This window comes from Sarcophilus harrisii, chromosome 2 (assembly GCF_902635505.1).
Source record: "Sarcophilus harrisii chromosome 2, mSarHar1.11, whole genome shotgun sequence".
NCBI lineage: Eukaryota > Metazoa > Chordata > Mammalia > Dasyuromorphia > Dasyuridae > Sarcophilus > Sarcophilus harrisii.
Genome location: NC_045427.1, coordinates 558750047 through 558805300, shown reverse-complemented (window position 1 = coordinate 558805300; position 55254 = coordinate 558750047). Strand labels below are relative to the sequence as shown.

Below are 55254 nucleotides of genomic sequence, written 5' to 3'. Positions count from 1 at the left end.
CAGCCCTATTGGGTGTGGCGGAAATGACTGAATCCTTCCCCACCCCACCCCCCATTACATGAGACTCAAAAAAAATTTTTTTAATTTAAAGTAACTTTACATTTCCCTTCATCTTACCAACCAAACAAAACAAAGCCGTGAAAAATGGAAGCGACTTGCCTCAGGTCTCACAGTCGTTTAAAATGGCAGAGCCAGTACTGAACCTAAGGGTCCTGTGGAGTTTGCCACTTCAAGGCACCCTCAAACATGAAGGGAGTCAGCCCCCTCTCCTCCTGGGATCTAGGTTGAAAGATCTCAGAAATCACCCAATTCAACCTTTGTCATTTGATTCCCTTCCATAATATGTCACCTCCCTACTTTCTAATTGAAGACCCAGGTCTGGGATATTGACTCCCAGATGGGGGTGGGGCTGGTCGGATTGTTGGGGGAGCTCTTTCTTAAAAGCCCCGTATGCAACAAATCCAACCCCATCTTTCCCCAAAAGTTGTGCCCAACGCGGAAGAAACGGCCCCCCTCGCCAGGAACCATCAAGGCTTGCCCCAGGCTCGGGAATTTCCAAACACAAGAATACCCTGCTCTCCCCCAAGCGGAAAAAGCACCCAGCGTGCTTCTCCCACTTGGAGTTCCTCAGAAACGAACTCAGCAGCCCCACAAACCGTGCCCTCTGGGAGCAGGGCCCAGCAAGCTGGGGCCTGGCTCATTTCACAACAGGGAGACCCTCTTCTGTCCTGGCGGGGCTAATTAGTCCTCCGCACAAAGGACTAGCCGTAAACATCATTAGGGAGACAGAAAATAAATAGCCAATTTAGCCCGGCAGTCTGGTTTGGCCAACAGTTTGCATTAATTGGATTTGGCAGGGATCCCACTTTCCCCCTCCCCCAGCTCCCAGAGGTCTCTTGGAAGGAAGTCTTATCCAGAGAATCTGGGAGAGGACAGGACAGGACAAGCATAAAAACAGTTTAAGAGGTTTTGCCAGAATTTTTCTGGGGGAAGCTTCCTGGTGCACCATACAATACTATTTAGAAAAGCTGGGCTCAAACCCCAGGCTTTGTCACTTTTGGTAGATTTTTGGTTTTGTTTTTATTTTTTAAATAAGTCATTTCGCTGCTTTAATCAAGTTTTCTTATCCATAAAAGTCTGGATAGCAACTACCTTACAGTGTCATTTTAAGGATCAAATGAAACGATGCATATATCAGATGTTGGGTGAATTTTATGAAGTATCAGATCTTCCAATTATTGGACGAGCTTAATTAAGCAAATGATGTTTCTGAGACTCAGTTTCTTTTTCTGTATAAAGGGAACGCCTGCCTCAGTTACTGAACGAGGCTGTAATGAAAAATAAATGAGAACATAACTTTGAAGATCCTGTGAAAACTGAAAATTGACACCCCCATGTCAAAAGGGACAAAAGGAAGCTTATGCGAAATTCTTCTAATTTGAGAGGTTGGATTTTTGAGAATGAGAATGAAAATGACTGTTCGTAATGCCACGTAAACCAGGAGATAGATATCATTATCTGTAACTGTAACTATAGATTAACTGTAATTGGGGGTGGGGGGGGAGGGAGGGAGAAAGGGGAAAAAGTGAAAGCATCCAAGAATCCAATCAAGGTTTTTCCCCTTTCCTCTTTTTAATGATGCCAGATGCCAAGGCTCTGGGCTTTAGGCATATTTCTACACCACCCTGAGAGAATCAAAATATGCTAAGAAGAGATATAACTGGATCGCCTTTTAAAAGAAATGCTTAAACCTTTAATTCAAGAATTTTTTTAATTAACTTTTTAAAAGATTTATTCAGTTCACAGTAAAATCCTCTCAAGAGGGAGAAAATTTGAAAAAATTCTTGTCTGTATCAGCCCCAGGACTAAGAAATGACCCCCCTCTCCCCCAAACCACACAAGGCAGTTTGGTCTTTGTGGGGACTTTAGGACAGTAGAGGCTGAATGAGGGCTAGCACTTCAGTGAAGGGTTTTTGTTGTTGTTGTTTGTATCAAAATCATTCTTCCCCCTCCTACTCAGCACCATTTTCTTAGCAGAAGCCAGGGAGGGATAGGACTTAGAATGTCACATCAATGCATTTCTGCCCAGAAGTTTCAGTTGAGACCTACCCAAATAGACTGGTTTTGGGGAAGAACTTTCATTCACAGCCAATAAGTTTTATTTTAAAAAATAATAATAATCAGATGAGTTTCCACCTCAAATAGCAATAAAAATGCCCAAGAGATTGTTCATAGTTAAGGTCTAAACAATCAGCCTGTCTATTGACCACTGGCCTCAGGCACCCCTGGACATGGGAAACCTAACCTCAACATCTGCATCCCTGGGGGATTTCAGCAAGCAAGGATTTGGCAATCAGAGATCTGCAAGGGATTTTGTCAAACCAATCCCTACAGATTTAAGACAAAGTGGCCACCATAATAGGAATAAAAAGAGTAATACTAATCTGACATTTATAAAATGCTTTAAGACTTTCTAAGCACTTTGATAAATCTTCTCTCATTTGATCCTCACAATCCTGTGAGGTAGATACTTTATTATTAACTTCATTAAACTGACACCATTAGTTAAATGACTCTTTTAGGGTCATCCAGCTATTAAGGGTCAGAGGTGGGGAAAAGGTCCCAAGTTTTCTGAGGTTAGAACTAGAAAGGATTAGTCTGGAGATTTCTTCACTGCCCAGGTTAGTCAAGTAAATGTCTTTGATCAGACTGTGATCAGGAATTCTAAAGTACCAGCCCCCATTATCTTGAAAATAGCCTCAGGGAACTCCCTTAATCTCCTTTACCAGATCTCAGAAGATTCTTTCTCCACTATGGACTAGAGCTCCTGGGTATAAAGGCTGATGGTGTGCCTGAGTGACAGGAATGAAAACTGGGGAGGGATCTGGAGGAACAGAGCCCTCAAAGTTGGTCACTCAGTTTGAGCATCTGTCCCCTCACTATTTCACCCTCTTTCTCTGGCAGCAGCCTGCTGGGAAGAGCAGCAGGGCTTGAGCATAGATAGCATCTAATCCACCCCACCCCCCAATTCAGCCTAGCTTTTAAACTATGTTGGGAAGTGAGAAGGGAGTAAGGAAATTCTGAGGTCCAGGGGAAGCCAAGAGATGAAGAGGTGGAACTTCAGAGTCCTTTGTTGAAGTAGACGAAAGAGATGAGGTCTCCATGCTTAGCTTTGAGGGAATCTCGGAGTTCGGGTTCCAGGCGTGAGACTGCCATCTCACTGAGAAAGGAAGCGAGAAGGACGCTTTTAATAATTCAGGTATGAAACAAAGCACTCCAGGGCTGGGGAAGGGGACTGGATAGAGACTGTGCTAACTGGACAAAGAACAACTTTTGAAGAATCATCCTGTCCAGTAATTATTCAGTTGCAAATATGATATCATCCACCTTATTTAGTTCCAAAGCCCAGTTCAAACTAAAGTGACTGGTGGCTGTATACTGACAAGAGCTGCCTTTTATCATCTGGTCCCATGGCTATGAACAGTACCTAAGCAGCCCCTGGACCAAGAAATAATTATCCTCCCTAAAGTCAAGAATTGTCTCTTTTATCAATCACACAATATAAAAGAGAGAATTTTAAGCTTATAACCCTGTCTGAAGGGCCCTCTGGTCATAAGTAATGCATGTGGCCTTGTGGTGCAGTGGCAAAAGTATGGGATCTGAAAAACTTTGTCAAAGAACTTGAGAAAGCCCAGCTCTGCTATTTAGGACCTGCATAACCTGTCTGTCATCTTCCTTTTCTAAGGCCCAGTCTTCTAGTGACCCTCGGGGCTCTTTCCAACTCTAAATCTATGTGCCTATGATTTCCTCTCCCACCCCAAGCCATTAAGCAAGAATGGAGAAAAGTCTAGTCACTAAAACAAAGGGGAAAAGGAAGAATTACCATCTCTGTGGAAAGATGGCACAGGCCACAGGTACCATGAAGACGAGGCTGGAAGAGGAAAAAATTTACAGTTACCCCCAACTCTGGCTCACAAGAGCCTAATTATATCAAAATCTCTTTCCCTCTCTTTCCACTCCAGTGCCCAAGTATCTACACTGACTCCCAAATGAAATTACACTTTCAAGTTCCTAAAGGGCATGAGTATATTATAAAAAATGAGAGGACAAGCAAGGAAATATAACATTGGGCCCATGCCTATTAGAGATACTAGGAAACAGCCCTTAAAAGGGCTCACCTAGGTCTCCATTGTCTAATTGTAATGGTGAATACATGTGAACCCACAATGATGCTTTGATTTCTAGAATTTGGAGTTCTTCACACTCCTTGAGCCCCTAGATTTGGGTGAGAGGAAATAGGAAAGAAAGGACTTGTGGATTTAATTTGCCATACAAGGCTCAACTACCTCAATATTGTTCTGGCTGAACCAAGACCAGATCACTGACAACCACCTCTACCCAGCTCTACTCAGGGCAAAATTTTATGGAAGCCCATGGAACTAAAGGGCATTGTGATAGTTAATAGTTGGCACTTACTTCTACAGACAGTCCAGAGAGACCTTTCCAGGTGGTAACTATTGCTCCCTTTACCCTTGAAGTCACCTCTGTCACCATTTGCTTTCCAAAAAAGATTAAATGAGGGCATGTTGCACAACTCGGCAACACAGACACTTGTTTGTAATGTGAATTGAGTGTCCCTCCCAGGATGCCTGAAAATATAAGCCAGAGAAAGTAATACTCACAAGCCCCCTGCCAGCATCACCTGCAATGGGGCATGCAGGAACTGAATTTTCTGAAAGAAAAACAAGACAAATAGATGAATGGATATTCTTTGACTATCAGCAAAGAGACCCAGTTATCATTTTTCTTGCAGAGATGGAGGGGCAGAACTCTATAGGGAAGCAGAAGTAAAGGAAGACTCTTGACCCCTGCATTCTTATAGGACTGGAAACATACCAAGGGAAGAGTTATACAGATCTGTCTACCTTGAGCAGTGCCCTAGGACATACTGTTGAAGAGAAGAGCGATTAAGTGATGGTAGGAGGGAAGAATTAGAAGAGTGATGAATTCCTAGACTTGTTTGGGATAATGGGTAGGGGAAGGTAGAGAAAAAAGTAACAATGAGGTGGAGAGGTGGAGAATGGAGTTAGGAAGACCCGTATTTGAATTCTACCTCAGTCACTTATTAACTAACTGTTGTGATACAGGAGCCACCTGCCGGTGGCTGCTGAAGGTCTAACTCAGACCTGTAGAATGGATCTCTTCATGTGAGAAGATGATGATACAAGGAGAATGAGAGGCAGTTTCGTTCTCTGACCTCTCTCCTCTTCCCTCTTGCCTCCAGTTTATTTCATTCCCAATCCAGAGGAACGTCTGTGTCAATAAAGGCTGCTTTGCAACTCCTTCAAGTGTTATGATTCACAGCTGTGGAAGCTCTCTGAGAATTGACCTGACTCTTCACTGAGACATGGTTCTTAACAACTAACTCTTTCAACCTTTTTCCTTATCTGTAAAATAAAGTAGTTGGACTTCATGGCCGCTAAAGTTCCTTCTAGCTTTAAATCCATGATCTTGCAAATCACTCACCTTCATAAAAGCCAACTTCTCCAGCCTTTCCATGAGAATTGGCAGCAAGACTAGAGAGGGAAGAGAAGTAAGTGACAAAAAGTCAAGAAGGGCACTTAAATCTTCCACAAATTTTCTTCTGAAATCAAACTATTGAACTAACTATTCCTTTGCCTCCTTTCTTGGTGGTGTCAAGGATGTAGAAGAGATGTAGTTTGACTTTGTCACATTCCTCACCCCTACCCCCAAGCCCAGGCCATATGGGGAAAAAACAGTAACAGGGCAAAGTTCTATATGAGAAGGATTGGAAGAATATTTTAAGAACCTTCAACAATCTAACCAGTGTCAATTTCCACTGCAAAAAAGGTGCCTATTTCCTAAGAACCCAGGAAAACCAAGATAACAATGTAAACCTCAGGTCCCATCAAAGCCCCTGTCTCAGTTCTCCACCCTCCAGGGAGTTTCTCCTAGGGGAGGAGTGGCTCTTAAATTCTTACTCATCCCAGGAGCTGCCATCGTAATTCGGGAAATGACCACCTGGGAGATGCCAATGGCTGCAGCTTTCTAAAAAAAGAATAGAGGGGAGAAGTTGTCAGAGATCCTAGATCATTGCCCATTCCACATACACACGTAGATCAAGTACCAGTCCAATAGCCCTGATATATGGGATAGTTTTTCTAAAAGATCACCTCTATGTATTTGTGGTGGTTGTTCAAGTCAATCTTTTTTCAGTCACATGAAACTCTTGGTGACCCTGTTTGGGGTTTTATTGGCAAAGATATTTTAGTAGTTTGCCATTTTCTTCCCCAGCTCACTTTACAGATGAAGAATTGAGGCAAACAACATTAAGCAACCTGCCCAAGGTCACACAGCTAGTAAGTGTCTAAGACCAGACTTGAAACTCAGGAAGATGAGTCTTCCTGACTCCACATCTGACATTCTATCTACTGCCCACAACTAAATCTAATACTACCCAAAGGCCAGCTATCCCCCCATAAAAGACTCTATGGATGGCCAAGCAGGAGAGGAGAGAGTTTAAATGGGTTAAGTCATAAGCAAAGAAAAAAACAGAAGAAAAGAGAAGCAGAAAATGGGGTATAAATAATTTCCCAAATTCAAGAATCAGGATATGCCCAGGGTGTGGATGGAATTCCAACCTCTTCCCTCCCTCCCAATTCATCTCAAACCATACAGATGCTTCCAGCTCACCCGTGATCGACCCAACTCCTGAGAATTCCTGTCAGTCACAGTGATGCCATGGATGAGCTCCCTAGACATAGATTGACAGTCAAAACTGCATAAACTCGTGGCCTTTCTTTAATTCAGCTGCCAGAAAACTTGGAACCAAACTACAACCCAAATGATATGAATATGCTCAATTCAGGTGCCCAGTAAAAATTCCTCTAATTTCTCAGATGCTGTTTGTTCTGTTTTATCCATTAATATCCTTTCTTAAATTTTGTTTTGATCTGTACACTGCCATGCAGGAAACATGCACAGAAAATAAGGGGAACTATCACATTCAAACTCCCTTTTTTTTCACAAGGTTAATTCCCTTCCTTTTGTCCACCAATCCAATCCAACGAAAATTGGTCTTGGGAATACAAAAACAAAACAGAAATTAGTCCTTCCTCTCAAGGAGCTTTTATACCACTGGGGGAATATAACATATAAATAGAAACTATATCCAGGATCGTTTGAGGAGGATTAAGAAAAGAAGCAGGTGGGAAATCCTACTCACTGTTGTCTCATCATAGGGATGTTCACACAATTAGCAGCAGCAACCGCAGCAAAGGGTACCCATCGAGCTACCAAAGGTGGGGCTTTCTGTGGGGACAGTGGGAGATGTTAGCCTATGTTAGAAGGAAGGAAGGAGGTTTGAGGCTCTATAAGCCCCACAGGTCACAAAGAAACAGCGAAGAGAAATCAAGCCCCAGATATTCCTTTTCTCCACGATGAGGCAAGGACCCCAGACCCTCTCCCAACAACACCCACCCTCCAGCCCCAGCTCTGTCTCATTTGTAGTATACCCACTCAAGATATTTTCCCCAGGATTTTGCCGCCCCCTGGTGGCAGCCCTTGGCATACCTTGGTGTACATGTTAAGCCCCAGGGCAGTAGCCAAGGCTGCAGTGGTCGCTGTGAAGTAGGATACAACCATCTGCCTAAAGGAGGAAAGGAACGCTGTGGGCAGGACTGGGAGCAAGAGGGGACAGAAAGGACGCTACAGCCGGCCCCTGAGTCTTGAGTCTCCAAAGACACAGAAACCAGACTGTAAAGAGAGAGTCTCGAGATAGGAATAAGATGGCAGCCCGTCTGCGCAGTGGTGGAGGAAGAGTGAGGAGCGCGGGCCAGTGTGTCCCACGGGTCCCTGCTGGGACAGACTCTGGGGATCTTCTGTCCCGGAATCCAGACACCGCGGCAGCCCAGAGCACCGGGGCAATCACTACCTGACTGAAATGGGGCTGGCTGCGTTCCGGTTGGTGTAGTTGACCAAGGCATTGAAGGACTGGTTCACCCACTGCCAGAAAACCACTGCGGGCATTGTTCTGTCAAGGAAAAGGAGGGGGGTGGAGAGAAGGAGTCAAGCATGTGGTGATGAGAATAGAGTAACCCAGGCTTGGTGGGGGCCAACAGCTCTAAACTACTGGGGATTAAAATAGGGGCTAGACTTTCCCCTATCTGAACACCCCTTGCCAGGCCCGCCCCATCTCCTCATGTCCCCCAGCCCCACCTGTAGAACTGGAGCATACAGCCTGTGATGGCCATGCCTCCTGGCACCTGGAATGACATCCGCCCAATCACATTCATCTTTTCCCCAGTATCGGGGTGGAAGGCTGAGTCATATAGCTTCTTGGCATACAGCAGCTGCTCCTGGCTTGTGCCTGGGGGCACAGCACCATGCCTGCAACACTCAGCCCCCAGTCAGGGGAAGAGATCAGTCAGTCTCCTGGAAAAGGTCCCCAAATAATCCATTTTCTAAGTTTTACCCTCCCAAAGTACACACACACTCACACACACACACACATACACACGCATACCCAGCTTATCCTGGGTCCAACCTTTGCCATATGTCTGAAGCTGTTGGGGACCGCTGGATACTCACCGGCTACTTTCAACCATTATCTTGGCCCAGTCCAGCGTCTGCTCCGAAACGAGAGCTGTACGAGGGTCCGTGATGTTGAAGAAATGCTTCAATCGACCCATGAAGGTGCCCTGGTCCCATCGAGGGGTGTCAATATTGAAACTGGACAAATCTGCCTCCATCTTCCTCTCTCACAAAGAACCAGAGAACTAGAAAAAGGGGAATGAAGAGGGGCACTGAGGATGTTTCTCAGAGAGGATGACCCAAATATCAATCACTTCACACTGGTCTGACCTGCCACCTGCACTATTACTCCCATCATACTGGCAATCCACGAGCACTTTCCTGGTCTCTCGTTGCCACTATCAACCTTGTTCCTGACCATTCTGAAGAGGAAATAGAAGACTCAGTCTTGGCCCTAAAGGAATTTAGTCTAGCTCATAGGAAACAATTAGACAGCAATATGTTTCCCTCTTTTGGCTATTCTCTTAGTTTCCTTTGCTAGGCAGATCAGCAACTATGTGCCCTGAGCCCTCTTCTCTCCACACATACTCTCTTGGTGACCTCATTAGTTCCCCTGGATGTCTTCATCATTTTGGTTCAGATGACTCCCAGATCTATAGATCCCAGCCCCATTTTCTCTCCTGAGTTCCAGCCCTGCATCGCCAACTTGGGCATTTCCTGCATATTCTCATATCTCAACCTTCCTCAAACAGAATTCAGCCTCTTTACCCCCTAAGGGGTTGCCCTTTTCCTATCTTCCCTATTTCTATCTTTCCACTCACTCAGGTTTGCAAATAGTCTCCACAAGCATGTTAACAAGCATGTGGTTTAAACAAGAATGAAGCACCAACCCACAATACTCTTCTCCCTAACTCAGGTATTTCTCAACTACACTCCTGCCCCAGGCCAACAGGAAAAGACTCTAAGGATCTTCTATTCCTGAGGAGGGCAGAAAGAGACTCACATCCTCTCCCTCCTTCACTCCCCAAGTTTTGTTGACTTTACTTCTACAAGATCTCTTACATCTGTTTTTTTAATTTAAAAAGCCACCACTCTAGTTCAAGCCCTCCTCACCTAGCATCATCTTAGACTATTCCACATAGCTTCTTTTTTTTTCCTTTTTAAAAAAATTTTTATTAAACCTTTTTATTTACAAAACATATGCATGGGTAATTTTTCAACAATGACCCTTGCAAAACCTTCTGTTCCAAATTTTCTCCTTCTTCCCCCTCCCTCCTCCCCTAGATACCTGCCATCTACTAATTCCCTCCACACTGGCCATAAGAAAAAAAATTCCCTAGATTATAATGTAGGTTTCCCCCAAAAGAATACAAGCTTTTGAGGACAAGAACTATGTCACTTTTGCCCTTTCCCCCAGAACAACATCAGTCATACAACACATGTATGAAAATGTTTATTGACTGACTGAATGTATTCTGAATGGTCTAGAAGGCTATGGAGATCTAAAGTATATGAACTATAGACTTAGAAAAAGGAACCAGCAGCATGAGCTACATCAGCCAGGCCAGGCTTCACCAAGCAAGTGAGCTTTAAACTTGACCTGGAAGAAACAGGATGGTTTGAAAAAGATCAGACATTTGAAAAAATGACCTAAGAATGGCATTCAATTCAAGCCAACAAGCAGGCAAAGCATGGGCCTGGGCACTGAGGAGACAAAGATAAAATGAAAAAGTCCTTGCCCTTCCCTCAAGGAAATTACCTTCTGAGTACCTTCCCTGAGTGCCTCCCCCTTCAGTAATAAGCCAGCCCCCAAGATTCTAACCTGCTTTCACCACACACATGAACAGTGACTGGTCATGTGCCCTACTAGCTCTCCTTTCCATCTCTCGCTTAGGGACAATGAATCAAATGAACATTACTAGTGCTTCTGGGAAATGTTACAATCTCTCTACAATAGCTCTACTCCCTCAGAAATTACTGTTGTTTATATTTTATATTTAATTTTTCATGCATGTGTTGTTTCCCCACAAAAGTGAAAGCATTCAGTATGTGTGTGTATAATCGTCCCACTACCTAGCAGTGTTTCATAGAAGTAAGACTTGATTTTTTTTTGTTGAATTGAATTACATTTACATGCAAGTAGAAGCTAGTCTTCATTGATAACTTAATGATTTTATTAATGATTGATAAATTAATGATTTTATTGATAACTTAATGTTTTAACTGCCTGGGACATTTATGTTGTTGTTTGAATCTTGAAGGGCTAGTTAATTTTTCTTATATAGGTATGGCTTATCTCCTTTTTTTTTTTTAATTTTTATTATTATTTTTTTAATAGCCTTTTATTTACAGGATATATGCATGGGTAACTTTACAGCATTAACAATTGCCAAACCTCTTGTTCCAATTTTTCACCTTTTACCACCCCCCCCACCCCCTCCACCCCCTCCCCTAGATGGCAGGATGAACAGTAGATGTTAAATATATTAAAATATAAATTAGATACACAATAAGTATACATGACCAAAACGTTATTTTGCTGTACAAAAAAAATCAGACTCTGAAATATTGTACAATTAGCTTGTGAAGGAAATCAAAAATGCAGGTGTGCATAAATATAGGGATTGGGAATTCAATGTAATGGTTTTTAGTCATCTCCCAGAGTTCTTTTTCTGGGCATAATGGCTTATCTCCTTAACCAGATGGTCAGCATCTGGTAGAGACCCTAGTTCTCTCCTCTTCCTGGTTTACCCCATCCAAGAAACAGGCATATTAATACTTCACATTATCAATAGGGACATTCTAAGACATTTATACTGTGCTTCAAAATTTACCAAGTAATTTTCTCACAATAATCCTGTGAGGCAAGTAGTCTAAGTATTATACACATTTTACAGATGAGGAAACCAAGACTTAGAAAGGTAAACTGACTGGCCTAGGATCCCAAACTCATCAAGTTCATTTCCTTTCTCCAAGTTCAGGGCTTTTTCCATTATCTCATGCTGCACCTTATTATTATTCCCATTTTATAGATGAGGAGACAGGTTCAGAGAGGTTAAATGATTAATCTAATTAAAAGCTAGAAAAGTGGTTAGTAAAAAAAAATAAAAGTGGCTAGTTCAGTTAAAGAGTGACAGAGCTATGATTTAAAACTTTTGCAGGGATCTTCACCATACCACGTGGCTTCTGTATTTATTCCTGGTCAATAGAGGCTGCCACTGTTTTCCTGTCAATGCATATGAAAGACACTCAAAATTTAACTGGTGGTTAACAGTTAAGTTTTCAACCAGTTTACACAGATCTGGTTTTCCAGGGTCTAATAAAAGGAACACTAGGGCTGAAACTTGGGAAATCTGGACTCTAGTCAAAGTTTTGCCAATGAGTAACTATGTGACTGAGGACAAGTCAATTCATCAAATATTTACTAAATGCTTACTAATTAAAAAGTACTTTCCCTTTGAATTTGATTTGTAAAAACATAGGGTTGGACTGGATAATCGTGAAGTCTCTTCCAGATCTGACATTCTAAGCCTATGTATCATAAGTATCCACTCAGCCGATGTGTTGTCCCAAGAATAAAAGCACTGTCAAAGAAGCAGGATTGGTGCTCAGGAAAAAAATCACCAACTCAAGCACTCAAGCCCAAGGCAGATTCTTGGTCTATAGGTCAACCTTTGTAACAGGTTCTTAAACTTTGTTGTGTTATGGACTCTTTTGGCAATTTGGTAAAATCTACAGATCTTTTCTCAGAAAGTTTTTAAAGTGATTGAGAAAAAAATACATAAATGTACAAACAAACAAACCAGCAACCACAAAACAAACAAACACCAACTACCGAAATTATGTGGAAATACAGTTATCAAAATATATATATTTAAAAAAAAAAAAAGGTTTAAGGAATCAGTTAAGAAACTGTGGTCTAAAGGAAACATAGGTGTCTATAAGAATAGTATCTTCCTAGTCTCAATTTGGGAATGGATTTAGGTAGAACAGGTGGCCTACTTCTCCTAATTCTCTGGCCTTTCACTTCTAAGAATAGATTAGGTATTGGACAGTTAGAGGATGGCCAGAACTTTATGTTCTTTCTTTAGATGATACTGCTACAAAGCTGTGACTCTGAAGCAAGAACACTTTCATCTCCTAGAGCTCCTGTCTACCTCCTCTACTTAAGAGATGAAAAAATAGAAGGAAAAAAAAATAAAAGCAAAATAAAAACAAAAAGAGATGAAATAATTAAGGAAGACAAATGTAGTTGGCCAAACGTCAAAGGGCTGATTCAAGGGCCACAAGGCTTGCTCCAGGCTGGGTCATTTAAATTTTTTTTTTTTTTTTAGATTAAGATTATTTAAATTAGAACACTTTCTATCACCATTAAGTTGTCAGAACCCAGAGTCTATCCAACCCTTAGGCATTGAGAATCACTAGCAAGACTTTGATCTCCCAAAATTCTACCAACCACAGGAGTTGCAGACAAAATAAAGCCCTATTAGGCAGTCGATTCTAATTCCATCCCCTCCCCAAACATATTCTTTCACAGATATCCATCTCATTTATTGTTAAAGTACTCTTATTATTTACTAATAATACCATCTACATTTCTTACAGTGGTCAAACAGTAATATCCTCTGTTCTTATGGTGAAAGACAATAAGTAGTGGAATCCAAATCTTTCTTTGAAAGTTCAAAATAATTCTCATTGAAACATAACCATTCCTGGCTTTAGTGAAGGTGATATTATTTAAATAGCCTATAATGCATGAAGTTGCTAATTGTCCTTCCCCACTATTTGGTCTTCAACTATCATATTCTGTTCAAATTCATTCTTTTACACTCAATTAAAGTCCTTTGTAACCCGGTCCCAATCTATCTTTCCATCTCGTTGTAAATTATCCCCTATCCCAGATTCTATGGTCAAATCAAACTACCTTCTCTTTATTCCTCAAACAGGAGACTTCATTTCCCAATTCTGTTCCTTTATACTAGCCATCCCCATATTTACAATATACTCTCTAATCATCTCCAACTTAAAGAACTTCTCTTGCTTGAAAATGTAGTTCACATATTATCTTCTCCATGGAAAAATGTATTAATGCTCCCTTGTTACTTCCCTCCCTTGTAAACTAGCTTGTATTTTAATTAATTTGTACTTGTTTGTTTTTATATTCTAAGACTAAGTTGCAGAAAAGATGCTTACCTGCATTGGTAAAGGGAATTTCCTATACTGATAATTCTCCATCCTATCTTTTTAATAGTAATTCTACATACTAATACTAATACCATATACTAATGTATTAATTAAGATATGATATTAATTCTGTATACTAATATAAAGTACTGCCCATTTAGTAAGTGGAGTAAGTTTAGTAAGTGAAATAATAAGTTCGACTGCTGAAAGGGACAGAAAGAAGAACAATTTGGAACTATGCCCAAAAGGCTATAAAACTGCTCATACCCTTTGATTCAGCAATACAACTACTAAGTCCCCAAGAGATCAAAGAAAAAGGAAAAGGACCGATATTTACAAAAATATTTAGAGTAGCTCTTTTTGTGGTGACAAAGAATTGGAAATTAAGGGGATATTCATCAATTGGGTAATAGTTGAACAAGTTGTGGTAAATAATTATGATAAAATACTATTATGGCATAGTGGATAGAGTGCTACATCTGGAGTAACAAAGGCTCATCTTCCTCAATTCAAATCTGGCCTAACTTAATAACTGTGTGATTCTTGCTTCAGTTTCCTCATCTGTACAATGAGTTGGAGAAAGAAATGACAAACCACTCTAATTTATTCTCCAAAGCAGGCAGGAGGGGGGAGGAATTCTAGGAAGATGGCAAAATAAATTAGAAAATTTCAAGCTCTCCAGATTTCCCTCCCCCAAACAACTCATTCTAATCCCAGAACTACAGTCTTTCTTCCCCATCTAATTCCTTGGGGGTGTTTTAGGGTGAATGTATACTGATGAAAAACAAACAAGAGTTGGTATAGAAACAAAGCATCTCCAAGGACAATGGGAGAAGTGTGTAGTATAAATACCTCCAGGCTAGCTCCACTGAAGCAGCAAGCAGATAGCCCCGGGACTAGCTGAGCAAAGAGGTAGATTCAGCCCCAATCACAGAAACTTTCACCTTTTAACTCCTGAAAGTGTTAGGAGTCAGGGGTCTGAGTCTGGGAGGTTTGAGGGAAGCTCAGCCGATAAGGAATACCAGGCACAATTGTGCTGTTGAGATACACCCTAGATGAGAAAGACCTAGCACAAGTGAATCCAGAAGTAGTGGGGCAGGAACACTCCAGGCTTCAGGCACTTATAGGAGAGTGGAGGTCTAAATTTTGGGTTCCAGGCCAGAGGGAAGAACTGAAGTGAAGGCAGAGGTACCATCTCTTCTACCCGTCTTATGACTGTTTACACTAATAAGTTCTTATTTTTAAAAATGAGCAGGTAAAAAAGAAAGAACCCAATCACAGAAAGTTAATATGAGAATAGCAAAGACTAAGATTCATCTTTAGAGGAAGATACTTAAATTAAAAAAAAAAAAAAAAAGCCACCTCTACCTCAAAGAGTAATGTTAAATGGCTACCTACCCCAAAAAAAATGTATAGTAGTCTTCAAAAATCAAATGAGAAAGGTTAAGGAAAAAATGGAAGGAAAAAAAAAAGAACAATCCAAAAAAAATAAGATTATGAAAAGAAACTCAACCAACTAGAAAAGAAAATCCAGAGTCAAAGAAAACATGATCTCTGAAAATTAGAATTGAGCAGGGGGAAGCCCGTAAAGTTATGAGACCAAGAAATAATAAAGCAAAATGTAAAGAATGAAAAAATAGAAGAGAATGTGAGACATCTCATAAGAAAAACAACAGATCTGCAGAACAGATCAAGAAGAGAAACATAAGAATAAATGGTTTACCTGAGAGCAAGGAATGAAAAAAGAATCTTGTTATAATAATACAAGAAATAATTAAGAGAAAACTTTAAGCCCCCCCAACCCAAACCTAATTCAAATATAATGAAGCTACAATTATAATTGCACAAGACCTATATCAATGGCTACAGGTTCCATATATTGCCAATTAAAAGAATTAGACTTGTGAGCAAAAATATAGCCAACAAAATTAAATATAATATTGAATGAAAAAAAAATTAAATGCTTCATTTATTGTTAGATTTTCAGGATTTATCGCAAACAAACCTGAATTCAATAAAAAAATTTAACATACAATAGTCCACATCAAAGACTAATTTCAAGAGACTCAATAAGGACAGTTTGTTTTATATGTGGAAATGTAAACCAAATGTCTAAGATTGTCATTAGTAATTGGAGAGTCCAAAAGAAAGACCAGGGTAGAGCTGAGACTCTAAAAAAGTAAAACCACATAGAAAAAAGGCAAAAAACAATAATTGTGCTATGAGGTGCAAGAACTCACATAGAGGAATTAGATGGGGCAGAGAGAGGATTGTTCTGGAATACTACTCACATCAGAATGAATTAAAAAGGGAATAATACATATATATCCAGAAGGATATAAGATAAGATGGGATAGAGAAGGGTGTATATATTAACAATATGGGAATAGGATAAGATCTGTAGATCAATGGGAATGGGAAAAAGAGGAAGGGAAGAGTGGCAGAAGAAATAGGGAGGAAAGCGGTAAAGGGGGAGAGATTCCAGGGCAGAAGTAGAAGAGTTAGCAGGGATAGGAAAGGAGTCAAACACAATGATCAGGAGTAAAATTCATTAGGGGGGAAAAAAGGTATAGATAGTAATCACTGATCTCAAAGTTTAAAAAAATTCAACCAAGAGAGAAATCTATATTATATTCAATCATATTAATAAAATTTTAAATATATGTATATATATATATATATATATATATATATGTGTGTGTGTATAGGGTGTATATTACACGTATGTATATATTCATATATGTGTACATATGTATATATGTGTATAAGTACACATAGCAGAAAACAAAAGAAAACCTATAAGGAAGCAAAGAAAAGATGAACAGTTCTAAATATAAGGCTTTCTATTACTATATATACTTTCTTGAAATGGAGTTTTATTGTTACATATTTTGAATTCTCCCTTATGTTCTGTTGTGCATATGACAATGCCCTATGTTGTTTCCTTTCTATTTTGTATCTAAGTTTTAAATAAATACATTTTTTAAAAAATCATATAAGGTCATGAAGAAATCTCACATGATTGAAACAACTAAACAACTACTACTGCGCTACAAGAAATAACAGGCAAGATAGTTTCAAAACAGACTGGAAAAAACTTATATTAAATGATACAAAGAGAAGTGAGCAAAATCAGAGCACTGTACTCAGTAACAGCAATATTGTAATGATGATTAACGGTGAAAGACTTGGCTACTCAGATCAGTAAATAATCTAAAACATCTGCAAAGGACTCATGATAAAAATGCTGTCTCCTTACAGAATGAGAACTGGTGAACTATAAGTATAGATTGAAGTATAATTTTTTCACTTTATTTTTCATGTCTTTCTTTTTTTGGTAACGTGGCTAATATGAAAATATGTTTTGCATGATTTCACTTGTGTAAATGATACCATAATGTTCATCTTTTCAATGGGTGGAGGAGGGACCTGGGGGAAGGAAGAAAATAAGGAACTCAAAATTTTCTAAAAATAAATGTTGAAAATAAATAAATAATAAATTTGTTTTTAGAAAAAGAGAAAAGAGCAGAAAAAAAATTGTTGTGTATTTTTAAAATGGATAAACCACTTCTGAAGAAACATATTTTCTCAGATAAAATGTAAGAGAGGAAGACAATTAAAAGACCAAAATAGAGGACTGTCCCTCAGATGAATGCCCTGAGAGGACCTTTTTGAGTACAGGGAAATGATGGAGATAAAGATGGCTGCAAAGCATTTTATTTTTTCAGCTTATTGAGCAGATTTGAATGTTTTTATAGTATGAGAGATAATAATAAAATGGCAAATTCAGTAACAGTTCTAAGTATGACAAGATTAAATATGGACTGTTGGCTCCCTAACTGCTAGAAATGTAAAATTCATAAATTTTGTTTCTTAAGGGAAAGAGACCACCAATAGTCTCTTATTTGGTTCAAGAGTGGTGAATAAAACAAGTGTGCAGAAGCCAGGGGGATTTTCAGCTTGTTTTTGGAAGAAAGCCATTGTTTTGTGGATTGGCTGAAGAAAACTCTGGAGAAGTTGCTGGGAAGCTCACTGGAAGAAAGCTAAATTCCACCCTGCACTTTTCAAAATAAATAATTTCCCATTAGTATGGTAGCTGATCTTGATGTCATGTCCATCCTCAAATAAGGCATTTGACCACAATGCTAAAAACATGATAAAAAGCATGTGAACAAGCACACAGCTTTGTTTCATTCTACTGGTGACTGAGAAAACACATGATTATCCATTATCCAGAAGCTGGGCAAGCATGCCAACATGAAATTGGAATACAATACAGATGAACTTCTTTGGGCAACCAAATTTTGACATAATTTTCCATAAACCCTCACAATTGACAGTATTAAAGGCCTCAGTCAGATCAACAAATGATGCATACAGACCTCTGTTCTGCTCCTGACGGTCTATCCTGAAGTTGTCGAGCAACAAATACCATATCGACCATTCTTCAGCCCTTTCTGAAACCACACTGCTCTCAGGTAAATGATCATTTTCCAGGTGATGGATCAGGTCCTTTCTTGAGCTAACCTGCCAAGCACTCAAACTCTACTGTAGAGAATGCAGTTTCAACAGGCTGGCTACATTGTTCAAATGCCAAAGGTACATTTGCCTGAAAGATTGTTTTACAAAGAATTCACACAAAGAAGGCTCTCACATGGTGGGTAGAAGAATCCATATAAGAATACTCTCAAAGTCTCTCTGAAGAAATCTGGAATTGATTGCATTACATGGGAGACGCTGGAAAAAGACCGGCTAGCATGACATGCCCATGACAAAAAAAGATGCTGTATTCTGTGAGCAAAGGAGATTACAATAGCTCAAAAGAAAAGTGATTTACATACATTTAGAGACATCTCTACCTCAAATATTCATATGGATTATCTGTGCCTATCCTATGGTAGAGCTTTCTGAGCTTATATTGATCTGATTAGCCAGTAAAATATACTGTATTCTGACTCCAACACACTATGTCATTTTGGTCATCTTCGAAAACAAAAGACAACAATCAACCAACTATTCATTCCATAGCTATCTACAACTTGAGAAGGTAAAATCTCCCTGAGGTATACCTTGCTTGAGAGGAAGAAAGAGAAGTTCGGATGTGATTGGACAAAATCGAATTGTAAAAAGTGAAGAACTAATTGGAATTGTTTCCATTGCAAAGGAAAACCAAAATGAGTTTTGCTCTGCTTTGCTGTTAAGAAAAGACAAAGTGATGATTAGACAAAGCAAATTCATTTAATGAAGAACCGGCTAGGCTTTTTTGTCTACAGATCCCAAAAAGCTAACCTGAAGAGCTTTATGATTGTCTGGCTGAAGGGAATATCATATCAATAGAGAAAAATTCTACTTTCTCAGACCCCTAAAATGATCGAGTTAAAAGAGCTTATCAGTGCTTCATCATTTGAGGACAAAAGAGAAGCTGATATGACCAGAAGAAGAGTGGTGAATACCAAAATCAAAATAGCTAGCAGAAAAGTGGTTTCAAGTGGTACAGATGATTCCCAGTGGGACCAAGGCCATCAGAGCCTGAAGACAAGAATTGTAAATTGTTCCTAAGCACTTAAGTTTTTCTACTCGTGTGTAGAATTCCTCCTATTCCTATGGATCCTCCTATTCCATGACAGAAAAAGCTTCACTGAATGTTTTCTCATTTCATTTACAAGTAAAATCAACTTACCAGATATGATACCATAGGCAAGGATCTCAAGCATGCTACTTTAGGACAAGGTAGAAAATCCCAGTATGCTGGGGCTGGAGATGGAGGGCAAGCAGTGACTCATAGGTTTGCAATTCATTTTTTTCTGTTGGATGCAAAATATATTTAACTTTCTTCTCTCCTGAGACCTTTACCCTCACAGCCTCTCAAACTCTAGGCAAGCAAGAAAGGAAGGCATATAATCCTTGACAGTTCTATACCAGGAAAAGAACAAAGGTGACTTGCTAGGCTCAGTGACTACTATTCTTTTTGAATAAAAAATATGTAGATATCAGGATTTGCTAAAACAATCTCAAAAATGGAAGCTATGACACCATTAAGCTTTATATTTACACACACCAAAAATGGAAGCTATAACACCATTAAGCTTTATATTTACACACACCAATTCAGGTAAATAAAATCTTAAAATCTCAAGTACTTTGAAGCAGGAACTTCCATTATCTCTTTAGCACAAGAAGCAATAGTCTGGAAACCATTAGGCAATACTTGGGGACTATATGGCATTCTAACTGAGTAACCATTTATCACTTCAGCATAAACTACAGGAGAATATGTCTTGTCACCCAGCTAAAGGATCTCACAAGGCAGGAACCAGATGGCATCACCCCTGCTGCTGTCAACAACCTGGCTAATCTAGAAGTCTCCTATTCCTGTCGCTGGAATTCTATTTTAACTGAGGAAGATGCTACCCTCCCCTAAAGATCAAACTTTTTCCAAGCATGAGTTCACAACAGACAAATAAATGACAAGTGCTTTCTGTAATTACAGAAAGGGGGGAAGAAGGGAGTATCCTCCTTTAGCCTGTGCAGAAACCTGCCCAAAATAAGTGAGGCTAAGGTCTGAATGCCATGAAAACTGCCCTGATCTTGCCTAGCCTGCATCTTCAAATGGGCCCCTGGAGCTGAGCTGGGTGAATGACTGTTGGAGAGAGACAAGCTGAAACATGACTAGAAGCTGGGCCTTCCCACCAATTAGATTTGAGCTTCCCCTAGAATTCTGAATCCTGAAATAAAGTGCTGACAATAAAGCTTTCTATTTATAATATAACAAAAACCATCATATATTGTAAATTACAGAAGTCTAGTTTTATAAATATATCCCAAACAAATGATTAATTAAGTATACTGGGGGCAAAGTCCACTGACCCCAGACAAACAGAAAAGCCTACTGCTATTGCAACCTAATTCCCTTCTACCCCAAAAATGGGAGCTAGGAGGGTGACCATCTCCATCTTTTTTTTTTGCAGAAATGAGGTGCAGGTGTGGAACACTGCACATACGGCTTTTGTGATATGTTGGGTTTTTTTTTTTTTTAACTTATTAGAAGGATGGTTTTCTGAAAGGAGGTGAGGAAGAATGGATGAATACACTGGAAAGTAAGTGATGTAAAAATAAAATATACCAATTGTTTTTTTAAAGAAAATGACCTATGACTACAAACTCTAAAGACATTACTTCCTAAAAATTCTCAAGCCCAAGCCATACCTACTCCTCCAAAGAGACAGCTGTGTGGTTAAACAAAGGATATTGTTTGCTGTCAAATGGGTTCAAATCTCTACCGGGTCAGTTACTATCTTTGTTATATCCAATCCATAGTTCAGTTAAAGGCTCTGCTGCCTAATTGCCTAATCTGAAAATTGTGGCTAATGATATTTGTACTGACCACTTCACCAAGTAATATGAGCATCAAATAATGAATCAGGCAGCTAGGTGACTCAGTGGATGGAGCCTGGCATCAGGAAGATCTGAGGTGAAATACGGCTTTAAACATTTGCCAACTTTATGATCCTGGACAAGTCACTTAATTTCTGTTTGCCTCAATCCAATAAGAAGAAAATGAAAAACGACTCCAGGATCTTTGCCAAGAAAACCCTCCACGGAGCCAAGAGTCTGACAGGACTGAGCAGAACCGCTGTGAACATTAAAATACTATGCAAATGTCATCTTTTACAATAAAACTTCACTGTTTAGAAGTAGCATTTCTCCTGGGCTTGGATCCAGACACAACGAAAATACTAAAGTGGCCATATCTTTACTAAAGATCCAGTGTCCCTTTCCAAACGAACAAGATAGAATACCACGTAGTTCTGGCTCTCAAAGACCCCACCTCAATCCTGCGATGAGTATTCTAAGGAGGCCTCCAGGTTAAGTGCTTGGGAGCCTGTAGGAGCTACAGAGCATCGTGGTTCACAGAATCCAAGCTTAGGGCAAAGTTGCCAGGTGTTGATCCCGGGCCTCCGGGAACCTGCCTTTCCCCACGGAAGGCTCCCAGAACGCGCCTTCTGCATTCCTGCCTCAAAGGACCAGCCCAGTACAGGGCTCTGCGATATGGGGGTGGGAGACTAGAAGTGCAAGGAACCTTCTCTGCCCGTGTCAAGGTGTTTGTATTGGGGGAATGGCTGCCTTTGTCTTTTCCAAGGGACTATCTGGAAGGGCAGTACCACCCTTCCCAATGTGGGCCCCCCTCTTTTTTTTTTTTGCCACGTTGACCCTACGGCAACCTCAGCACATGGGAACCGAGCAGTAAACAGACCTGAAGTCAGCGGTCTGAACCTGTCCAGAAAGCAGCTCCTCTCCCTTACTAAAAGCCAGGCTCTGAAGTCCGCAGAAAGAAATCAGGATGGTCAATGCCGTCCCTCCACCCTCAGCCCCAGACCGTTCCCCGAAAGTCAAACCTGCTGCCAGGCCAGATGTCGACACAGTCACTGGACAGCTAAAGCGCGCTCACAGAGGCAGCCACCCCTCCCAGGAGTGTTCGTCCTCCCTTTGGCTCCACCCCCCACGCCTCTGGATCCTGACCAATCATAGGAGGGGCTATCCCTGGTTGGCCACGTGGGCAATTCTCCATCTCCTACTTAGCCCAGTCCTCTCCGGCTTACCGCAGAAAAAGGAGTACGCCTGCGCAGAGAAGGGCTTGGCTCCGCTATCGGACTGGAGCGCGTCTTTATGCGCTTGCGCTCTTTGGGGAAAGGACCCGCGGGACTCCCTTCCCTTTCTCCTTCATCCTTGTCTCCGCCCCAGCCTCCGCTGTGCGTGTGGCGACAACGGGACGTCGGAGGCGGTGCCCGCGCCGGGGACGGGCGGCGCCGCCGCAGTTGCCCCTGGTAACGGGGGAGTCTGGAGTAGGAGGAGGAGGAGGAAGGAGTCTGCGGGAGGATGGTGAGTGTGGGTGTCTGGGCGGCTCTCGAGCCGCCACCCCCCACCCCAGGTTAACTCTTGGACCCTGGGGCTTGGCCAGCACTGGACTGAGAGACCGGGATGCCTTCAGATCCTTTCCGTGGTGCTGGGGGTTTCTAGGGCTGGCAGGGAGAGCCTGAGACGGGCGGGGTGGGAGGCCTGGGGCCTGAAGAGAGCGAAGCTTGAGGATGGGGATGGGGGGGGAAGGGATTCCCGGAGAGCTTTCCCAGCCGCACGGGACTGGGGGCTGGGGGAGCTGGATCCGAGCCCCGGACGAGTGAGCGCTGTAAAGAACGGTTCTCAGCCACTCCGTCCTCCCCCTCCCCAGGACCCGGGGGCGCCCTGCATGCAGTCATCCGGGAGTGGCGGGAAGGGCCTGACGCCCAGTGTGGGGCATGCTCCCCCAGCCGGGCTCCGTATCCACAGGTGCGGGCCCTGAGGAGTGGAGATAGCCCGCACTCTCGAGAGGCTTTCCCTGGAGAGAGGCGCCTGCTCTAATTGGTGCCTCCCCTTTTAGGGTTTGAGGACCTGCCCATCCCGAGCAGCAGCCTATCCAGCCCACGGCCATCGTGCTTCAGCTGGTCTTTTCTTCCATCCCCTCTTTCGAGACTGCTCTCCCCCCGCCCCCCTCCCTTTTTTAAAGAACTGATCAAACTTGAGCTAGCTTTGGGTAGAAGTCCCTGGACTTCCGAAGGAAAAGGAAAAGGGTAGAAGGACTGCTTATCAGTTTAGGGCACAGATTCTCACTTTTCATCTCAAACTAGAACTTTCCCATATTTTGGACTTCGATAGTTTGGCTTTTTCTAATCGGACCCTGTTGATTTCAGAATAGTTCATTTGGAGGGTTAAGAAGATGTTCGTATCACAAAAGGCTTCTCAAGCTTCCTGAGGGTGCTGGTCAGTTATTAACTTGAAAGGAAAAATAGTTAGGGTTTGTAGCCACGAGTGATGGGTAATGTTGAAACTGTAATTTGAGTTGCTCTCTCTCCACTGTGGATTTTTTTTTTTAACCTTTAAAAACATTGGAAAATTTCAATGATTGGAGGGCTTAGAAAAAGCTGTATCAAAGTGAGAAAATATATCCAATATTTAATAAGGGATCGGTGAATAAATATAGGAGAAAAAAAACAATTGATTGCACATGATCAGATTGCTAAGTATAAGTAGAATTCTTTTAGCTAATGCTGCCAACCAGATTTTGCACATTCTATGTAACAGTTTTGTTAACCTCAGGCTAAACAGATTTGTGTAAATATTTTTGGTGTTATCTTTTTATTAATCATTTGTTTATGAAGTGTTCATTAGAAAGCTTTCTCATTATAGAACACAAAAATATTTACACCAAAGTAACTAGAAATGAAGCTAAATAGGCATGTCAGACCAACAGAAGATGAAGATTGTCATCACAGATGACAAATGCATCATCATTGGCTAACTTTACCAGTTTATCCATCAAATGAACTGAACAATTTGGTGTTTTTTTTTTTTAATTCAAGATTATAAATAACAATAAATAAATACTACATCTTCTTCCAGGTGTAAATTGGTCTTCAAAGGTTTTGCTGGATTTTTTTCCCTCTTAAATATAAACATATAAATATATATACATGCACAGGCATTCTTTAGTATGTGCTTGGTTTAAAATTTTTGTTTATAAGAGGGTCTGTATTGTTACAATTGAATATAAATTTCTTAAGACAAAGCCTGCTTTTTATTTTTATCTTTATATCTCAGTGCCTTGAAGTACAGGATGTCTGGTAAAGGCTTGCTTAATTAGAAAATAAAATGTCAAATTTTTAGAACCTGTAATGTGACTTAGTGTGTCATATTTCTTGTGAGTTCAGGATTCTATGGTTGGGCTTTTTAGTCACTTTGTATCTGAACTGAAAGCTGACCTTTTATATATTTTCCTATAACTACTAATTTTGAATTTTTTCTAACATGAGAGATAGATATTTGCAGTGCTATTATTATAGAAGCAAATCTAATTTCACTTTAAAGGTCAATAAAAGTGAATGAACCAAGTATAGATACAAGTTAACAACTTCCTAAAATAAGAAGTCCAGGAAACTAAGACCTTCAGCTGAGACTAATAGTTGATACTTGTTTGTTTTAAAAATTGGGCTACTGTAACAAAAACTATTTATTCACCAATAGTTTCTTCAAACATTTTGAGCTGGTTATTGTATACAAGTATGAAATAATGAGATGATGATTTGTTTTAATCCTAACTTCACATTTTTAAACAGTATTCTTTTGTTCAGCCACTCAGAAAATCATTATTGTAGTAGATATTATACTATTGTATTGCTTTTTTATATGTTGGAGTTTTCAGGTGTATTTTGTATTTGATGGTTATTCTAAACCAGAAGTGTTTAAAATATAATTTGGTAATATTTAACAAAATAAAAGTACATTAAAACATAGATAACATTATAATTTGAAATTAAGCCAATATACATCCATCAGAGATCCTTATGTATAGATTAAGACTCCCATTCCTATTTGTGTTTGATATCACTGTTTTGTACTTTAAAAAATCCTCTGGACAACATACTCTTCATCCATTTTTTTTTTTTTTTTTTTTTTGATGAAAAGCCCATTTCATTGGCACTGATAGAAAGGAACATTGACATCTTTGCCTCAGAAAAAGCTCAAGTCTTCTCATGTATTGTAGAGATAACTAAACACAATTCCTTATTTAGGTATATAAAGTTGCTGAGCCTCAAGTCAGGAAGCCCAAACTTGGTACTTGTTGGATGTTCCTAGGCAAGTCATTTAACCTGTGCCTGCTTCTGTTTCCTCTTTGACAACAAAGGCAGAACAATAGCAACAAAATGGGATGATGATAATATCTACCTCCCAAGGTTATTTTGAGTATCAAATAATATTTGTAAAGTGCTTAGAATGGACACAAAGAAGGTACTTAATAAGTGTGTGTTTACTTCCAGTCAAAGTACTTTTGAAATGCTTCATGGTGAGATAGAGACTGCTGTAAATTCTAAAAGGCTGTGTATGCTAACAGAACACAAATTTTCAACAGCCTTGCCAAAATGAAAACGCTTTGACTGAATGGTTTCCCTAGGTGACTATCAGGATAATGAGACTTTGTGCTATGATAACTCTTTAAAATTGCCTACTAAGATGGAGGTAGTAACAACAGTTATAGACTCATGGCTCTTTGAAGTAAGAGATGTCCAGACTGTAGAAAATCCAATATAAGGTCCAGTCACAAGATTCTGGAGATTAAGATGGTCCTACTTAGCAGCACTATAGTTGATTTGTTTTTGAGTTGCCATATCCATTTTAAGCTCATTGGGGGGAACCTGTGCAAACTACAGACAACTGGAGTTTTTCCCCCCATTGTAAGGTTCAAATACCCCAACAAATAAATTTGTTTATATTCCTCTTTATCTAAACTTGGAATGGCCTAGGTTGTAGATATTTTATGTGCACTTCCTAGTAATTTAGCTAAATAGGTGTATATAGCACTTGAGTCTTATATACCTACTCACTGTAAAAGTTCATTTAAATATTTTATGGATGAGTTAGATGTATTTTGTCTGCCAGTTAGAGGATAATAACTGCTGTACACAGCATGTGGTAGTAACATGCTATTAGGTGAAAAAAAATTTATAGCCTTTAATCAATATTAGGGCAAAGTACTAGGGCAGGATGCTAAAAATATACCTTAAATTCATATTCAAGCTAATTAGTTTATTCACTGGTCTGATTAGCTGTTCTTTAAGATATATTTAGAAAGTAATACTATTTTACTAAATGCTAAGAATATTAATTTCTTTGAACTTCAGATCAAATAACATTTCAAATAAATAGGTGGACATTGTTATACAAACAGACATAGAGATACTTATTTTGCTTTACCTTCAGGCTTTTAAATCAGCTTACTTTATTCACTGCAGGTAGAATGCTGATTTCTATAAATATCTTCCCTCTTTAGCTAACCCTTATAATCCTGTGATCCACTCACTAGGATTGTCAGTAGGTGTGCTATTACATTTTATGGCATGTGTCATTCCTAATACCATTCATCATTCTGCCATGAAAGATTGAAGAAAAGATGCTGGATTTCTAGTCAGGACCCAAGCCTGCCACTTAGCAACCACATCTGTTTTGAGCAAGCCATTCACCTCTGGATCCCTTTATTTTCTCACTGTAAAATGGCAGGACAGTATTGAACTATAGTCACCACTGGGCTGGAGTCTATAATTCTGCTTCTTTAGTGTCACTTTCTTTGAAAGCAAATCTTTCTATTTCAATGATCTTTCCAAAGGAAAATTGCTATTAGAAATATAGAAAGTATTCTTTTTTATGTTTCCTATGGTATCAATTTTGTGTGATTATAGAGTTCTAATGCTTTCTTGCTGCCTGTTTTTAAGATTAACAGAAATTATCTTTGAAGAAGTTAAAATGAAAAAAATCTGAATATAAAAATCCAAATATTATATTTTTACTTAATGATTCTCTCTTACAGAGATGTGGCACTCTAGGAAACAGGCCAAAACAGAACTTGTTAAAGTTTTGTTGGTTTAGAAATGTTAGAACATAAAGCTGTTTTATGAAAAGTAACTCTTCTCTCAAGACTTCCATAAGTATTGACAGCTCTGTTAACTTGTTCTGTCAAATAGATATTATCTATTTGATAATATTATCTATTAATAATATAGAATATAGTAATAAATTTCAACTATTTTTAAAATTGATCTTAGGAAGTTTCTTAAATCATTTGATAATGGACATACTTTTTCTGTACTCATCTCTAGGGGTTAACCATGATATGTATTACTCCATTTAATCAAGTATTAATAGGGTTGGGGGGAGGGCTGGATCTGTGGTTTAATTAGGATAGGGAACTTTTGTCCCTCCCCTCCTCAAGACAGATCTGTACCTGTTATACTGCTTGGAGTCTTACATAGTTGCTTGAGTCACTGAGAATGTTAAGTAACTTGTTAAATGCTGTCATTGAAGCTATGTCTTGATGAGTCCAAGACCAACTCCCCATCCACTATAACAAAGGTTTCAGAATTATAAAAAAACCAAAACAACAAAAATAAAAAAAACCAAACCCAAGTACTGAATCAAATTAAAATGTAATTTTGAAATGTTTCACAAAATAAATTTAAATATAAAATATATAATACTAATTTGTGGTTTTCTAAGTCAATAAGAGACCTATTGGGATCCATTCCTATTTTTGACACACAGCTATAGTTATGATAATTCTCGGCCAAATATATATTTTCTCCATTAAAAATGGGAAAATTGAGACATGGTACAGGTTAATATCCTTCAATAAATCTGTGGCACAATCAGGACTAGAATTAGTGAACAAAGAAACCCAATATTAGACATGAGAGGTTATGTTATTTTCAGAAGTAATTTTCTCTTAATAAAGTTAGCTGATGAATTTTAATATTACCTAGCTTATTATGTAGATAACCATTAGTTATTCTCATATCATCTTTTAGTAGGATAGTTGGTATAGTCTTACCTAAGAATACCTGGTATTCTTTCTAAAAGTCTATAAAAGGGGAAATATTCAAAGTAAGAAGCCACAAGACGAAAGTATTAGGATAAATTAGAAATATTCTTTAATTCTTGATTATTTGGTGACCCCTCACTGACTTTAACAATCTTAATTTCTATGTGTGCCATTTTGCTCATTAAAAGAAAAACAAAACCCTGTTAACACTGATCCTCTCAGAAAGAGGCCCGATAGGATACTTTAGACTATTAAGGGTGAACTGAAATAGATGAAGATTAGGATAAACAAAGTACTTCTGCTACAATTTGCAAACTTTGAGATAACATCAAAGTCTAGCCATAACTATAATAGATAAATAATGCTATTTTTCAAAGTTACTTCTGCCAGTGTCATTTTCAAAAGTATATTAGTGTACTCCTGATAAGATATAAAGGAAGAGACCAAATGGGATAAATAGCACTTGAATGAAAAACATTACTTAAAAGCTTTTCATAGCTAAGAGCTACATTCGATGAGAATGAACTTACACTCTACTGGCCAGCACGATGAGATTCAGGCATTTATGGTAAAGCCTTGAAAGTAACCTCTCTTCTTTGTGATTACCCAAGGGTTTACTCTCAATCCTGAGGAAATTGAAGAGTGCACCAGACCAGGAGGTAAGAATTCTACTCCTGGGCTTGGATAATGCTGGCAAAACTACACTCCTGAAGCAGCTTGCATCTGAAGACATCAGTCACATTACACCTACACAGGTAAACACATTCTGTTATGAAGTATTTTTGTTTCATGGTACATCATGCCCTTCAAAAAAAGGAAGACTAAGGACAAAACATAACTTTTGTCTTTTAGCTCTTGGTTTAATGCCCAATAACATATTCCACACCATCTAAAAGTAAACATTTACATTATCTATATTCTGATCCAATCAACAGTCAGAATTCAACATTTTATTAAGTTAAAGTCACATAATATTTTGACTTTAAAAAAAAGTGGGATAGTAAAAAGTAACAGCCCAAGAATTTCATCCATGAAATATTTAAAGAATCAGAGGAAAGCTTCTAATGCCTTAGATGGATCTTTTATGGAGGTTTACAAAAAGACATGGACAAGAATCACAATATAAAAGGCTTCTCATTTGCACTGGCTGAATATGCTGGCTGTTTGAGAGCATGCATTTTTTAAAAGTATATACAAGGTACTAGCAATCCAAAAATGAAGACCACCACAGACTCTGCCCCACCCTTTTTCCTCCCCCACAGTTTATGTTCTAAAGCTAAGGCTAACCAAGATGAATCTAAAGAATAAAGAAATTAAAAAAAAAATACAGAACAATAGAATAGGGAAATAATTAGTGCCAGGGTAAAAGGGGATTCTATGTACTTATTTTGTTCATTTTAAAAAATATATATTTTTAACACTGAGCCTCTCAGAAAGGATTCTGTGAAAACGAAATTTCCAAAGGACACTGTAGATTAATAAAGGTGAACTGAAATAAATGAAGGATAGGATAAATAGACTATCTAGGCTACAATTTGCAAACCTGTTGAAACTTTGAGACAACAGTATTCGAATCTAGCCATAACCTAATAATAAGTACAGGACAGAAAAACTGGTGAATGTCTTTATACCACTTTCCCTATAAGAATAGAAGGAGAAAATTCCTAAGGAGAAAAATTACTTCCTCACTAAATACCTGGATTTATTGACTGGCAATTGATCTGATGTTCTTAGTAACTTTGTAGCATTAGCATATGTGAGTATTATAAACCTGAGATTATTAATTGTTTACTTTCTGGATAGTATTTGTACAATTGTTGATGTGTGTGCTTAATTACTGGTGAGCATTCTTAACTTGTACCTTATTTCAGATGAGTCGCTGAGTTGCTATCAGACAAACAATTTAAAGCTTCTGAACAAACTTTATAATTTAAAAAATAATAAATTACAGTAGTTTCTCCTGGAAAGACTGAAAAACAAAAACACTCTAGTGGATGCCTTTCAGTTAGGAAATGGCTGAATAAGTTATGATATATGAATATAATGGAATATTATTCTATATGAAATGATGAGCAGGTTGATTTCAATTTACATGAACTGATGCTAGGAAGTGAGTAGAACCAGGAGAACTTTGTATACAGCACAAGACTATGTGAGAATCGATTGTGATATGATTTTCCTCTTTTCAACAATAAGGTGATTGAAGCCAATTCCAATAGACTTGTGATAGAAAGTTTCAGTCACATACAGAGAGAGAACTATGGAATCTAAATGTGGATCAGTTTTTTCATCTTTTTTGTTGTTGTTTGCTTGTTTTTTTTTTTTTCTTTCTTTCTTGTATTTTTTCCCTTTTGACCTCTTTGGTTTTTTTAGGTTTTTGTTTTTGTTTTTTGCATGGCATAAGAAATTTAGAAATATGTTTAGAAGAATTGCACATGTTTAACCTATTTTGAATTACTTGCTGTTTGGGGGAGAATAGAGGAGAGAAAGGAAAAAAATTTGGACACATGGCTTTGCAAAGATGAATGCTGAAAACTATCTTTGCATATGTTTAGAAAAATAAAATATTATTAAAGTAAAAAAATCATACTCTAGTGTGTTTGGGCCCTTACAACAGAAGAAAAGATAGTTTTTTATGAATATTCAGGAAAAAAGATAAAGCACATACTTATTTTATACATTTTGACCTTCAGATTCTTATGTCTTTTTACAATCTAGAGATTTGAAAGGGACATTGTTAAGTGAACAGTTTTAGATACTTTTGGCAAGGAGTTAAAATGCATTCTCCATTTATTTATCCATTGTCTTCCCAATATTCAAACATACATTTATTTCTGTTTCGTTCAAAGTTTTATAGAAACACCAACACCATAAATTATACACAAGTGACTCTCCTCTGTAATGAAGAATCTGGTAGCACCTGCCCCTGATGGGAGTGTGTCCTAGTTTCAGATCTCAAGTAGTGATAGTGGCATGTAGGCAAATTTGCCAGATGTTCAGAATGAGCTCCTTTGCCCTGTTATTCTTTACTAAGCAAGATACATTTCCTGTTCACTAGCAGCAAACCTTCAGACAAGATTTTAAAGTCTTGATTTCACTGTATCACTTCTAAGAGAGATAAAATAATCCTAATTATAAAATGTGATCTGAGTCTTGAATTTTTTGCTCATTTGTCCTTATAATTCCTGATTCGGGATGCTGATCCATGGATTTATTCATCTTTCTTTAGGCTCTCTATTGCAGTAACTCCTGAAAATCAAAATATTTTCCGGTTGACCAAAGATTTCTAAAAGAACAACACAGATTATTTCTAGGAATCAGAAGGTTTCTCCCCAACCACTGCCCACAGCATGACTTCTCAATTCAAGATTGCATTGTGTGCTATTTTAGCAGAACTTTAAATCTCCATGGTTCTTTAAAATAGGATTTAAGTGCAAATTTATTCTCCCACATACATGGTGGCATAAGTTTAGTTCTTTCTATACCCTGTTTAACCCACTATAGAAAAATCTTTCTATACTGAACCATAATTTTAAAAACTGATTCTTCACACACAATGGTTGTTCTTTAAATTTAGCATTCTGTTCTCTTGAGTCTTCAGGTTTAACCATATTCCTGATACTCTTTACCATTCTAAGATCTTCAGATAGCACTCTCTATGTTGCAAATCCAAATTAGTCTCAAGTGTCCTGACTCTCCCATCCTTGTAAACACTATAGGTATTTAGTTCAATTAGATAAATATTTATTAAGCCCCTACCATGCCAGATACAAATAAGAAAAAGAGCCAATTCCTGCCCTCAAAGAACTTACAATCTAATGGGAGAAGACGAACACAAAAAGAAGCTAAAAATCAGGACAATTGAGAATGGAGCTCCAGAAGGTGCCTGACTGGGAGCATGGTTGTTATGTGAAGTAAAAGTGAAGCAGTGCTCCTGATGGAGAAAGGATTTTCTAGGAAGGAGTGAGCCCTCTATAAGATTTGGGAGACGTTTAGTGCTCTATTCTCCAATCCTCTAATCAGAGGGGAATGGCAGCTGTGAGTGAGTTGAGACTGGGTAGAGTATCCAAATCTAAATCACAGTGATGAGATTTCAGGTAATTGGCTCCTGGGATGTGGCAAAAGCATGTTATTTCTTGAAATGGAAGCCAAGCAGGACTGCTGTTGGAGAATGGAGTAGACAGCAGTATTTTGTCAGTACTTTGTCAGCTACTGATTCTACAACACTGGTGAGGTTAATTGTATGTGAGCTAGCTTTCTTCTCTGTATCATTTTCATAGCAGATAATTTTCATTAGTACTATGTTCATCACTGTCAATACTTCTCACAAGTGGGAGATGACAAAACTGTTAAATATGATCTTTTACCAATATAATCCCAAAGCATAATTTAACCAGATGTTTTTGCCTTTTTCTTTTTCAGGGCTTTAACATCAAAAGTGTACAATCACAAGGTTTTAAACTGAATGTATGGGACATTGGTGGACAGAGGAAAATCAGGCCATACTGGAGGAATTATTTTGAAAATACTGATGTACTTGTAAGTACTGCCTACTCCTGCATTAATTCAAGGCCTTTCCTGCTGTGTGCTAGAAACATTAACATTCTAATGTTCTCATTGTCAGTATTTCCACTGCCATAACATTAATCATCATGAACTTATTAACAGGGCTAGCAGAAGGCTGGCGATTGTAAAGCAAGCAATCTTGGAATAGCTTTTATAAGATACATTATTGTTGCTTGGTAACAATAGTGTGTCCTTCCACACCTTGGCCAAATAATCTATTTATAAATACATTTCAGTGATTTGAGCAGCAAAATAAAACTTAGAAGATCCCAGAATGTCACTAACTATAATCACCAAAATGATGCTCAGAGGCTCTTTTCATCCTTTTCTAAAATGGGAAAAGCCTTGCTTCATATGATTACTATGAAAATTAATAAGAATGCTATAAGAATTAATTTTTCATTCTCATTGGGTTGTGATAATAGCAAAACATAAATATTGTTATCATAAAATCAAATCAACAAATATTAATTTTGCACCTATTACATATGAGGCACTGTTGTAAGAACCATACCATAACCTGGCTTTTTGTGAAGAAAATTTCTCTGCTGTAGATGCCAAATTGGATGCTTGAATTGGTGTAGAAAAAATAGGTTATTGGCTTAGGAGAGAGGTAGAGAGAGGCACAACTTTCCAAGAGAGAAAACTATGCTTTTAGCCTCAGGAAACTTAGTAAATACCTATTCACAGTATTTGTTTTATTAATCATTTAAGTGTATTCTTAAATTGTACTAAAATCACACATTAGATTAAAAAGAGAGGTTGTAGAGAGAAACAAAGCTTATAATGGATGCTTTGCGTGTATAAGACAAAGTAAGAAAAATTCTAGAAGATGGGTAGTTAAGGGTACAGATATTTGTTAGGTTCCTAAATGAGGTCTCTAAAATTTTCTGGTCCTTCAGTAAGAATTTAAAAGTTAAATAAATCTAACAGCTAGTAGGCAGGATCCAAAGATGATGTAATGTAATCACAGATGTAGCATTTTGTGTGAACCATATGTACCCAGCAAGCTATGTATATTTGAGCAAAAATCAGTTCAGCATAGCAACATGAGGAAAGTTTTTCTCTGAAGCATCAGGAAGCCAGTGAAAGGTTGTATCTTGGGTTTAGATTCAACCTTGTATTGTTCCAGGGCCTGTGAGACCATGATTATCAGCCTGGTCCCTAGGGCTAGACTCCAAGCACTACCTTGCCAGACTTAGCAGCACCTAGGGATGCAGTTTTTTATTTGTTTGTTTTAAACTCTTTACTTCTTAAGTTAGGAAAGTCCAATTCCAAAGCTATTCCCTAAATCAGATGGTTTCAAGAGTAATTTAACTATTTCCCACCAGGTGGACACCACAGGGAACTAGATAAAATTTTATTAGACCAAAAGGGTTAACACAATGCCTAAATATAGCCTAAATTATTCCTAAGGGAGGATCAAAAGCACGAAACATATCTGGTTCATGATTTCCTACTTCTAGAGAAAGGAGATAGAAAAGGTGTGATAGAAGTAATGGGCAGATAGAGACACTTTTCCCAAGGTCATTAGAAAGCATAGAAATATATACCACTGCTGTTTTTCAAGGTAGAGCTTTATATGACAAAACTCCATTGATTTCTACTTTTAAATATAACTTAAAGTGTCTCATCATTTTATAATCAAATCAAACCATTTGCTACTCATCTCCACTGAGAATTCTCAGATATGCCTCAAATTCTCTGAAACAAGGTGATTTCTAGACTACAATAAACAGTAGACATATTTTGGTATGGAATAGATAGAAAGGACAGTTGGAGAAATTTTACAGATAATCCAAAAACCTCATTTTAATCAATAGCTTCAGCATCCCTTCCTCAAACTTTTGCCCAGCTACTAACAAAATGTGAGCTTCATTTCTTCTTGATGCATCCACCTTTTGGTGGAGAGATGTTTATGGGAAGCAAAATGGCCAAAAGGTGGCAGCAGTAGGGAGAAGAAAGAAAAACAAAAGAATCTTCAGTTCATTTCCTCTTGTGATTAGTCATTAGATAATGGAAGTTGAATAAACTTATGGGAGTCCATATCAAATCAGATAAAAATCTTTTTACTGACCTTCCCATGATGATATAGTTTCAATGTCATTTCCTAGAAGGCGTGAATACTTAATTTTCCATACGGCAAAATTTCAAGTGTCCTGAGTTAAATTAGGATTTTAAAATAGGGTTAATAATATAGTTTGTCTGGATGCACACTATTTTAATATCAAGGTTAGAAGAGTACCAGAGTTTCTATTTTCTCTGGTTCTTTGAAGATGAAAACCAGATTCTCTGTTTTAATTGGTTTGGGGTTTGTTTTTTACATGGTAAGGTTGACAGACAAAAAATAGATCATATCAGAAGCAGTAGCATTTTCTTGTAAATGGTAATGTCCCACAAGGAGATGAACATTTTTTAAAAGATGAAATCTATGGGGATAAAAAAAGGAAAATGCCGAAGAAAAACAAAATGAACACACCAGAGAAGTCTGACCACTGCTTTTGATTTAACTTATTTCTTAGTAAATAGGGTAGCCATTTTATAGGCTTCTCCTTAGAATTATGGTACAATCATTTCCAAATGTGATTGAAAGTGATTTGAGCGATAAACCAAACACTATGAAAAACATATGTATAAATTGAGGGACAATATGGCTATGTGTATAGATTGAGGGACAATATGGCTACTTTTGAAAACATACTTGCTATAGCACAGAAGTATTTTTATGGGACTATTTGTATGAAATACCAACTAGCAGTAAATCAGTGCCAAAGATTTACTCTTGTTTTCACTCAGCCTCTGAACTTGCTAGTCAGCTTCTGGACTTTTCTTGGGACCATATCTCTCCACTTTTTAGAACTCTCCACCAATTCCTCATAATATTTGAAATGGACTATAAGTATTTTGTTTTTGTCTTCATATTATACCTTCTAGACAAGCACCTTTTTCTCCTCTGTGATTTTGTGGGAAGGATTAGTAGATAATACCCTCAATATAAGTCATCAATATGATGTGATATTGACATAATCTTAGACTGCCATAAGAGATATATGGCATCCTGAATTAAGAAGATGATAGTCTTATATTCTGACTTCATCAGACCACATCTGGAATATTGTTTTCATTTATGAGAATCACATCTTAGGAAGGACACTGATAAACAAATCCAGCAAAGGCTGGATGACTACTTGCTGAAATAGAGGGCATTCTTTCACGTATGGAGTAAGATTAGATGATTGTTGAGAGTCCTTTTCAGTTTTGAAATTTTGTAACTTTTTTCCCCCTTTTTCTGTCACCTGTATAAGACCTTCTAGGCAGTCTTTTCTACTGGACACACCCTCCTCCTAGTCACTATTGATATGTCTTCTCATTTTTCGTATTCTTCTTTTTGGTACATTGCTTAAATGAAATCTATCTCAATCTAGTCTAGACTCTCTCACCCAAAATAAAAGTAAAATCAACTCCATGTTACATGGTTACTCATTTCTAATATAGAGATTATGCTATCATTGTTATATATTATTATTATAACTATCCCTATATGTTTCCTTCCTTTCTACATGAAGCACTTCTGTAACATAGTTATTCTGAGCCTCTGACTTAGAAAGACTTTCATAGCTCATGTTTTGCATTAACTTGCCAGCCATTTAACATTTATGAAGTACCACTATGAATAGAGTGTTGTATCTTGTTGGCCTTCTTTGGATATTTTATAATAACAATCAGACCTTAGAATTCTGAGGCCCAGAACATTCTTTGTGCCTTTCTTCTCTCTTTGCTTTCCCCTAAAAAAACAAACAAAAAAACATGAAGATATAAATGTTCTTGGAAGAAAAAATTATTTCTGCAGTTGTTTTAGACTGAACTTCATTTCTGTGACAGTTTTTAGTTGTGGGTGCCTGACTGACAGTATTCAACAGAATTTTACTTGCTTTTGTTTTAGAAGGGAGACTGGTTTAGGTATGGGACAGAATTTGATGCACACATCTCAAAACATACTATCACATTTATCCTGAAATTCCCTGGTTTTTGTTACTTCCTAGATATTGTTGTTTGTGAGAAGAAATTTCCCAGATATTTTGTTTTCTTTTGCTTCTGTAAGTGAGGTGAACCTGCCACCCTGGGCGTTTCAGTGCAAGATTGAACTGATATCTTCTACTCATGTCTAGAAGCAACATTGAGTTTTTCCATCTGGGGTCACTAAAGTAATCATTCCTATTTCTTTTATAGATATATGTTATCGACAGTGCAGACAGAAAACGGTTTGAAGAGACGGGTCAGGTAAATAATTCTTCTGTCCAAGTATTTTTAAAATGATTAATTTTCCATTACTTTACTTTGCTAAATGTTTGAGAGTTAGGAAGCTATTTTTAAAAACTTTTATAATTCAAACAAAATAGTCTTTGTAAAAGCTGGGCAAAAATAGAAGTTGATTCCAAAACTATTAGTGGAGGTCTTTACAAGAAAAATTAATCAAATAAAACAGATAAGACTATTAGTAAATGTAATTTGATATGAAAACTAAAATCTCTGCAAAGTCTTTTCCAGGCTCTTAAAAGAGGCCAGAAATGAATTTAATTTGTTTTTCTTTACATCTTTCTAAATTAACTTAATTGATCTTAGGGTAACTAAAAAAAAAAAAAGAGGAATTAGAAGAAATATATAACCTAAATAGGCTACTTGTGTGTCAGGTACATGGTACCTGGTGCTAAGTAACCATGTGCATCTTGAAAACTCTATCTTGTTTGTAAATAGTACACAGGACTTATATAGTACAGTATGTTATGTATGCTTTTTTAAAGCAGAAGGATGTATATAAAGTGGATATGGAGATTCCCCCCCGTTGTTAAATGAAGCAGAAATGCACTTATTCACTAGTCCACCTTTTTAGAGAGATAAGACTCAGACATTCACATTGGATCACCAGCCTGAACCTAGATCTGGTGTGTTATTCTAATATTTTGGGGTAGCTTTTCTTCTTTAGGAAGTAAATCAAGGAAACTCCATACATTTGGAGACTGCCCAGCATATCACAGTGACAAATAAACATCATTGTTTATTTGAGCTAGAACTAAACCGAAGAATTGTATCTTATCTTGAAGCTCCTTATGTTATCAACCTCATGAACCATGAACTCCCTCCCACATGATTTTTTAATAGCTCTTTATTTTTCCAAATGTATGCAAAGATAGTTTTCAACATTCACCCTTGCAAAACCCTTGTGTTCCAAACCTTCCCTCTACCTCCTCTTATAGACAGGAAGCAATCCAGCATAGGTTAAACACATACAGTTCTTGTAAACATATTACTATATTCATTATGCTTCACACACACACACACAAAACAAAGATCAAAAGGTGAAAGGAGTAGTAGCTAGGTGGCACAGTGGATAGAGCACCAGCCCTAGAAGACCTGAATTCAAATTTGACCTCAGATACTTAACACTTCTTAGCTATATGACCTTGGGCAAGTCACTTAACCCCAATTGCCTCAGGAGAAAAAAAAGATGAGAAATAAAAACAAGCAAATAAACAAACAACAACAAAAGTGAAAATACTGTGCTCTGATATAATTCTCTCTCTGAATGCAAATAGCTCTTTCCATCACAAGTCTGTTATAATTGCCTTGAATTACCTCATTATTGAAAAGAGCCAAGTCCATCACAGTTGATCATCACATAATCTTCTTGTTGCGATGTACAATGTTCTCTTGGTTCTACTCACTTCACTTAGCATCTCTTCATGAGATTTTTCCAGGCTTTTCTGAAATCAGCCTGCTCATCATTTCTTACAGAACAATAATATTCCATTGCATTCATATACCATAACTTATTCAACCATTCCCCAGCTGATGGGCATTCATTCAGTTCCCAGTTCTTGCTACTACAGGATTTTTAAGTAGCTAAACTCTATGTGAAATGTTCTTTATGGCAATTAGGTTTATGCATGCTTTCCCAGCAAAGATTTACTGCAACTTGTCAGTTACAGACAAAAACATGGTGTAAAGCTGGATTCTTCAGCAGTACAATTACAGTGGTTTAGGAAGTTTCAAAGCCATCACTTGTTCTAAATATTTTTTTTTATTTAAAATAAGATTATTTTAATCTCCCTTGACAAATATTCAAATGTAAAAAAAAAAAAAAAAGGAAAATTGGAAATGAACAAATAAAACAAACTATAGCCTGTAACCACAGCTGTGTCATTTTAGCAATAATTAAAAGAAACAAAAGATATATATTATTTTTAATACTATAGTATCAAAATAATTCTGTTAGTTTTGTGTCCCTTTTTGCATCTCTTTCCTAAATATCTAAATGTTTTTCTTATTAGAGGAAAGATGAGATTTGACAGAGTCAAGTATGGATTTTCACCTCCTTTTCTAAAATGATACAGGAACTAGCTGAATTACTGGATGAAGAAAAGCTAAGTGGCGTCCCTGTGCTCATCTTTGCTAACAAGCAGGATTTGCTCACCGCAGCCCCTGCCTCAGAGATCGCAGAGGGACTGAACCTACACACGATTCGGGATAGGATGTGGCAGATCCAGTCTTGCTCAGCCCTTACAGCAGAAGGAGTACAGGTGAGATGACAAGAAAGTGTGTGATAGGAGAAGCACAGGGATTCTCAGAGAATGTCTGAACTTAAAAAGCTAGGAAATTATGGTTCTTCAACAGACAGGGAAATCCACTCTTATATTTTAAGATTGCATTAATAGTTTTTTAAAACATTTTTGCTCAACAACCAAAACATAGTATTGGTTTGATATACCAGAAGCACAACAATTTGAAGCACTTTGACTAAAGATTTTTAAATATATATATTAATGTAATAGAGCCATCAAGAGTTGTTTTTATTCTTCTATTAGCTGCCCCAGGCTCTGATACTCTCCACAAGATATCATTAGAATCAGTCAATCATTTACAACTATTTACACTGAGTGTCTCTAAGGTATGTCTTTATCTTAAAGCCCTGAGGATCTAAGACATCCTCTCCTTTTCAACATTTGATCTGCTTAACAGATCTATAGTTACTGCTTATCTGGTATATACCAGTACTATAGAAGTCTTAGACAGCAGTGTTTGAGCTTTTGAGTTGTGTATCCTTAAAAAAACTTATAGCCTCTCTAAATGCTATATGACGTTTGTCTCTAATGAGATAACCTGTTTGCTATTCTCTGAATTCGACATGTTGGGATAAGAGGCAAAGATTTTGTACCTGATCAGTGTTCTGCAGCCTCTTTCCATTTCCTTTCTGATATTCTTCCTTTTCACCTAAGACATTTAACATTGATTTGTCTTAAAATTGCCTGACCGACTTTATCACAAGCAAAATAGTCACTTCCTAGAATTGTCTCTATTCTTCCTGATGGTTTGTTACTTGCCTTTTTGTTGTGATATACAGGCAGCATCTAACCACAGCTGTACCTCTGTTGAGTTTCTAAGTTTGAGGGGAAACTCACTCTGCATGAGTCAAGTGACCACAACAATCAATAAAAACAAGTTAATCACTCCTGAATGCTGACCTCCTTTACCATGACAAAGCTGTCCTTTCGTACTCTACCAGCAGGGGACAGCACTAACTCTAGCCACAGAATATTTAGGCCTCCATGCTTGCTCTGGAATTCTGTGGGCCTCCATTACTTTCTGAAAATCTGCACCTTAATTTTCCATAATTTTTTCAACACATCTTCTGAGCTATTCCAATGATTACAGTTCACTCTAGACAGTGGATAAGGAAGTGAAAGCGTGATAATTTGGTTTAACAATCCATGGTTTGCTTTAAAAAAAAAAAAAAACACTAAGGTAGACAGCACTTATCTATATTCATTAGTATGAATGAAGCATGGAAGAAGATGGCAATCTTTCCTACATTTAAAATTATGGAGTTTTTAGACCTGAAAAATATATTGGTGACGATTTCGTTTAATCTTCTCATTTTATAAAGCAAGAAACTGAAGTCAAGGGATTTACCCAGGATCACCCAGGTGACAATAGATCCGAGACTAAAACCTTGGTGTCTCTTGGCTCACAACTAGAGTTCCTCCTATTATAGAAGTTTTGATGAGCCTCGGTCCCTGCAGGGCTTCTTTTCTCATAGAATAATTCACAATACTAGTTTACTGGGTTCTGGAGTTTGAAGAACAAAAGGGTGGAGTTACAGAGATAGATTTTAGAAGCAAATGGTAAATAACATAAGAGTAATCGCTTTTCATTTAGAAAATTGGGATTGGGGGAGGGAGTTGAAAAGTTAGATTCTTATTCCTTATGCTGTCATCTGAAACTAAGAAAGGAAAAGGAGAGATTTCTAGAAGAAGTACTCTGAAGACCAACACTGGAAAAGTATAGCTTTCAAGTCCTCTGAATCACTGTCTCATTCATCTTTACCACTTCTCTTTCCTTTCCACTGTTGACCAGGGGTAAATTATAGAGCATGCTCTCTTCCCTTGACTTTGAAATCATGATGGAGAAATTCACTGCTTTTTGGTATACAGCATATTTATTATAAATTATAAGTAGCTGAGCATCCCAAATGAGTGGAAAGATAAATTTGAAGGGAACACAAGAACAAGAATGTATCTGAGTGGTGCTGCTTTGGTAAGAGTAAACTTCTCAGAGCAAGACCTTCAGGAACCAAGGTCACAGGAAGAGACAGCACAAGAGACCCAAGAAAGAACCATGAACAAGAAAAATAATGACTTTTTATGGAGAAGGAATAGTTTGAAGGTCACTTAATTAGTTTAGTAGATAGTACCATGGTGGATAGAATTGGGTAGTTAAGACTGGGATTTCAAGGTTAATGAGATTAGATTATGGTTAATAGAATGGTATAAATTTAGAGAATTTAACCATTATTTGAAATGGGTTATTTAATAAAAATGTTAATTAAGAAGGGAATCTGATGAATATTGTCCCTTAACGTTAACCTTTTGGGACTGAAGAAAGGTCATTGACAATTTTCTGTGAAAAGCATATTCATTGTGTCATACTAGGTCACCATGACCCTTCCCCTAGGTAATGCCCCTGAACCAAACTTTTTGCCCACTCAGTCATTTTCTCGTTTTGCACTTTATCAAGTCACTTAAGTCATTTAATTCCCTTCTGGCTTTGCTCATTAAAATTGTGGGCTTTTAATGCATTTTGTTCATCAAGCCTGAAGGTTATTGTGTTTAAAGTAAAACACTTTACTAAACTATAAAGTTTAGTAAGTTGTATTAGTTGGATACACTTTGAGACTGTTATTGTGTAAAGTATCCTGTTTATTCTTCCCCTAAAAGCTAACCTTTGATATTGGTTACCTAATAACAGCCACAAAGACCAGACAATAAGTGGGTCAGGTAACATTGCCAAGCACTGCTCTCATGACCCCAAAGGGCCTATGTGAAAGCCAGAAAAATGGTAACCTGCAATCTCTATCTGTTATACATCTTTGAAAACAATATCTCTAATTGTATCCTTGTTGTCTTTTGTATTATAACACTCTCTAATTCTGACAAATTATGGCCACACTGGAGTGGGAAGAAAACTTACATGTTGGATTCTGAGCACACTTTCCATTGGACTTAATTGGAATTGGGTGAATCATATCATTAATTGAAAAAGAAAAAAAAAAGTGAATGGTGTATTTTGGAATTAAAAATTTTGGAATAAAAAAATTTGGGATGATGAGATAGAATCCTGTGCCTTGCTCCCAATATTATCAAAGAGAATTTATTTAGTGTCTCCAGAAAAAGGAAATAAGGTGTATCATTTCATCAGCATCCTTTCTAGATGATGATATTGACTTTTGGGGCTTCAATTGAGACTTTGATTTACATCTGAACTGCTTTTGCTTTTCCTGATTTACGGTGACTGTGATCTAGAGCCATCATAGAATTAAGGCAAGTTTTTAATGAGAAATTGTCAAGAGCAAAAAGGAAGTAAAAGGGATAGGAAATAGGGGGAGAAGATTAGTCCTGGAACTCATTGACAGTGGTACAGAAGAGAAGTAACAGGAGACTCAGTTATGTCAAATAATTAAGGATTGAAAGAGAAGAAACTATGTCTGTAGACACTGAATCTGGAACCACTTCTCAGCTCCCTTTATAAACTTTATAAGTTCCCTAAACTAGATGCTATTGAGGCATTTTCCAATTCATGACATTTAGCATAGGAACTTCTTTTTTTTTTTCTGTTGCTTTTCTTTAGGTGTTTAGAAAATAAGGAACAAATGAACTAGATTAAAGCCAGCCAGAAATGTAGTAAAACCAGATTTTTGTCAAGTTTTCTCTTTCTACAAATTAGATTTGAATTAAAATACCCCTTACTGTTCATCTTTGTCTCTCTCCTCAAAGACTGAAAGTTTAACCTAAACTGTGACCATTAGAAAGCAGTATCCAATAACATTGACCCACATCACTTTCATTCACATTTAGACTTCCCCACCCACATTCCAAATAACTCTGAATTTGAACATATAGTAGTCCATGCTTATCTCACCAAAATCAAATTTTCTTTTAGTTCATCCATTCTTGATTCTCTCTTTGCTAAATCTTATGACCAAAGCCTGTGTACATATCTATTTTACTGAGATTATCAAATAGATACTTTGATATTAGGAAGGATCACTAGCAAATCTTTTTTTCTTTTTTTATTAAAGCTTTTAAATTTCAAAACATATGCATAGATAGTTTTCAACATTCACTCTTGCAAAACCTTATGTTCCAAATTTTTTTCCTCTCCTTTACCCCATCTCCCAGACAGCAAGTAATCCAGTATATGTTAAACATGGGCAATTCTTCCATACATATTTCCACAATTATCATAACTAGAAAATCTTTAATGGTATATGATCCATACTTTAAAATCAGCTTTGCAGATAAACACAAATTATTCACCAGCTTATAGTTTTTCTTCTTCTTTGGGTCATTCTTTACTTTTCCAAGCATCAGGTAGCATTTTTATTTTTCTTTATTTACATTCATAAAAGAATTTTTAGCATTCATTTTTAAAATTTTGAGTTGTCAATTCTCTCCCTTCCTTTCTTCTCTCTCCATTCCTTGAGAAGACAGTTTGCTATACATTACTTATGTGCAGTCATGCAAAATATATTTCCATATTAGCCATGTTACAAAAGAAGAGACACAAAAAACCTCCCCAATAAAAATAAAGTTTAAAAAAAATGTGCATTCAGACTCCATCAGTTCTTTTGTTGGAGACAGATAGCATTTTTAATCATAAGTCTTCTGGAGTCTCCTTGGATCATTTTATTACTGAGAATAGCTAAATCATTCACAGTTGATTATATATGATATTGCTATACTCTATGCAGTAGTCTCCTGGTTCTGCTCAATTCACTTTATATCAATTCATGTAAGTCTTCCCAGATCTTTCTGAAAGCATCCTTCTCAGCATTTCTTATAGTACAATAGTATTCCACCACAACTTGTTCAGCTATTCCCCAATTGATGGACATCCCCTCAATTTCCAATCTTTTGCCACCACAAAAAGACCTGCTATAATTTTTTTTCCCTGAGGCAATTGGGGTTAAATGACCTGCCCAGGGTCACACAGCTAGGAAGTATTAAGTTTCTGAGGCCAGATATGAATCAGATCTTCCTGACTTCAGGGCTGGAGCTCTATCCACTGCTCCACCTAGCTGCCCTTATATTTTTGGTACAAATAGGTCCTTTATCTTTTAAATCTCTTTAGGAGACAAACCTGATAGTGCTGTTGCTGGATTAAAGGGTGTATGCAATTTGATAGCCCTTTGGGGCATAATTCCAAATTCCTTTCCAGAATGGTGGGATCAATTCACAACTCCACCAGCAGTACATTATTGTCCCAATTTTCCCATATTTCATCCAACATTTGACATTTTCCTTTTCTGTCATTTTAGCCAATCTGATAAGTGTGAAGTAATACCTCAGAATTGTTTTAGTTTTCAATTTTCTAATCAATAGTGGTTTTGATTTCTTCTTCTGAAAACTGCCTGTTCATATCCTTTGACCATTTATCAATTGAGGAATAACTTGTATTCATGTAAATCTGGCTCAGTTCTCTCTTTATTTGCGAAATGAGACCTTGATCAGGGAAACTGGTGGTAAATCCCTCTCCCTCCCCACCATTTCCTGCTTTTTCTTCTGATTTGCCTGGACCAGTTTTGTTTGTACAAAAACTTTTAAATTTAATGTAACCAAAATTATCCATTTTACATATCATAACACTCTCGTTTGGTCAAGAATTCTTCCCTTAGCCAGAAATGTAACAGGTAAATTATTCCATGCTCCCTAATTTACTTATGATATCATCTTTTATATCTAGATTATATATCCATTTTGACATTATCTTGGTATACAGTGTGAGATGTTGGTCTGCCAAATTGCATAAACCAATATTAAAATAAAACTTGAATTCCTTATTGAAAGCTTGAATATTATTTGTTATTGGCCTCCAGCATACTGATTGCTAATTCAAGGCAGTTTTAAATTTTTGGGTGGGGAGGGAGGTGGAATGGAACACATAGTGATCTGTTTTAGAACTTCCTACTTTTTTGTAGACTCAGAAGATGAGATTTGGCTGCCTGTTGGGTGTGTTGTAAACAAAAGTATCATCAAGGACATCCCAGCTTAATGTCAATGTTGCCTAAAGCTGATTCTTAACCCAAGGGTTCTGATGATGCCATGAGGGAGAAGTCACATTTCTATAGACAAAGGAGCTCCCTCTTTTAAAATGCTTGTTGATGTAACAAGGCTATCATTGTGACTAAAAAACAGTCCTACCAACCTGTGGTTTTTGATACATCTGCCAACAATGGGAAAAAGATATGTGATTCTGAGAGCACACATTAAAAGAGTAGGATAGTCAGAGAGTCCTCTAAGAAGCTCAAAATAAGATGGAAAGCCTCTGCTAGATCACAGCCACACTCGTGTTCGTAAGGCCCTTCTCTTATAGGGAATGGTGTGGTGATTTGGTATAATTCAGTTCTTTTTCTCCTTTGGACTCAAAGCTTGAGAGCTGTGTAGAGGCTTGGTGTGGCATCTCTTTCTAGTTTGTTTTGTTGAAATGAAGAAAATCCATTTAACTTTAGAAAGAGTAGGGAACAGGGAGATTCATTGTCATTTGGGAGAAGGAAGGCAAACTAGAAGAAAATTAGTTAAACCTGTTTTAAATTAAGGCATAAATGCTAGGTACTGCCATGGAACTATTTTCCAACTTTTGGAGAGAGCTCAAATTCACCTCACCCCACTGCAAATAATGGTTTTAATGGACTTGAATCGTAAACTAATGCATTGTAGCTATTTCTTTTTTCTAATTCAATTTTATTTTATTTTCAAGTCCAAATTCTTTACCTTTTACTTTCTATCTTTCTACCTCCCCCCATTTGAAAAAGAAAAAAAAAACAAAATCACTTTTTACAAACATGTAAAATCAAACAAAGCAAATTCTCAAATAGTTCCCCCTGTCTCCTTTGTCTCTCCCCAAAAAAAGTTTTAATCTGCAATCTGAGGCTATTTTCCCTTTACCAGGAGCTAAGTAGTATATTTCATCATGAGTTCCTTGGGATTGTGGTTGGTCATTGTGCTGAGTAGAGTCTTTAAGTCTTTCAGAGCTGTTTTTACAATATTGCTATAATTATGTAAACTAATCTCCTAGTTTTGCTTATTTCACTTTGCATCATTGAACTCCATCTTTTCAGCTTTCTCTAAAATTGTTGTTGTTCAGTCATTTCAGTCATGCCTGAATCTTCATGATCCCTTCACCATTTCTTATCACCAGCATAATAGTATTTCATCTGCAAATTAAGACAACTCTGAGATACCACTTCATATCTCTCAGATTGGCTAAGATGACAAGAAAATTTAAAATGTTGGAGGGGATAGAGTAAAACTGGGACACTAATACATTTTTGGTGGAATTGTGAACTGACCCAACCATTCTGGAGAGCAATTTGGAATTATGGTATAAAGCTGTGCAATGCCCTTTTATCCAGCAGTGTCTCTTCTGGGTCTATATCCCAGAGAGATCATAATAAAAGGACCCACATGTGTCAAAATTTTTGTAGTGGCATAGGATGCCCATGGGTTGGGGAATGGTTGAATCCGTTATAGTATATGAATGTAATGGAATATTATTCTTCTATACAAAATGATAAGCAGGCTGATTTCAAGAAAAGCTTGGAAAGACTCACATGAACTGATGCTAAGTAAACTGAGTAGAACCAAGAGAACTTTCTACCCAGCAATACAATATATGATGATCAACTTGGATGGATTTGCCTCTTTTCAACAATGAAGTGATTCAGGGCAATTCCAATAGACTTGTGATCAAAAGAGCCATTTACATCCAGAGAGAGAACTATAGAGACTGAATGTGAATCCAAACACAATATTTCTATCTTTGTTGTTGTTGTTATTTCTTTGCTTGTTTTTTTCTCTTTTGATCTGATTTTTCTCAAGCAGCATGACAAATGAGGAAAATATGTTTAGAAGAATTGCATATGTTTAACCTATATTGTATTATTTGCTGACTGGGGTAGTTGGGAGAGAAGAGGGACAGGAAGGGAGAAAAAGGTTTTGAAAGATTGAATGCTGAAAACTGTCTTTGCATGTATTTTGAAAAATAAAGTTATTATTATTTAAAAATAGTATTCATATACCATAACTTGTTCAACTATTCACAATTGATGGGTAAGCCCCATTTCTATTCCTTTGCCACCATAAAAAGAACTACTATACTTTTTGTACATATACCTTCTTTTCTCTTTCTTTGATCTCTTTGGGGCATACAGACCTAGTGGCACTATTACTGAATCAAAAGATAATGGATAGTTAATAGCTTTTGAGACATAGTTTGAAATTGTTTTCTAGAATGGATAAATAGTTCAAAGTTGTACCAATAGTGCATTAATGTACCTGTTTTCCCACAACTCCTCTAGCCCTTATTTTCCCTTTTCATTAGATTTTCTGATCCAATGGGTATAAGGTAGAATCTCAGAAGTTGTTTTATTTGCATTTCTCTAATTATTAGTGATTTAAAGTATTTTTCATGTGATTATTGATTGCTTATGTTTCTTCCCTTGAGAATTATTCATATCCTTTAACCATTTATCATTTGGGAAATGGCTCTTATTTTTATAAATTCAAAGCAATGCCCAATATATCTTAGGAATGAGACCTATAATGGAGAAACTTGTTACAAAGATTTCCTCCCATTTACCTACTTCTCTTCTAATTTTAGTTCTATTGGTTTTGTTTGTGCAAAACCTTTTTATTTTATGTAATCAAAAAATTTACAACTCAGAATTTTAAAAAATGAATGCTAAAATTGTTTTATTTTAATGTAAATGAAGAAAAAAATAAAAATGCTAGCTCATGCATGGAAAAGTAAAGAAAGAATCAAAGAAAAAGAAAAACTCTAAGCTAGTGAATAATTTGTGCTTATCTGCAAAGCTGATTTTAAAGTATGGATCATATACCATTATGAAGATTTGCTAGTTACGATAATTGTGGAAATATGTATAGAAGAATTGCAAGTAATATATGTTAAACATGTGCAATTATCTCCTGTGAGATCCTCTCTAACGCATTTGTTCTATATCTGTTTCTTTATGTGTATGTGTATATATGTGTGTGTATCTACAAACACACACATATGTACACATATATGTAAATATCTGTAATCATACACATTTATATCCATAGACATCTATATAAGGCCATACTATGCTTGTTTATCCTCTGTTTTTCTAAAGGTGGATAACATCATCTTTCATATAGGTCTTTCCATATTTTTCTAAATCTACTTCCTACACTACAGCAATATTCCAATCTTATACTATCTAGTTATTTTAAAGAGTCTAAAATAATATTGATTAATATGGCTGACATATAATGTAGTTTCCCTATTTCTCTCTTTTGATTAAATCTACTTTAGCTTTAACTTTGCTATCAATGATTATTATCCTTGCTTTTTTCTTTTTTTCTTTTAATAGTATTTTTTTCAATTACATGTAGAAATAGTTTTCAATATAAATTTTTCTAAGATTTTATATTCCAAATTATTTTCTCCCTCCCTAAGATAGCAAGTAATTTGATATTGGTGATACATTAGACTATATCTATTTCAAAAGTAAGGTCACACAACATGTGCCTTGTAAATAGTAAACCCTTAACATTTATTAATTTCACTTATTCATTAAAGTGAAAATTCATTAAAATTCATTTAAAAAAATCTAAATTAATTCAAGTTTAATCTATTTGCTCCTCAAATAGTTCAGAAAAATATTGAATAAGAAGAGGACTCCATCTCATACAAGCTTTTCTCATATTTCCTTGACTTTTGTACTGGCAGTTTAGGCTATATTTGGCAAATGTGGCATACCTATGCAACCATGTAAATATATGGATACTTGGCAAATATATGGATGCTTGGCAAGTAGGAGGCTTGGTGATTAGTGGCTAGGCCCTGCCCTGAACCTTGGGGAACACTGGCACCCACACACTAGAATACAGAAAAACTATCCACGTTTAAAACTAGAGATTCTGTTCAGTACAGAAAGATAAAGGAAGGAAGAGGATAAAAAGACCCACTTCTGTAATTGAAGCATTGTACCATGTACTCCTAGAGTTCTTATCCACTTTTTGGTCCTGGTTGGAATCCACCATTAATGTCCCTAACTAATGGTGATACTAACAAAGTTGGTACCCTGGGTAATTACAAAGTGACTCCTTTCAGGTCTTCCTATGCCTCTGTACTCCTAATTCTGCTTATTTCACTTTGCACCAATGCACTCCATCTTTTCAGGTTTCTCTCTAAAACTGTTGTTCAGTAAGTAGGAACAGCAATGGTCCTCTGGGGGCTTTGGGAACAAAAGAGCTCTTTTACCACCACTGTTATACTGCAAATAAGCATCAGAACTCAAGCTTCCTTCCCATCCTTGCTAACCCAGTAGCACAGGGATAGTGAGCAACAGGATTGTGCTTCTAGTGGCACTGAAGACACTCTAAAAGGAGCATGGCCATCTCAGCTCTGCTCTTTGGTATCTCTTTCCTTGTCCCTCTCTCTCACATGTATGACCTGTAGTGCCTGTACCTTGGGTTTCTTGCAGCTGAGTAAACATTTCACCAGCTCCTTGCTGATATTATTAGTTCAGTTTCTGCATAATCACATATAGTACAATAAAAAAATAATAATTTACCCAATCGGAAACCCAAAATGTAGTGTTTGGATGACCATCCCTCATCTCGAGGGACACATTTTGGTTTAAAAGGAAAAGAAAAAAAAAAAACATGGTGGAGACTGGTGCTGAGGTGCCCGTTTTTCTCATTGTTTGCACTGGAGTTTAAAGATGAAAAGTTTAATGTAAGTGCTAAGTTATTGAGTAGTACCATCAAAGAAAAGATGGTTATCTTATTGTGCTTTGATTAGAAAATCCTCCCTTTTGTCTCCTGGCGGGTAATCTTTTTTTCCCTTGGAAACCAGTTAGATACTAAAAGTATATATGCTCTTTAAATTAATTACTTTCAGAAAATAGCCTTAAAACCAGCATTCACCTTTCAAAGTAAGTTAAGCTGACCAGTTGTATGTTGAAAATACATTAAGTTCACCTTCTGTCCTGCCTTGAACTTTGTCATTATTTCCCCTGCTCCCTGGATGCTGCTGCTGGGCTTCCAGCCATGGCAAAAGCCCATCAAAAACCCGTCTTGACTGTAGTCATCAGGACCATTTTCCAATGATCTGGTTCTCCTCTGGAGTTCTTTAAAGTCAGTGAGCATAGTTCTAATCACTGTAAATTCAGGTTATGGCCAGATTAGTGGGGAGATAGGATGGCTGCTTGTTGTTTTGCAGTGATGTATTGTTTATGGGATTAGTGTTCTGAAAGGCCCAGGGTGTCAGCTGATATTTATTACTTTAAGCTGTCTCAGCTGTTCTGGTTCAGCAAATAGACCTACAGTCACATTGAATGCAGAACTCTGCTGTCATGTATGCCCCAATGTGTGCAAATGTGATTAGGGCTTTAGATAGTATGTACTGCAGATGCAGGGAGGAGTCAGGATAGGAACCTAGTCTGATTTTACTCTGCTGCTGAGAACGGTTCAGCATCCTTTTGAAGTCTGGAAAGACCGAAAAAGAAGAAAAAGAAGTCTAATGTCACTCTTAGAGTAGTTGAAAAGGTTTGTAGCAGGCTGTGAGGGGTGAGCTGGGTCTCTGCTTCGGTGCTGAATTTGTAGTTGGCTTTCAGCATAACAATTTATACTTATCTTACTCTGCTGTCTTCTTGAAAAGGACACTCTCAAGGTTGCTGTACCTTTAAGTGAACCTTCCTCCACCATTTTTTCTGTCTGATAGTGCTTAGAGCTATGATAATCTGGCCAATTTCTTTTAAACAGATCTGTACTGCACCACAAAAAGAAAGAAATGTACAATGTACTAGTGTCTGTCTAGCAGCACATACTGAAGTCGGTTTGTTTTCTCAGAAAGCAATTTAATTTACCCCAAGTGTACTCTGTCACACTAAACACACCGGGGCATCAGAGAAGGGACTTATTGCATCTAGTGGCCATAGCAAAGGTCATCTTTTAGAAAAAGCCAAAAAATAACTGGAATTCTTTCCTGATAGTGCCTGCATGAGACATGTATCTAGGCAGATGTGTTTATTTTTTCAGAGGGAGTTCCCAAAGACCCATCTCAAAGTTCATACAATGGGTACCCTCATTCAGTTCCTGAAGAAGGAGCTCATTCTCTCTTCTCTGTTCCTCTGGGCCCCTCCCTGCTTGACCAGGAGAGGTCACTATCACTTGCTGCCAGCCTTCCCTCCTCCTCCCTCCCGAGGGAGACTTAGTTCCCAGCCATACTGAGGCCAGGGAAACCCAAGAGACCCCTATGAAAGGGAAGAGGGAGACTTGCCATGCTCATGGACAGATGCCTCTGGGCTGGTGGTCAGGGAGGGGAGGGCACAAAAGACTTGGCTTTCTGACAGCACTGCTTTTGGGCATTCCATGCCTCTCTCAACTAACAAATTGCCTTTCTCTGTACATGTTTCCCTCAAAGGACGGCATGAACTGGGTCTGCAAAAACGTCAATGCTAAGAAGAAATAAAATCTAGATGAATGGAAACACAGGAGCTGCGGGAGCTGAGTTCTGTCCTGAAAACACTCATTTGCTGCTTTCTGACCATCTGTGTACAGCTACAGCTGTTTAAAGAGAGGGAACAGCACAGTCTAAAAAAGAATCCCCATTCCAGTAGTAGGTTTAACTGATCTCTGAGGTTCAGTATCATTTTTCAAATAAAGGAATTACATTATTTCCTCTGCATAATTGAAATAGTATTAAATGTCTCAAAGCACATGATTAGAAAATGAGATCTTTTAAATGAACAAGAGATTGCAGAGCAGTTTAGACCATTCCAGTGGGCTTTAAAAAAGAGAAGAAAAAAAGCTTATGCCGAGTTCATTTATTCACTGACCTGTTCCCTGGATTCCCCTAGCGGTTTGGAAACCACATAGAACATTCTCTGGTGTTGGTCAGATTTTTCCCATCACCAATTGAGCTGGTGCTGCATTCTGCCTGTGTTGAAGCTGGGGGGAGGAGTAGCAGATGATTAAACCATCTTGTCATGCAGGTAGGAGAATGTGCATGTAATCCTCCCCCTTTGGGCATGGAAAAAAAAAAAAAAAACACCCTTTATTGAAAACAAGTCACTACAGAATTGAACCTCCCCCTACCTCCAGCAGCCCAGAGAAGCAACTTCTTAGGGCTCTGGCAGTAATGACAACTGGAATGTAAGGAAGGTGGGAGGTTTAATTCTAGAAAAATTAAAAAGTCCTTAAACAGCTCTCAGATCCAGGGTGAAGGCTAGCATAAACAGACTTCTCCAGTTCAGTGGAGCACGGAGCAGCCGACTCAGCTTAGCTGGCCTCTCTGTGGTGCTCCTATAGAAGGGATTTCTAAAGCTCAAAGAATTCTGTGTTTAAATGATTACAATAGGCCCCTGGTATCAAATTTTTAAAAATAAATACCGCTTTACTGTGAACCCATTCCACAGAGAAAGGCTGCACAGATCGATTTTTCAGAAGAGATCAATTTTTACAGAGCAGCAACTTTGTGGAGTGGGATGAGGGTGGAAAAGATTTGCTGTTAGAACACTGGTTCACTGATTCCAGAGGTCACATCCAGGAAAACCAAGCTCCCAGCCTCTCTAAAGGGCCCGCTGTGGTTGGTCGTGAGACTGATGGGAGAATGGAAGGGAATCTGTGGCTCAGAGTTGTTAGGAGAGTTTGTTTTTCTTGCCCTAAGAAAAGTCCCCAATTTAGTGAGAGCACCTATCACAGAGCTACCACACCTCCTTCATTAGGCTGCCCTGGAGCAGGATGAATTTGAGATACTCGGTCCAGTTTCTAGTGGAAACAGTCTTCCTCACATTAACTCTCCCTGCAGTTGCCCCTTAAGTCCCAGCAGGATAGTGGAAAGTTGAATGGGCTAAAGAGACCAGCTGTCTTCTCATCCTCAGAGGTGGCCTGTTCTGACCGAGTCAGAGGCAAACTGGCAGACCGGCTGACTTTCAGTACCAGCTCCCCAACCCCGGGACCATGGACTACATCCATCTTTCTGGGAAAGAGCTTTGCATATGAAACTGAAACATCAATTTTTAAAAGGCTGGGGGTGGGGAGGATGTTGCTAATTCTCATCCCCCACCAACCACAAAAAGATGGCCTGCTGAGTCATGCATATATTGATAAAAGTCACTCAATGCAGGACTCCTTCTGGGATGTCATTTCACCTCTAATCTGTTGTGTGGTCCCCGTGCTGAGGGAGGACAGCTGCCTCCCTGGAAGTCAACTAGAATCTCGTCCCCAGGCCACTCCCAGCAGCTTAGTGGTGCAGCTCTCACCTCTAGTGATGCAGGTATTCCTAAAAGCCCATGGGGCATGGGGTGTGATGGCTGATTTTAAAATGTGTAGCTTTGACTTTGGCTGCAGCAATGTACCATTTCTAAAACATTTTCATACTTTTATCACCAGCCTACAAAGCTGCTTTTAAAGCACCCTCCCACATCCTCAGCCAGCTCAGCCACCTTTTGTAACTTTCCTGGGTAGCTCTTTTAATAAAATGCAAAGTAATTACTGGGGTTACCAGTCTTCATCTTGGGGCAGGGGGAATAAGGCACCAAATAAAGAGGTTTTTTAAGCTTCTTTTAAAGCCTCTATTATAGAAACATTTTTTTTTTTTTTGCATTCTCCTCCCCTCCCCCATAAAAGAAAGATTACAAATTTTCCCATTCAAGGCAAACCTAAAGACAGACTCAACTACAATTTCATTTGATCCTTGGGTATATGTATTGGGGGGGGGGGGGAGGAAGGGGAGAAGAAATATGAATAAATTGGAGAAAGGTCCCCTCTGGGTTAACTATGGCATTTCCACCATAGAAACCAATGGTAGGGAAAACCAGAATGCCCTTCTCCCCCACCCCCAGCAGCCAGTTACTTTGGGTTCATTTGCCCTGGCCTGCAGCAGTGCACCCCCTCCCCTTTGCTATCCGATTGTTACTATGGAAACAAGGATGTCATTGATGTGGGCCGAGCAGGGGAACATGTCAGAGCACAGCTGAAAGTCAGTGATTACAACGGTTAGAAATGTTATGCCAGGGTTAGGGAAGTCAGAAGCTCCGGGCAGCTGCTGGGAGGACATGTTCCTAACCCCTTCCCTCATTCTCTGCTTCAGTCTTCCCTTGATTTCGACAAATTTTCTTATTCTCTCAAGTGGAAGCTATTTCTTTGATATCCAATCCTCCTTTCCTCAACGGTTGGCTGTTCCTGATCAGCCCAGGCGGGGCTCCAAGGGGCAGCTGGGAACCCCCAGGAAATGCCATGTCACCAAGGCCAGCACACTTTGCTTTATTGTCATTGGAGTCAACTTTTATTTTTCTTTCCTTCTTTCAGAGACAAGCCTTTCTTTCCTTGTATTTTTAGCTGCTCCATTCCTTGTGGTTTCAGGACTCAGTCTAAGCCATCTAAAAGCCCATTTTTATAGGCCCTTTGGAAAATGATAATCAAAGGGAGGGACAAGGGGTTTGGTCATGTGGAAAACTCAATGTATAATTTAGATGTCTGTCAAAAAAATAGCAAATAAATCTAGTAGAAATAAGGGCAGCTTGGAATGTGTTGTGCTCTTTAAGGAAACAGGAGGGAGGGGCCTGGAACATTGTCCCTTTTCACAACCTCTAGGTGTCTATCTTTTAAGGTGTTTTTTCCAGAAGGCCAGTTGTCACCCATTTGGTGGCAGGCAGCAATCCTCAACCTTTAGTATCCCTGCTGTGCTCAGGGCGGCCAGACCCCAGGCATCCTCATAGCCCTCTACCACAGAAGGATTTTCCCCTCCTCCCTGGGCCTCCCACCAGCCACAGGGAATTGCTTCTCAGAATCAGCAGTGGGTTTTGCAGTCCAAACATGTCACTTTCCATTGGGTCGCTAAACTTCTCAGATGCAGCATAAGGTATTAGGTGTCAAATGTGGAGGAAGCCTCCTCCCAGCTTGGCTTCACAGAGAATAGGAAAGGAAAGGAAAGGAGTCATAAAA

The 55254-nt window shown here is 38.0% G+C and overlaps 2 protein-coding genes across 5 annotated transcripts; one reads left to right on the top strand and one right to left on the bottom strand.

Annotated features, from left to right (window-relative positions):
• Positions 1-2010: 2010 nt before the first annotated feature.
• SFXN2 (sideroflexin 2) lies at positions 2011-22412 on the bottom strand. 4 transcript variants are annotated; one of them, XM_031955764.1, is made up of 12 exons: positions 22338-22412; positions 8611-8798; positions 8239-8409; positions 7955-8053; positions 7594-7669; positions 7247-7332; positions 6715-6775; positions 6003-6069; positions 5527-5576; positions 4683-4732; positions 3884-3931; positions 2011-3220 (listed from the first exon to the last, which is right to left on the bottom strand). In XM_031955764.1, the coding sequence occupies exons 2-12, from the start codon at positions 8769-8771 to the stop codon at positions 3121-3123; spliced, it is 969 nt and encodes a 322-aa protein (XP_031811624.1). In that variant the 5' UTR covers positions 8772-8798; positions 22338-22412; the 3' UTR covers positions 2011-3120. The 4 variants fall into 4 exon arrangements, 3 of the variants coding, with proteins under 3 accessions (XP_031811624.1, XP_003755463.1, XP_023351953.1); XM_003755415.4 differs by lacking the exon at positions 22338-22412 and adding an exon at positions 22134-22222; XM_023496185.2 differs by lacking the exon at positions 22338-22412 and adding an exon at positions 21992-22114.
• Positions 22372-52373, top strand: ARL3 (ADP ribosylation factor like GTPase 3). The gene is made up of 6 exons (XM_003755416.4): positions 22372-22617; positions 28750-28893; positions 32561-32677; positions 36935-36985; positions 39097-39282; positions 51731-52373. The coding sequence occupies exons 1-6, from the start codon at positions 22615-22617 to the stop codon at positions 51776-51778; spliced, it is 549 nt and encodes a 182-aa protein (XP_003755464.1). The 5' UTR covers positions 22372-22614; the 3' UTR covers positions 51779-52373.
• The last annotated feature ends 2881 nt before the right edge of the window (positions 52374-55254 follow it).

What these genes read in the sequence shown, in the direction of transcription:
- SFXN2 (XM_031955764.1), bottom strand. Translation starts at nt 8,771, where the DNA reads ATGGAGGCAGATTTGTCCAGTTTCAATATTGACACCCCTCGATGGGAC. An exon ending in GGCTTAACATGTACACCAAG is followed by an intron (nt 7,333 to 7,593) that starts GTATGCCAAGGG and finishes CTGTCCCCACAG; the next exon opens with AAAGCCCCACCTTTGGTAGC. An exon ending in GTGATGCTGGCAGGGGGCTT is followed by an intron (nt 3,932 to 4,682) that starts GTGAGTATTACT and finishes TTCCTCTTCCAG; the next exon opens with CCTCGTCTTCATGGTACCTG.
- ARL3 (XM_003755416.4), top strand. An exon ending in TTGAAAATACTGATGTACTT is followed by an intron (nt 32,678 to 36,934) that starts GTAAGTACTGCC and finishes TTTCTTTTATAG; the next exon opens with ATATATGTTATCGACAGTGC. An exon ending in GGTTTGAAGAGACGGGTCAG is followed by an intron (nt 36,986 to 39,096) that starts GTAAATAATTCT and finishes AAAATGATACAG; the next exon opens with GAACTAGCTGAATTACTGGA.